Here is a 61,803-nt window from a genome sequence, read left to right as displayed (position 1 = left end):
TTATTTAAATATTAGGAGAAAAAACAACAACTATTTTTCATAATAATTCATAAAAATAAATCATAGTCATTGGACTAATAATATTTTCATTTTACAAAATTCAATTATTATATTTAGGTTTCAATTTATGTATCAGTTCATGATTGGTCTTTAATTTATCATATTCACTATTATACTCATGTAGTTTTATGAAATAATTAAAAAAATAATAATTTTATTTTCTATTTATAAGAAAATTATTATTATTATTATGTACATGTCTAATTAATCTTATAACAATGGGAGAAATGCATGTCCTATTATGATTTCAATATAATGAGTTATAAACATTTGATTTGTTATGTATTTCAATAATTTTACAATTTATGTTTCCTTCATTTTTTTCAATAATTCTTAATAATCATTTGTAAAATTGTTGTATAGATTTATGATTATATTTACATTTATCTTTTTTTTTTTTTTGAAATGCATTTATCATACTTTTTGTTCAAATTGATATGCATCTTAAAATGATATATTTTCCTAAACTAATATATATATATATATTATATTTCACCACCGAGACAGAAAATCTGGATTAGTTATAATTGGGAGATGAATAGGCAGTTAAAGACGCTCCTTTGATTTTGATACGGGATGTTATTGGCATATTCGTTTATGATGGTGCCATTAAAGAGCATAAGGACCGTAGGTTTTCACGGAACCACCCCCACTTGCATGCATTCGTTAGTCACGGTATTCATAATTCACCTCCTTTAATTTTAAGTGGAGGCTGTCACGCTAGCCACCAACTCAGTTGCGTAATAATATCGCATCGCAGGCATTCTTTGCTTTGATAAACAATAGTAATTTTTATATAATTATATTTTATAATAAAATTATTTATATAAAATAATATTAATTTTCTTCATTTAAAACATAATTATATAAAAAGTAGCGAGAATTCAAGTCGAGGCAGGGACGCTACTACCGGATTGGACTGCATATCTATAGTACTGTTAAGAGGACACGAAGTTATCAACAGAATATCCATAGCCTTTCGTTTCTGATCTGCCACGACGTCAGCGCACGTGGCGGGCTAAGATTACCCCATTCGCCAAATGCACGATGCAGAACCCTTTGGTTGGTCCCACTTACCCCTATGCAATTTACCACTGCACACGTAGCACCTGCTTCTCTCCTCATTGGCCTCATGCGCCATCACTCAATTCTCCGTCTATGGTTTCCTTCCTCCACGCTTCCCCTCGGCCAACTCAAAAAATAGTCTCTCTCTCTCTCTCTCTCTCTCTCAGTAGATTCTGGATCCGACTCTCGGTTTTCAAGGCACTCGACGAAATCCCTCCCAAAAAATGGTCTACACAATCTCGGGGATACGGTTGCCTGTCGTTCCCTCAGCGTGCAAGTGGTCGCGATCGACCTCCAATGGCAATCGCAATACAAACCTCTCTCTCTTGCTGAAGGACTCGTTTTCTCGTACTCTCTCTCTCTCTCTCTCTCTCTCTCTCTCTCTCTCTCTCTCTCTCTATCAATTTCTTATTTTCTTTTTCTTTTGAATTCGTTCTCTCTTGTTCCGTTTTCCTCAGAGCCTGGTCCTCCATGCTTTTTGTGATTGCGATCTGGCGTCTTCATTCATTTTCTCAAATGCACAGTGTTTATCCTCCTTTTAGTTACCAATGCAATGATCATAGTTTATTTAGTAATGACGTGTGCCATGTAAGTACTGGAACTCTAGCTTTTGATTGGATAATGGGCTTCCACCAGCCAATAGCAGCTGTATGTGTGTGTGTACATGTATTTGTATAAGTATCCTCGATTTGGTTGACGATCTCATCGTTTCATTGCCATGTAAAAGCCGTCAAATATTGACTATAAAATACTCATATTGTGCTTGCTTAATTGAATTGAACTGAAGCAAGACGATGGCAAGTCATCACAAATGACATATAACTACAAATTTGGATGTATTACCCCTTAAAGGTCCCGTTGTATGTTTATGAAAACTTTAGTTTTGGTGTATTTGTAGAAACTTCTTTCTTGGTAATTAGAATATGCCCTGGACCTCTTGTGGCGGAGTTTTAGAATTTGGTAGTTTTTCAAGTGATAAATTGACGCTGCAAAGGAATACGGACCAACGTTCTGGGCGTCAAATGAGTGGGAATAGGTTTTCCGTTCAACCTTGGTGCTTACACTAGTGTGAAGCTGTACTCCTGGACACGTTGACAGAATAGTAGTCTGAAGGATAATATTGCTAACTGTAGTTATTCCAAGCTCAGATATGTAAATTCCAGGATTCATTTTTAACATATTTTTGGTAATAACATCTTCTTCCGGTTTTGTCTAGTTGAATATACCTATTTAAGATACATGAGTGATATTCCAGAGGTACGTTTCTTATGACTGGCTGCGTGGAGCTTCTTCATTGGAGGTTGCCACTAGAGTTGAGTGTATTAACCTTTTGACCTGTAAGACTGACTGATTTGTTTTGACCACTTTAAATTCTGAATGATTCACTAATGATTTCTTTGGTTTTAAACAAGAATCTCATTTATTTTCAGACAATAACTATATATTTGCAATTATTTCCTCTTATCTTATATTTAAATCTAATATGATGACTTCTATAGGGAACGTCTTTGTTGGAATGTCTTCACCTGATTCTGACTCCTCATCAGTAATGCTTGCTGCAACTAATAAAATCCTTGTTCCTGGCAGTCAGGGAGATGGCTCTTTATCCTTGACAGACCAGTTGGAAAGCCCCGAAACAGCTCAGGAAGATCTCCAGGTATGGAGTGTGTGCACGGATGTAATGCACTGACACTTACCATTATGGTCTCAGACTTTCTTGTGCGTATGTATGGTTTCAAAATCTTATATATACTGTAGGAAGAAATCGCCAACTAATTTTTGACCTTTTGTTGAAAGGTAATGCCCACTATGAGTACAACTCAATACAATAGTATTTGATGATTGTAATGAAGGAAATTGCAAAACACAATGATAAGTGGAATATAGAGTAGTTGGATTCCGAATCGTGGACAGATTCTACCCCAGAGGGTAGTATAGTAGAAAATCAGTTGAACATCTATTGCTTTATTGCTCTGTTGCTCGAGATGTGGTATTTTGCCTTTTATGATTGGCGTTCAGTGGAGGATACCTTTGAAAGTTATTGATGTGTTTCTTTATTCAGAGGGTGTGTGAGGTACGTGAATGCTGCTCCTCTATCAGGTATTGTTGACTATTTGTAGGGGAGAGGAACAACAGTACCTTTAATTGAGATCATTAAATGAGTGGAGGCATGCTTCAGATCCATCTAGCTTTCTATTTTTTCAAATTTTATAGACCACTTGGGTTTTGCACGTATAAAAAAAGAGGAAACTACTTATTAAAAAAGAAAAAAGAAAAAAAGGGACCAGATGGCACAAGGTCTGGTCTCCAAGGGAGAACCAGATTCAAACCCCCCCCCCCCCCCCCCCCCCCCTCTTGTATTAAAAAAAAAATCATCTTTTAACTAAAAAAAAAAAAACCAAAGGAAGCTAGGGTTTTTCTGATGTAGAATAAACCAATTTTAAAAGTAGCTATGCATATTCTGATAGTCAATAAAATATTCAAAGGCTTTCTTTATAATTTAATGGGGGTGGGGAATAAAGACTGATTTAAGGGAGGATTGAGGTTGTGATTATTTTTTATAAATAATAAGTGAAAGAAAAGAAGAGGTGATAAATCAGGAGGATTTAAAATGCGAGATCTAAATATATATCTCTCAAGGCACCAGCAGTAAGTAACTTTATGGTTTGGGTCTGTTGATAGAGATCGTGCTATGCCATAAAGAAAGATGTGTCTTGGTCCCCTCAATACACTACCTTAGACATCTTGTATGAACAAAAAGGAGGTGTACTAATTTGGGTGAATACCTTGTAATCGATTTTTTTTCTTTGTGAATCTTATTAATTATATCGCTAATGCATCTTTGAAAATTCTCTTCCTGAACGGCCATGAGTTTTTTGGAATGGATGTATAGTTGTGATCTGAAACTGATTGCTGCACCATTGATGAATAAGAAAAAGGTTGTCAGGGCAAGATATATGGTAGTAATCAGTTATATCAATGCATTGAATGCAACAGCCAAGTTTTGCTGAAAAGGCCACCCCTACTAGTAAGGGAAAATGGAAATGTGCTCTTGCGCACCAGCTCCTTTCCCCTTTATGAAATAATAAGGTTTGGCCTATTAGTAAAAAGGAATGGTGAAACCCATCCAGACTCGGTGTAATAGTGATGCTTGGTTCAAGCAACTGCACATTAGATTCTTGGCACAAGCACCTAGAATTCTTGGTTTTTATTTTTTATTTTTTTTGTTGGGGGGGGTGGAGTGGGAGGGGCTGATGGAGTGAAAATAAGGCCTGCCATTTGACAGAATGCAAAGGTGTGAGGCAGCATTTGTGACTTCATTAGAATGAGAAAGACCATGGAGATAAGTTGGGACACTCTAAGGGAGCATAATCCTAGCTTATTTTTGTCAGATTTGGCTGAATAATCCCTTTGAGGTGCTTCCTTCTCATTATATAAAAATAATTACAAAGATAAGATTGAGAATTCAAATTTGAATCTCAACAAACTACATTTTTATCTCTATCTAATCTCAACAAACTACATCTTTATATCTATCTAAACTAATATGATTTTATCCTATCTAAATATGTACAAGTTTAATTTAAATACAAGATAACTATTAGAAAACATATCCTATTAGGAGACTGCCGCATCTTAAGTAAAGAAAACCCTAGTTTCCTTTGATACCCTCCCTCAAATTGATGCTAGTGAGTCAACTAGCAGCAATTTGCTAACTAGATATTGATGCCGTTGTCGAGTTAAAGCTTTGGTGAGGATATCAGCTACTTGGTGTTCAGTTGGCACATGAGGGAGAATGATAGCTTTAGACTCATAGGCATCTCGAATATAGTGACAATCAACCTCAATGTGCTTCGTAGGTTCATGAAAAACTGGATTGGCTACAATTTGAATGGCACTTGTATTATCACCATGAAGAGGTGTGGGATGTGTTTGTGCAAACCCGTGTTCTGAAAGAATAGCACGCAACCACATGATTTCTGTACATGCAGCAGACATTGCCTTATATTCAGCTTCTGTAGATGACTTAGATACACAATCTTGCTTCTTACACTTCCAAGAGATAAGCGAATCCCCAAGGAAGACACACCATCCAGTAGTAGAACGTCAAGAGTCTGGACAGCCAGCGCAATCTGCATCATTATAGACAGTCAAGTGAAGAGAAGAACCCTTAGGAAAAAATAGTCCACGATTAGAAGTCCCAAGTAGATAACGAATAATCCGACGAATAGCTACCAAATGGAGATGTCGAGGTGAATCCATGAACTTACTAACAGTGTGGACAGCATAAGAGATATCAGAGCGTGTAATGGTGAGATAAATCAAGCTGCCAACTAACTTACAATATAAGGTAGGATCTGGGAGTAGGTTGCCTTTATCTTTTCTATACTTAACATTCACCTCCAGAGGAGTATCAACTGGAGTAGTATCTTCCAATCTCCCTAACTGAATTAAGTCTTGAATATACTTGTGTTGATTGAGAAATAAACCATGTGGCTGAGACCGAACTTCCAACCCTAAAAGTAGGTAAGATCCCCAAGATCTTTCATGTGAAACACATTATGAAGATGTTGCTGAAGTTTTTGAATCAATGGTCCATCCGAGCCAGAGATGATAATATCATCTACATAAACCAACAAAAATACTACTCTAGCATCGCCCTTGTGCAAAAATAAGGAAGCATCGTACTTACTTTGCTTAAAAGAAAACCCTAGCAAAGTATTACGAAATTTCTCAAACCAAGCTCGAGGAGCTTGTTTAAGACCATACAACGACTTCTTCAATTTACATACAGCTGTGTGGAAGGAAATAGGCATACTAGATGGGAGCTTTATTCAAATATCTTCCTTTAGATCGCCATGCAAGAAACCATTATTGACATCCATTTGATGTAATTGCCAAGATTTAGAAGCAGCAAGGGCAAGTAACAAGTGAACAGTAGTCATATTGGCAACCAGAGCAAAGGTCTCATCATAATCTATGCCATACTCTTGGCGATTCCCCAAAGCAACCAATCTAGCTTTGTATCATTCTAGTGAGCCATCGGAACGAAGCTTGACCGAGCATACCAATGGGCTTGATTGAAGGAGGACATTGTACCACATCCCAAGTTTGATTATCCTCAAGTGCATCAAGTTTTGTTTGCATGGCTTGCTTCCAACACTCATGTTCCATAGCCTGTTTGTAAGAAGAAGGGATAGCAATGGAAGATAATGTAGCAGTCATAGAAGTAGGGGAAGAAAAACCATACCGATCTGGTGGGCGAGAGACACGGATAGATTTTCTAAGAACTGGAGCAACAGGAGCTATGGTGGGTGTCGGATCAGGTGTCGGAGGAGGAGAATCTTGAGAAGTCATAGAAGACTCAGCCAAAGGAGTGCGATGACGTCGAGTGTAGAAAAAATCAGGTTTAAAACGAGTCATTGGGGCAGACGAAGTATCTGGATTTGGCATAGGGAAGGGAACGGGCTCATCATGAAGAATTGAAAAACTAGGTGAGATAGTATCGACATGAGAGAGAAAAAATTGCTGAGGTTCAAAAAACACAACATTCCTGAAAATTCGAATTCTTCATGCATTAGGATCATAGCAAAGAAATCCTTTTGAGCTGAACTATATCCAAGAAAAGCACACCGAACTGATTGAGCAGTTAATTTATGTCTTTCATGTGGTGGGAGATGAACAAAGCACACACAACCAAAGATATGCAAATCATAATAGTTAGGTGTGTGACCAAACAATATGAAATAGGGAGAAACATTATGTAAAACTGGTGTGGGCAATCGATTAATTAAATGGACAGCAGTAGCTAATGCTTCACACCAAAAACGAGATGGAACAGATGAATCAATAAGAAGAGCCTGAACCATATCAAGTAAATGTCAATTCTTATGTTCAGCGACACCATTTTGTTGTGGTGTAAATGCGCAAGAACGTTGGGAAAGAATACATTTTTCTTGAATAAAATTCTGAAATTCATAAGACATATATTCACCCCCAGAATCAGATTGTAAGACCTTGATAGAGGAAGCAAATTGTGTCTGCATGAGTGCGAAAAAGGCCTTGAAAACAGAAAAAACTTCACTTTTGTTACGAAGAAAATAGATCCAAGTGAATCTACTGCAATTGTCAATAAAAGTCACAAAATACTTGTAGTGAGCATGTGATATAATCGGAGATATACCCCAAACATCGCTATGAATTATATCAAACACCCGAGAGGCATGAGAACCAGATTGTGGAAACAGTAACACTTTACTTTTGGCAAGTTTGCAAGAGGTACAATCAAAAGAACTCATTTCCATTGAAACTGAATTTTTATTGTCAATAGCACCAGATTTAAACAGAGTTTGGAGTACATTAGGATTGGGATGGCCTAAACGACGATGCTAATCTTTAGTACTTGTTTTGACAACATTACAAGAAAGAAAAGAACTATACTCAAGAAAAGCTGTACTAGGATTTATTGGAAATAGCCGACCCTCCTTGGGACCCCTCGCGATCATCCTCCCGGACACTCGATCCTTTACAACACAACCAGAAGATGAAAAAGAGACATTACAATTATTTTCAACAAGCTGTCCAACTGAAAGTAAACTGGAGGAAAGGTTAGGAGAAACCAAAACATTTCGAATGATAGTAGACACATCACCCACGGCAGAAATTGGTAGTGAACTACCACTTGCCGTGTGTATTTTGAAAGGACCATTATAGGACTGAAGATTATGTAAGGAAGTGGAATTATTAATCATATGATTTGAGGCACCAGAATCTATAAGCCATGAATTAGGGTATGACTTTGTTTTACCTGAGAGGCCTAAAGCGGAAAAGGCAGAAATAATCATTTGTTGTACCATATCAGGAGTAAGAGTAGTAGAACTGGAAGTAGCAGGCACTGAAACATGAGTGGTGGCAGCAGGAGCTGTAGAAGAGGATGCACATGACGAATCAACCAACGTGGAATAGGCACGCTCTTGCTTTCGAGGTGGTCGGATTGGGCAATCCTTGATAATATGTCTAGATTTTTTGCAATAATTTCAAAATTTCTTAGGACAATGGGTGGCAATGTGACCAAAACCCTTGCAACTATAGCATTTTGTAGTGCTATTGTCTCGAACCTTTGATTTCCCTTGTGTTGTAAATGCCACTTGAGCTGGAGGAGCCAGCTGCTGTTCCATTGTACTCTGAGTAAATAACTGTTGCTCCTCCCGAAGTAAATCACCCAAGCAATCATCGAGAGAAGGAACTGGATCTCTATTCATTAATTGAGAATGAACAAATTCAAAATCTGGACGTAGTTTCATAATAAACTGATCCCTCCTACTGGTTTCATGCACTCTTTGCACATAAGGGAGACAGGCGACTGTGACAGAGGAATACACAATGTCAGTGTATTCAGCCCACAGATTTGAAAAACCAGAATAGAATTCCTCTATAGATAAGGCACCTTGAGAAAAATTAGCCATCTCAAATTCTAGCTGAAACCTTCTAGCAGAATTATTTTGAGTATAGATTCTCTTCAAATACTCCCACATAGCCTTGGAGGTTCTATAGGGTCGAAGATTGAGAATTATGTGAGGCTCCATAGAGCCTAGGATCCAAGACATGATCTTGGCATCCTTACTTTCCCACTTAGACTTCTCCGTAGCACTTTTTGGGGTTGGAATATTGCCATCAACATGACCCCAAAGTTCTTTACCCTTGACAAGAAGTTGAAAATGAAATGCCCATGCAGAATAATTTTTACCATTGAAACGAATGCACAAGGAATCAGATTTTTCAGATGCCATGAGAACAAACCTGTCAAATTCCGAGAGTAAAAAATGGCCAGACCTAGTAAATCACCACCAAACAGAGTTTCGAGAGCCAGAAACTGAGACAGAGATTGTCAAAAAATTCCCTGGTGGTCTGGACCAAGAGCACTAAAGTCACTAAACAGCCGAGTGCCAAAACAAGGCAACCTAGTTGCTGAAAACAGTATAACTCAGCACAGAAAATGCCGACAGACTAAGAGAACCCTGGCTGTCTATGATAAGCACAAAGGCACAGAAGTGCCGAGAATACCCGGACCAAGAATACAATCCCAGGAAAAAAAAAAAAAAATCACAGAAGGTACGATAATTAGGAACCTGCTCTAGATACCATGTCAGATTTGGCTGAATAATCCCTTTGAGGTGCTTCCTTCTCATTATATAGAAATAATTACAAAGATAAGATTGAGAATTACTTATAAAAAAAAAAAAAGATAAGATTGAGAATTCAAATTTGAATCTCAACAAACTACATCTTTATCTCTATCTAAACTAATATGATTTTATCCTATCTAAATATGTACAAGTTTAATTTAAATACAAGATAACTATTAGAAAACATATCCTGTTAGGAGACTGCCGCATCTTAAGTAAAGAAAACCCTAGTTTCCTTTGATAATTTTAAAATGTTCAACATGAACACTATGTCTTATTGTTTATTGGAGAGAAGTTGAGCTCTGCTAACTCCTATTTTGAATTGGGTTTTGTGATGCTACAACTTTTCTTTGGGATTCAGTCATCGGGTAATTAAATAGGTATGTGTCCCCTTTATCAACATATTCACTATAGAAGCATTTACACAGATCAGTCAATTTGGTGGATTTTTTTTTTTTATTAATAAAAGTTTCATACTCTTTTCTGATTCTTGTATGGTCATTTTCTTGCTAATGGAGGGTGCTTTCAAATTCTCAAAACAGAGTCAGCTTTTGGTTGACAATCATTACCTATTTGATTTAATTTCCTTCTTCTATCTTGATGATCTTTTTTAGGTATTGCCTGATGTAGATGATCCAACCATTGAAGCTGACAAGAAGCACGGGAATGAAGTAAAGTTTGTTGAACCAACCAGTGGATATAATGAGTTTGACAATGAACAAGATTCAGCTTCTTCAACACTTGTAGGTGATGATGGTAGAGCTCATGGTGATAAGGCAGCTACTTCTGATGATGAGAAAAAAGGTGTCAAAAAGTATGAATCTAGATCAAGGACCGTTTCCCCACCTGGCACTGGGAAAAGAATATATGAAATCGATCCATTTCTGAATAATCATCGCGAGCATCTTGACTACCGGTGAGATGCATTTTGTTCTTTTACTTATAAGATACATTGGGAAAGAACTGAGTAATTGGCTTAGGGCTTAAAATAATCTGGGGTGCACAATTAGTTGCTTCAGATTGTGCATGTTGCAGCTGCAGTGATCAAATGTTGATGTCTACATTTTTTTTTTCCTGTAACCTGTTATACTTTGCTGGGTCTTCTTGATGTGGCATTAATGCGTTCCCTAAAAGATGTTATTGTTCCCATGGAGTTACCATTGTCCATTATTCTGATTGATTATGCGTCAATTGTGTTAGAGGCCTGATTTAAGTTGAAAACTAAATAGTAAATAGGATTATCGATGGAAATCATATGAAGATATTGGACTTAGTTTATACGAAGATTTGTTATATTTGTGGCCTTGTTCATATACAATTAAGCATGTAAACCATGAATGTCTAAAGCAATATCAGGAGAAGTCATTTCTTTTTCTTGTTTTAATCTAGATTATCTGGTTTTGTTTATAGTTTTTCTGAGCTGCAACTTAACTTCGTTTTTTCACTCTATTCATTCACCAATATGTAGGCTAAGTTCTTGTTCTCGCCTCCTCTCTGTCACCTAATTATATTGCTAGAGTAACAACCCAAAGAAAGCGCTAGCCACATCCGCGCTATAGGTGAAAGTAATTCCTCTTTTTTTTTTTTATTCATTCATTCATTCATGAAAGTGAAGTTTCAGCTGTGACCTGATACAAACAGGGAAAAACCCAGATTACAAGCCAACTACTTACTCTTGGGGCTCCACTAACTGGTCTTAACTTTTATAACTCTCTACAGACAAATCGTCTACTCCAATGTGGGACTGGAGTGTTAGAAATTCCCCTCTTAAATTCATGACGTCTTCATTAGGGCCGTGTCATATTTTGCAAAGATCTAAGGAAAGATTATAAAGCCACATTTTAGTATTACCTCAACAAGGCTAACCAATTTGAAACTTTCCCAAATTCATTTATATAAAACCCAATTTCACCTAGCAAGTAGCCAATGTGGGACTTAGCACTCATGACTCGCTCTATAATCTGCCCACTCACTCCATTTGAGTTATTCCTTTTCCAAATGTAGGATAGGGGTGTTACAATGTTATTTATTTTTTGTTTACAAAGTTATCTATTGTTGCTTTTAAATAGCTTACATGGTAAGATAGATCCAACTTTTTCATGAGAATCTTCCTATAATTAAACACAAATTTGTAACCACTATCCATGAGAACCCAATGCTGATATGCAACAATGATCCCATTCTTAATTTAAAAGTGTGAGTGATTGATTGTTTGGTTTATATCTGACAATACTAGGGGGTTATTATTACCAGGTTATTATTACCTAATGCTTTGTTTTGCTTATGACTATTAAACAGTTACTTGATTATGTTTCTTCCTTTTTTCCCCTAATTTCTCGACATTCTTGATTATGTATAATGTCGTTGTAAAACTTTAACCTATTTTATGCCGTATATCCTTGCCAACTACAGTTATGGACGATACAAAAGACTGCGTGATGCAATAGACAAGCATGAAGGTGGTTTGGAGGTGTTTTCTCGTGGTTATGAAAAGTTTGGTTTCAGTCGCAGGTATTATTAGATACCCATTTTGGGAAGTTTATTTTTTATTCTGTGTGTGGAAATCTAATGTAGGGATATAATTAATAAAATTGTAACATCTAGGGAGCAAAAGAATAAAATTGAAAACCCAACGATCAAAAAGATAGTCACGCAAATCCAAAGGAAAGTTTTTGTACGTAACCCAGTAGTAATAAGAATGGAACACAACTAAAAAAATTTCATTACTCTTTTAGGAAGTCACAGGTGTGACGAGTAGAGAAGAACAGAGGAAACCCCAGTGGTTTGGCTTAATATTTGTACTACCTCTTTTTCTAGTGTTATAAAATTAGTATCCTTTAGTTGAATGTTCACAATCTCAGCTAAATGGATTGATTATGATTACTAATTTCATCGTTGTTTACTCAATGAACTTTCTTGTGATTGATTAGCATAGGAGGGGCGGAATTCCTAACTAATGATAATTTTGGGTGTGAATAGATTATTATGACTCTTCTAGGTTTCTTAGGAAAAACAATTGTATGCATGTTCTAGGTTAAACAGAAGATTAGTAAGCAGAAAAGCTTATTCAGTATGCAAGCAAACCTTTGGCAGAATATTTATCTATCCATTGTATTCTGACACCCTCTTTCCTTGTCACGGCGTTGATCTCTCATATATAGTTATAAGCTCCGAAATACTTGAAGTCTATACATCTTCATTCTGATTTAAATAATGTTTATGTGCTTCTAGTTAGAACCTGCTACTTTTTCTCTCTTTTAATATAATTTTATCTCACTTGCTGGTTATAATATCAACTGCTTTTCCAGTGCCACAGGCATAACTTACCGAGAGTGGGCACCTGGAGCTAAGGTTTGTTTTACCTCAGTTGTTTTTCATGGAGAACTTATCATTACAGTTACCATTACTAGAATTGTTATTATGGCTATCATTTGGTTATTGTATTAGTTCAGGCTTAAGTTAGAATCATGTTCTGCTTGGGATAATTACTTGTATTACTACAAGATTAGTGCTGGCATTCCTATGTTGACATAAACTTAGAGTAGCAAAACATAGTAATTTAAACTCGTCATTGATATAAGAGAGCTATGCTATGTAGCAAGTCACTTGGATTGCAGGGATAAACTATGCTCGTGACTGAAGTCAAAGGTATAGATGAACTGACAGAAAATGTTATAAAATGTAATTTGGAGCTGTTTACGATCCTTTTATTAGAGAAAGGAGAGAATAATATTTTATGAGATGATTGAAGTCAAGACTTCTATAATATCCATTGATTTAGGCATCGTTTGGTTACACTGTTCAGATGAGATGAGATATTTTGTTGAAAATTGAATAAAATATTATTATAATATAATTTTTTAATATTAGTTTTGTTTTGGGATTTGAAAAAATTGAATTATTTATTATATTTTGTGTGGAAATTTGGAAAAGTTGTAATGATTGTATAAGATGAGATGAAATGAGATGAGATAGTTTGGTTTTGTGTAACCAAACCAGCCCTTACAACTGTTTTTTAGCTTGATGTAGGTGTATTTATCATGAAGATTAGCAATTTTATTCATTAAATACAAATTCATTAAATGTGCTAATGGGGTGTAACCCAAGTATGTTGAGTTTATAAAAATGTGCATCCTAGAATACGGGGAAAATGGGAGACAAAAAGAAATCAGTTTTTCAAATTGAAAGAATCAAGAAGCCTAAGAAGGAACCTAAAGAGGCGGAAGGAGAATTAACACCCAATAAAAAATAGGCCTCGAGGACCCGCTTTGATCTCTTCCATTCAGGCATTATTTTGCTAATTTGGATGGGCTTATCAAAAGTAGTCAATATGGTTATAGTTTTTCTAAACTCTGTTCACACTGTAATTTGGTGAGGCTTGTGTGTGCATCAACTTAATGCAGAGGGATTTATGCCACGTAATGGTCATAAATAATTTGGATGTCCTGATGTATTCAGTGCGCACCAAATGATCCAAAGCTTCTCTGATTCAATAAAATTCACTTATTTCTAATATTTGTATAATCAGTTTGAAAACGAGGTGTATTCTTGATCGTCATATTGAAGTATTAGCTTACATTTTTCCTCCACCTATGAATAATTCAATCATTAAATTTTGCAGTCAGCAGCATTGATAGGGGATTTTAACAATTGGAATCCTAATGCTGATATTATGAACCGGGTATGTTTTCTTTTTAATTTCCACATTTAGTTAATACCCTTAAAAGTAGCTAATTTTTTTAGTAAAATTAAAATTTTGAATCATCGTGGTGAACATTTTTAACCCTTGTATTCTTCAGATAATGATCTAGACAAGAAGTCCCAGGTGAAACTTAGAGTAGATGCACTGATGATGTCCTCTTAAGCTCCTCACTAAATGAATCATGAGATGGATTTTAAGGCAAAGAACGTGCAGTATTATTGAGTTAAAAGAACTCCGGCCTAATGTACACTTGGTTAAGGCTCAATGGACACCCAAATACTAAGGGGATGTTTGGCCCTTGGGGAATGAGATGAGATGAATTCTATGAATAGTAGTGAAATGGTTTGTGAATAGTAGTGAAATGGTTCGAGTTAAGATGTTTTATTGGGTTTTGAGAAATGAGAGAGAAAAAGTTGAATAAAAATATTATAAAATTAAAATATTGTTAGAATATAATTTTTTAATATAATTTTTGTTTTGAAATTTGAAAAAGTTGTGTTTTGTTTGGAAGTTTGGGAAAATTGTAATGATTAGGTAATAATTAGATGAAAAATTTGAAGATTTGAAATTGAAAAATATTTGCATTTGAGTGATGTTTGGGAAGGAAATTATGAGAAATTTTAATATGAGATGAGATAGTTTGTGTTCCAAAACAAGCCCTAAGCCTAACTGTTTCTGAATATTTTAATTAGTATTATATCATTTATGTTTTGAGGAAGCTTGAAATGGACTTTCTTCTTGGGAGAGGGATAATTGGAAAACCAACGCCCCCCCCACCACACAAAAAAATCAACGGCCCGAAAACCGGAAAAGTATCTCAAAATTTTTACATTGTCTAAGGAGTTGGACCAAGATATCTGCATAGTGAAGAATTTAATGTCTAAGAGATCATAGCTTTCATTGTCCTGCAGACTGGGTAGGTGTCATTCTGATCAATCAGGGTAATGAAGAAAAACAAAGAGAAGAAAGAAGATTAATAAAATGTTATTTGCAGCTGAATCGCTGGTCCTCTCTAACTTTTTGGAGGAAAGAAAACTCTGTTATTTCTATTATATGTTTTGCATTAACAAAAGACAAAACCACCTTCTATTGTGTTGGCTGTCATAATGTTATTTATTTGCATGTTTATGTTTATGTACCCTGGAAAACTCATTGCTTGTATGTGAACAGAATGAGTTTGGTATCTGGGAGATCTTTTTACCGAATAATGCTGACGGTTCTCCGCCAATCCCACATGGTTCTAGAGTGAAGGTAACGTTCTTCTGGAATGTCTTCTGTGCTGCCAAAATTTTGGTGATTCAATTTAGCTCCAGTTCCTATTGCTCTTAAAACATTTTCCCTAGGAAGTAAAAATCTCCACTTTTCTGAAAGTGAAAATAAGCAGTTAGCGAAATTGATTATGAACTCTTCTTAATGAACTTTTCTTAGCTATAAAGGGTACCCTCCATTACATCCAGCTTTCAATATCAAATGAGAAAGCTGGAAAATTATTTCATTAAAACAGATTTTCATGATGTTACCTTTCCATAATACGTACATGGCCTAATACATGTAGACAAGGACAGACTTATGTATTAAAGTAAATAATTGCGAATTGTTATATGCATGATGACTTCCTCCAAATAGTGTGGACATGGTCAGAAACAAGCAAGAAGAAAATAATCAAGACAGAGAGCTTGGTTCTTTACCGGGAGCTCCCATTGATTACTTCTCAGTTTTTAGATAGATGGCTATTGGTCATAGTAGCTTTGGCTAATTTACCATCATGCCACTGCTCAGATAGCCTTCACCGTTCGTTTTCTAAATTCCATGACTCCAATATGACTTAGGCATTACATATGGGGGTTTCTAGCTTTTCACAAAATTAGCTGGCAATGCTATCACCTCAGTAACTAGTAACCATCGTCTACTAGGATTTTACTGAATAATTTTCCATTTAAACCCAAGTGCTGTCCGATAACTCTATCTTAATCATGAACTGTAGATCCACATGGATACTCCGTCTGGCATTAAAGATTCCATTCCTGCTTGGATCAAGTACTCTGTACAGGCTCCAGGTGAAATCCCATACAATGGCATATACTATGATCCACCAGAAGAGGTATGGTTCTGAAATGTTTTCTGCCCCTTTGTTTGGCTTGAATAATAGGGAAATTTAGGATTTCTGATTGGAAAGTGCTAATGATATTGAGGCCATTTAATTGGGTAAATAATTTTACTTGACCTTTTAAACAAAAATGGTAATGTCAATGAATCCGGGGAAAAGAAACGCTGGAGTAATATCTGGATTTGGCAATAATCTGCAATAAGTTGGAAATAATGAGTTTCCAGAACATTGAAACACTAAGATTTTAAATAACTGCAATAGTGGCTCCTTTGCATTGATGCCAATCATTTTAAACGGGAGCGTGTCTATAATTCACAAGTCATGAAATTAGTTATCATGTAGGCTGAATACGACCATTCATGGATGAATGGCTGTATTACTATCACCAGGATTCACATATGTTAAACAGAGTTGAATTTGCTTGTGAACGTGGTCAAGTTTATTACTTCTACCAGTTATTCTCAATTATAATGCTCTTGTTCACTTTTTACAGGAAAGGCATGTATTCAAGCACCCTCAGCCCAAGAAACCAAAATCACTTAGAATATACGAGTCACATGTGGGAATGAGTAGTACGGTGTGCATCTCCCCCTATTCTCTTGCATTTAATAGTAATTTTTATAAGCTCTTGCTTGTAATAAATTGTTGTTTGATTGTTCAATCTGATATCTCTAAGAAGCCAATAACATAGTATCCTAGAGCAAACTTCTTTTCTTATGTCCAAAGCTTATATGCAGCTAATCCAAATCATAATATCGGCTATTTTGATAACTCAGAGCATTTTGCCATCCTCATAAAGAAAATATTGTTTATTGTCTATTTTTTAATATATTTGGTCTGTCGATTATTATATTTGGTATCCTATTGAAGGAAGATCCTTAACATACAGAGAGTTAGTATTGGGACCTATAAAGATATAGGATGCTGCTCCAAGACATTTAGCTTGCTATTCAAGAAATTGATTGTCATATACATTTCTGGCATTAAGGCCCCAACTTGAAAGTTTGAAGCTCAAAGCCCAAAATATTCTCTTATCACCTTTATGTTAAAAAGGTGCCAAATAAAATCGGTGCCACTCCTAAAGAGAAAAAATCAAGTTGGTATGTACTAACATCACTGCACCAAGCTTTTCTTATTTTCCTTCATTTATACAAAATCATCCAGAGAAAATTCAAATATTCTTTTGCTAGTGTTCTCTTGGAACTTAACGAATATATGAGATTCTTTAAAGTGCTGATCATTTCTTAATAACCATAGTCAATGTTGTCCAGGTATGGTTTGGCTTTAATTGTAACCATAATTACCTATCAAATAAAATTGTAACCTTAATTAGCCTGTTTTTAGCAAAAAAGGTTGACCTTAATTAGTCCTTTTGGAGAATAGGTCCAGATGTAGCTTGGGTTTTCCTTCAGCCATTACAATTTTCTTCATGCATCTTCCTTTTATCTTACATTTGAATTGGGTTATTCCTTGTAATTTTGTTTTCTGACCCTCACAATGTTGTCGACTGTGAAATGTAGGAGCCAAAAATAAACACGTACACCAAATTCAGAGATGATGTGCTGCCACGCATTAAAAGACTTGGTTATAATGCTGTTCAGATCATGGCTATTCAAGAGCATTCATATTATGCTAGCTTTGGGTAACATTCTTGTAGTTCAACCTTATTCCCTACTTTTTGTTTGTTTGTTCTGCAGCATGTACTTTCACTATAATACTGTGGGCAGGTGGACAAAATCAGTCTATAATTTGGTGTTTTTAGTCAATTCCTTGCTCTTCATTATGAGAAAATATCTTTACCGGTTGAAAATTTTATTTCACATGCTGCAGGTACCATGTCACAAATTATTTTGCCCCTAGCAGTCGTTGCGGAACTCCTGATGATCTCAAGTCCCTAATAGATAGAGCTCACGAACTAGGTCTGCTTGTTCTCATGGATATCGTTCATAGGTATTGCTGGATTGAAGGGTTCTAACACACTATGTCTCCTATGCCATTGCATTTTGATGAGTTATGTGTTTTTATGGTGGGTAGACACTCATGCAAACTGATTTGAAAAGGAAAATCTACATGTTTACATTGAGCTGAATGGTGAAAAACTCTTTTAGTTGAACTTCATTAGTTGGGATTGAAGGACTCATTCAACCAATGTCTGGTAGTTTGGATTGAAGGTCTTGGTGAGTCAGGTTGTAGCTTCATGTTTTTGAGAGAACTCAAGTATTTTAAAAAACGATTCGAGGGTGAACTGACCAACCGATTAGTTGCCACTATGTCACTTATGCTTGTTTTCATTTCAAATGTCCTTTTAGTTAATTGCATTCAGCTGTTACTGTTTTAGCAATATGAATAACTCTTGTTTTCCAATTTTCTATCATTTTTTGGATGTATGTTCTTTTTCTTCCTTCCTCTAGTTGAATATTTTACTTGACAATCTCATTTTATTTACCCCTCAATGAGAATCTTCTCTGACAAATCCACATAGTCTAAAGAGATGCACTTGGACCTATAAATCACATGATTAATTTTTAACCATCTATATGGGGGGAAAAGAGGAGTTTGGGAAAGTTAGAATGGGAGAGTTATGTAGTAAATATGTTTTTTTCTTTTCAAATTGTGGATGCGTGTTATGAACAAGAAAAAAGGGAGTTTTCTATTCCCAAACAATTTGTGGAAGGCAGTTAAGCTTCCTGAGGCTGAGCCAGTCTTGGCAATATGTCTCATTTCATTAAATCCATCCATATAATGTCTTCAGTAATAGGTCATGATATCTGCTGGATACTCAATCTCATCCCCCCTGCCCTTCTCCTCCCCAACTTTCTCCCAAGAGTGCAAATAAATTGGGTTTTGCAAAAATATCTGTCAAGTCCAGTGTATTGTTTTGTGAAAATAAGTTTTTCTGAATTGTTGGTCAGTTTGATATTCTACCACACCCTGATACCTTAGCTATCATATGCTATGCATTTAATCACGGTCAACTTTATTTTTTCCTTATGTTGTGTGCCATGTAGTTGGTTTTACTTATATCTTCTTATGTCTTGCTGCATATTGAATGAGTCCAGCCATGCATCAAATAATGTCTTAGATGGGCTGAACATGTTTGATGGAACTGATGGTCATTACTTCCACTCTGGGTCACGTGGATATCATTGGATGTGGGATTCTCGCCTCTTCAATTATGGAAGCTGGGAAGTATGTGCTTCTCTCGTAAACTTAATGACAGAACTATTGTGATGGATTTTGCCTGTATCTTTTCTTCTTTATCTTAGCTAACAGGGATTACTTCTTACCTATTCATATAGGTACTAAGGTTTCTTCTATCAAATGCAAGATGGTGGCTGGAAGAGTACAAGTTTGATGGGTTCAGATTCGATGGTGTGACATCAATGATGTATACTCACCATGGACTGGAGGTTCATTCTTATCCTTTGGGAATGCACTTTTGCGTTTCTTGGTCTGGCATGATGAGTTTCTTACATGCTTTAAGGATGATTTTGAGGCTCTGTAAATTATGTCTAACAGCAATGGGGACATAATAATATAAACAAAAATGATTTTTATAGGTGCCTTTTGTACCTTTTAAAATACGTATGATTATTACTAAAAGTCATATTTTTTCAGATGTTTTAACAAATCCAAAATACTGGGGTTCTACTGACATTATTGGCTCTGACAATATCTTTCTTCTGTTCTGTAGGTAGCTTTTACGGGAAATTATAATGAGTATTTTGGATTTGCAACTGATGTGGATGCTGTGGTTTACCTGATGCTGGTCAATGATGTCATTCATGGACTTTATCCCGAGGCTGTTAGCATTGGTGAAGATGTATGTCATCCAACTGGAATCAAATTAAGCATCTTTATGTTTTCTAAGTCATATTCTGATACTGTAGAATGTTGATAGCAAATTTAGTAGTTTTAGTTATATTTAACTAATAATATCTGTTACAGGGTTCGTATTGTTTTTTTCTAAATATTATTGCATAAGGGTGTAAATTTCTACAGGTCAGTGGAATGCCAGCATTCTGTATTCCTGTCCAAGATGGTGGCGTGGGCTTTGATTACCGGCTTCACATGGCAATTGCTGATAAATGGATTGAGCTTCTCAAGTAAGTTACTGAAAGGATACCACTGGACTTCCTTGAAACTAGAAATCTTCTGCATATACTTGTCACTTTTTGAAGATTATAATTGTAGATATTACATTATGAGGAGAATTTCTTTTTTGCGTAGTTATTAAATCATGGAAAAAGAAATGTTGAAGGGAAGAAAAAGTAAGAACAACAAAACATAGTAGACACGCTACCACTATGAAGCATGGAGTCAGAAGTGGAACTTGTCTATAAATGTAAAAAGTCCCGAAGAAAAAGACAATGTAGTGGTCTTATTGTTCATATGTAGTTTTACTAGCAAATATATCATTGTCTGAGACAGCCACGAATTTATATGGTATCCTCTACCTCGTGGAGTATATTTCACTATCTCTATATATGACTTATGCTTCTTAAGATTGGCCTTAGTTCTAACTTTTATATATATGCCAGAATTGACTTATGTTCTATCTAAAAGTAGTCTTTTATTATTAAATTGAAAGAATGACATGATTCAATCATTTTTGCATGTATCTACCGTGCGTTAAGGATATATTAGAGAGGTGTTGTAGAAGTATCCAGTCATAAACAAACTTTTCTAACAGTGACAGGGCCAAAGTAAAACACCTATTGAGGATTGTCGTAGAATTTTTAGTACATCTGTACAAGTGTCATTTCTATATAAGCTACCTAATATAATATAGCCCATCTTGAAAGGACCTTTATTTTATTTGGCCTACTTATGTTTTTGTTGTAGGAAGAGGGATGAGGATTGGAGAATGGGTGATATTATTCACACACTCACCAACAGAAGGTGGTTGGAAAAGTGCGTTGCCTATGCAGAAAGTCATGACCAAGCTCTTGTTGGTGACAAGACACTTGCGTTTTGGCTGATGGACAAGGTAACTTCTTATATATCCTGTGCATTAATTTACTGCTAAGGACAAAGCCTTTCAGTATGAGACTCTGGTTGAACCCAAATGTTGATTGTTGAATCTTATGCCAGCAAATTTAATGATTATGTTGACCTATGTCTAAGATGAGTGGCATATGTTTCACCAAGTACAATACAACATTACAAGTCCAATATTTCCAAGCAAAAAAGAGCCTATGATTCCCGTTTATCTTGACTTATTAATATAGGAATTCGATTTCAAATTAATATTTGATCCTATGATTCCTGGTTCTACATGGCGATACCTTCTCAATATGCTATGTTTGAGTTTTCTGGTTTTCACAACCAACAGAATAGAATTAAATATAATATCCTCAAATTTAGACAGTACTGTGATATTAAACTTAGATTGTTAGATGTTATCCTATATTCTGATCCCTCTTTCAGGATATGTATGAGTTCATGGCTTTAGACAAACCATCAACTGCCCGTATTGATCGTGGAATAGCACTGCACAAGATGATCAGGCTAATTACCATGGGATTGGGTGGAGAGGGATATTTGAATTTCATGGGAAATGAATTTGGACATCCTGGTAAATAAAGCTCATTGTATACGTACTTCTCTCAATGTATGATTCCTCTTTATGTTTATGATTGGTAAATTGAATCAAGGGCGCTCTTGCATGGTTCTCAACTGGATGTAGATGTGATGGTATATTTCTTTATTATTATTCTCTAATTTTTTGGCAGAGTGGATTGATTTTCCAAGGGGCGAGCAACATCTTCCTAGTGGCAAAGTAATTCCTGGGAACAATTCCAGTTTCGATAAATGCAGGCGTAGATTTGATCTTGTAAGTTTCTTCTAGAAATTGCCTTATGTGGGATTCACTTTCCTTTAAGCACCAATATTTAGGTCTAGGGCCATTTTAGGGTTGCGTTAAGAGATTTAAAAAGTGCTTGAATAACTCTAAAAGCTCTTTAATGGAAAAAATAAGTTGTTTGGGTGTTTACATATTCAAGTACTTTTTAATTTCAAATAAGCTAAAAAGTACGTTTAATGTTTTTCCTCAAATGTACTTTTTTGAATAATGCGGAATGTAGTTCCAATTTTAAAAAGACTGTCAATGGGCAAAAATACCTATATAACTTCAAGATAATTACAACTTTCAAACTTTTAAAAATATGTTCATAATCTTTAAAAATTAAACGATCGTCATTTCTACATCGGAAAGTGTTTTTTTATTTTTTTTTCCAAACAAATGTAACATGTAGTGCTTTAAACATATTTTTACCAAACAGTAAATAACTTTTAAATAGTAGAACTTATTATTTAAGCTATAAGCTATATTTCCCACTGCAATCCCAAACATGCACTTAATGGCATTCATCCAAGCCATAAGAATACTCCACAGCAAACTATGCACATGTTTATACTTTTTGCAAAAAACAAAATGCGCATCTCATTTAATATTCCTGAGATATTTTTATTCTATTCAACATTTACAATTTGATATATATAGTCTCTGCGCTTGTTGATTATTACACTCAGGGAGATGCGCATTATCTAAGGTATCATGGAATGCAAGAATTTGATCAGGCAATGCAGCATGTAGAAGAAACTTATGGTGTAAGTTTTATCTTTGCTCAAGTACAGAGCTGTATTCAGTTGCAGGGGTCCTGATTTGTACTTAATGGCTATCTATTTATTCGTGTTTATTTTTATATTAGGTAAGCTTGTGAAATACTATTAATATCGTGTGAGAATAAGAAGCTCGAGATGATGTCTCATGTAACGTCATCTGTTTATGCAAAGTCCCAAAACATAACCCAACATATGCTATTATCTGAAACTGCACCTCCTCCCCACTACAAGAATAGGGTTGAAGGGCGAGGTTGTGATTTAGTAGCCACTGTGTGCGTGCGCGTGTGGTGAAAGGGAAAGGGGGGCTTTTTGCAATATTTTTGGTTCATTGAATTTGTGGTGCACTAGATCTATCTCTATCATCTTACTTTTCCCTCATGACGTCACATTTTGCATATCCAAGAAAGATTTGCTTTCACCCAACTCATTAGTTAATTGTTGATGCAGTTCATGAGTTCTGAGCACCAATATGTTTCACGGAAGGATGAAGGAGATAGGATTGTTGTCTTTGAAAGGGGGAACCTTGTTTTTGTCTTTAATTTTCATTGGATCAACAGCTATTCAGACTACCGTGTGGGCTGCTTGAAGCCTGGAAAATATAAGGTACTCTCTCTGTAATTTTATTCTCGGTTGGCAGGGGATTTCTATTTTTGCTTTGAAAGGGGGGTTTAGAAAATGGACTGTGTTGTCAAACTATACTTTGTCGTCCTGCATTTTCACATGTAATTTTGTATCGATGATCTGTTAATTATAATCTTTTATGCATTTGGTTACTGATAATAAAGTTCTTCACAAATTTTGAGGGACAGACTGCCAGTGCTATAACCCACTAGTGTAGATGCAAGAAAGATATCATGTTGTGAACTGCTCGTGTTTTTCATCAAATTATAAATGCCTTTTTATACATATGGACACGATATAGAACTCTGGAATACTCATTATTTTTAACATTGATGTACTCCAATAAAGCGGCTAATATAAGACCATTAAGTAATCAGCCAGAGGATTCTATCCTTAAGTTAAACTTTGTTTTTCTAGTACAGATTTTAGACTTCATATAATGGTCAGCTTACAGAATGTCCGACGTATATAAGAAATTAGATACCTTTCTGGTGGGCATTGGCATTGAACTTCTTGAAAGACCATCTCGAGGGATCGAAGATTTTGGCTACATTCAATTATGAAATATCGGCCACATTGACAATATAGTGATTAATGGATAATGACAGACACAATGCAATGTTATGTCCACCAATCATCTGGGTACTGTACAGACTGATCCTTTTAATCTGGATCTTCGTAAACTAAAGGCGATGAATGCTTTCCATGCATACTTGATGGGATGGCTTTTTTGGGATCCTCTGGAGTTTTGTTCGTTTAATGTGTGTATTGCCTTATGCTATACCAATTCTGCACAATTAAAAATGTTGTGAGCCATGTTGGGTGGACAGTTGAACTTTGTTTTAGACATGAGCACGTGGAACATATCTCCTTCTTGTCCAATATCTCCGTCAGTTGATCCTGCCTATGCTAGTTTCTTATGTTTAAAGCAAGCCCCAAGTTTTCTGTTTCCTTTTCAAAGAATGATTTGTTTTGTTCTCTCTTTTTTTTTTAAACCGAAAAAAAATCTATGCTGTCTCTTGCAGATTGTTCTGGATTCAGATGATCCATTATTCGGAGGCTTCAGTAGGATTGATCACCGTGCTGAGTACTTCAGTTCGGTAAGAATTTAAGAAATTTCTATTGAGAGATGAATAAAACAACAGTTGTAACTGTTTTCACTTTCTTTGCACGTCTACTGAACAAGTGTCTGTTTAAACTCTCGCGGGGGGGCTGTGCAGGGTGGGTGGTACGATGGTCGGCCCCATTCTTTCCAAATATATGCACCCAGTAGAACGGCAGTGGTCTATGCCCTTGCAGACGGAGTGGAACCCGTCAAAAGGATGATTTAATTTCAACAAAAGCTTCTCCTGGTGTGATGATTTCGTCTTTTGCTGCACTCCTGGATTTACCCCAGCTATCTAATGGCCTAGTAGATGCTGTTCGGTCCCTGTAAATTTCCGCCGTTTTACAGAGAAGATGGGGTAATTGAGTTAGAAGAAAAGGAGCAAGGGCAGAACGTACGGCACGAAATTTCATATTAAAGAGGAGCACAGGACCCTCCTATGAGCATATCGGTGCCATTCTGTATATATATCTTAGGTGTATTTTCTTGCATGCTTAGAGCGGCCAAAGATGTTTTTTTATTTTTGTGTGAAGCACGAATCACTAAATATGTTAATGTCCTGATATTTATGAGTTGCGTTACGTAATAAAATGCAAGATAATAGGCCGCACAGGGACTCATGCTCGCCTGCTTTTTCCTCGTAGATTGTACGGGCATCATCCCGTAGGCCATGTCCCAACTCGTTCCTTTTCTCAAACAACAACGTCCACGCAATTTATACAAGAGAGAATTATCACAAGTATGTTAAAGGCTGCTAAAAAAAAAATACACGAGATAAATAGCATTATTAACTCAAAAAACAACTACTAATTTCACGTGCCAACAAAGCTAGCCTCAGAGGCTGAAGCACGGTGCAATTGATGAAGAACACTCGTCGGCGATAAATTGGAAGTGGAAGATCTCAAGGCCTCTGCAAGAGGACCCCCCATTGAAGCCACTTGATTAGTAGACCACCCTGCAGCCCAATTCATTTGTGGTTGCTCCGGCTCTGCATTGCCATCCCGGGAGCCTGGCACGTCTCCATTGCCAGTCGACAGTTTCAGCGACACATCCGATGACGAATTTTCGGGCATCGAAATTGAGAGGCACGAGGCTGAGTTCATGGGGCTGGCATTGCTTCCAGCGTTATCGGATTCTTGGAGTGATCGCGGCCAGTCATCGAAAAAATGCCGTAGGATATGTCCATCTGATTTACCATTGACTGCATCATTTTGGGCTTCGAAGAGGCCCTTGTTCTCAGTTTTGGACCCTGAGCAACTACAAGGGACAAAAAAACACATGATAGCGCAAAATATCAAGCCGAGAACAACATAAAGATAAAAGCTTGGAGAACACGAGCAAAAGGGCACCATCTATTGGGTTGAAAAGCAATGGTTGGGGTCGGTTTATACAGAATCTCTTTCCCAGATTTGAGATATATTTGCCAGGTCCATGTTATGGTCCTACCATAGAGAGATCACATGGCTAAAAATTCCTATTGAGATCCCACCAAATCCAATTTTATGATATAGAAAGATTTTCAAAGAAAAAGCCTCAGAAAAGGCACCATGGAGCAAGAAGCATACTAGTATTCTAATGGCTATAAGATTCACTTTAGGTCTTCATAATAACGCTCCTAATGAACTTGCTGAATATGTGCTACAGTAATCAAACCCAAAAGAACCAAGAATATTATTTTTTACCTGTGACTAAGATGGAGGAGATCGTTGGAATGAGATGTTCCTGAAAGAGCGAAGTGGTTCGCACCATCTACAGTTGCCAAGGGCATGGCGGCAACGGGGATCGTGGTTTTGAGATCCCCACCACCACTAGCTATAGTACTAGTAGAGGAAGTGATGGATGTGGGGATTTCCACAGGCTTTCTTGAACGGTTTCTGCCGCGGTGCACGTGGCGCTCGCAGTACTTCTGGCCGGCCACCACGTCCCTCGAGCACCGCCACTTCTTGCCGTCAGTCCTCCGGCAGCGCCCGGGCTCTGGATCCATGGCGGCTCTCCCCCAGTAGCCTGATTGCAATACTGATACAACATGTTCAAACTCAATTCAGGCAACATGCAACAGCGTTTTGTCAACTCTTAAGTTATATATATAGTATATGGTATATATGCGGCCTTTAAGAAGAAAGCAAATATATAATTATGGAACTCTGGCATACACATAAAAGAAAAATGAAACCACGGTCCACATAAAGACATAACAAAGTAGTCGTTCTTACTTCAGTACGATTATGTTTCACTCCACATTGCCATAGAACTAACTGCCGTAATAGAATCAGGAAATGTTACTTCATATAAACGAGAGTAACTGAAACTCAGAACTTACAAGCAGGCTGAAAATGCGAGTAATGTTGAAGAGGGTGATGAAGGAAATATGGAGGACTGTGAACAAGGCTTTTCTTTATTGGCTGAAGTAGTTCAGGAGGAACAGCAGCACCTGCCAACATATACCTGAATATCAAAGCCTGCAGCTCAAGCTCCTGCCACTGGGCCAAGCTGAAATAGCTACCCATTCCTAGCATACATAAAAACAGACCCAGAAAAGATTAGGGTTAAAACGCATCAAACCGGAAGGAGAAAAGTAATTTGGAAGGAAGCCTGGAAAGAAATGGAAAAGAAATCTTACTAGGAAATATGGTTGCAGCAGCTGATGTTGAATCAGGAAATGCTGACAGGGAGCTGATTTTGCTGCTGGGTTCAGGTACAAACAAGGGGAGAGCAGGGCCGGATAGTTGTGGCTGTTGTGGATGGGGCTCAAGGAGAAGTTTTGGTATCTTTGCAGAATGTTGTTGCTCTGACTCATGCTGGTTTCTCCATTGCTTAAGATGGAAGTCCATGGAGAGAGATAGAGAAAGACAGAGGATGGGGTTTAGTTGGCTTGTTTAGGTTTGGTTGGTTTAATAGCTTTGTTTGGTGCGTTGGGCCTGTTAAGATAAAGTTTTTTCAGAGAGTTCTGAGGGTTCTTTTATATATTTGGCAGATGCCTCGGAGAGAGAGAGGGGCTTCTGACAAGAAAGCCTGCAAAGTTTGTTTAACACCAGTGGAGAAGCCTAGGGCACTTGAGCAAAAGACAGACAGACAAGACAGTTGATAGAAAAAGGAGAGCTACAAAATAATTAAAAAACGGGAACAACTAGATAGGTAGAGAGAGAGAGAACCAGAGGAAAGAACCTGCAGTCTTTGTGTCTCCTGTGCTTTGGAAATAGCATGGGGGAGAGAAGAATTGAGCGGCATAGGATATGAAAAGGAAACAGAGCCTAAGTACCGATTTTTATTACCCTAAGCCTTCCCATTTATGCAAGTAAACTGAGAGGGGCAGAGACATGACTCAGAGGGAGAGTTTAGCCGACAATACAGTTCCATTGCAGCCGAGCCCAGGCTTTACCATTTTGTTTACAGTTTCTACGAAAACTCTCAGACCGACGCTGGTGGGGGGGCTCCTCGATCGTTCTACTTCCATGGTGTGAAAGATGGTACGGGTGGGATCATTTGTTACAAGGATGCTTTACCATTTTCTCAACTCATGTTTGGTTGAGCCGCTCCATTCCCGATAAGATAAAATATTTATTTATCACGTGATTCTTGCACCGTAGGGAATTAATGACCTTCAAGATGCTCAAATATCCGAATTCATTCCCTTTATAAAAATAAAATAATAAAAAAACTCCTCGAAGAATTATACCAGATATTGATTTGGTTTATCTTCATAATTGATAAGCAACTATCTATGCATACTGAAATATGTTAATTAAGAAAATGTATTTGTTATTTTTATTTTTATTTGAGAGAAAAAACAAATAACATTAATTTAAATTAAATTTAAAGAAGAAAATATATATATACAAATAATTACTCTTTGGAACAGTTAGTTTTGGGGCATTTAAAAGCCCTCAATCAAAGGACAACAAGTAAGCAAGTTTACCTAAAGAACATAAAATCAAAACACCTAATAATTTTATATTTCACTGTTTTTGTTCATCTTTTATCACCTATTCATCAAATCAACTTAAAAGAAGTTAGATTTTCACACAAAGCAACTTAAATCACATACTCAAACATGCATCGAATAATCACAAAACTAATTTAAAGTACCATTTGTTTTGAACAAAAAACTAGAGCATCAAAACAAATATGCAATCTCACTAGAGCCATTCAAGAATAACTAGAGCATTATCACTTCTCTCTTTCTCTCAATCATTTTTATTTGGGCTTATTTAAACACAATGCTACTTCTTAATGCTAGACACCATCGATGGCAACTTGCGAGTCACTAATTCACACAGAATCTTCTAATTCTGACACACAGTCAGATGACCTCATTACTACGATTACAACAATAACATTTATGGGATTCACTCTTATTTACCACCACCTGATGAGATGAGTGAAGAAGGGTTCAAGCTACGCGAGTAAGTATCATTGATGGGCTTAACTCCACATACATCACTTACCTTGATTTTTAGTTGACGACGATGCTGCAAAATGAGGGGAGAGTTTAAGGAGCAAATTTTGCTTGGAATGGAAGGTTAGTGTGATGGGTTCACCTCAAGGGGGATTTTCGAGAGAGGGCGGGGTAAGGGCTCAATGTCGATACAAGGTGATGGAAGGAGGGCTCAGCGCCGATGCGAGCTGGTTGTGAGGGGTGGAGGCGAAGAAGCATTTCACTTGGAGATGAAAATAAGATTTTTGATAAGAACAATTTTATTAGTCGGTTACAAAATTGATAAAACAGGATTCATATTTGGTAATTTTTTTAATTGAAAAACTGTTATTTGAAGAATCATAGATGTACCGCTTCAAAGTTTTTCTCACATACAAATTCAATGAAATGAAGAAATGGGGACCAATGTGACAGACAAGTGGATGATGGGCTGCCCTCTGACATATTGTTCTCGAAACAATAAATAATAATTCAACGTAGACTACTTAGAAGGCTTAGGGCCTCAAGTCTTCTCTCTCTTTCTCTCAGCTTTTACTAATTACTAGAACCCTGCACTTTCAACTTTCATGAATGTAACCAGCAGCCTATAAATACACCCTATCACTTCCGCTATATTCTTAAATCATTTAACTTACTCAAATAATTAAAAAAACAACTCACTTATATATTATCCTCTCTTTTTCTTTTTCTTTAGATTTCGTATTGCATTGATACGATACTATTCATCAATTATTAGATTAGCTTGAATTTAACAAGTTTAAGATGTAATGGATAATTAGTTGTATACAAATATATAAGGCTTGTGGTATAAGGTGATAGCCGAGTTAATACAAACTGATATTTCATAATAACAAATTTCAGAATTCAAATTAAGACATAAATTAAAACTATTTAAAATAATTAAACCTGAGTTTTAAACTATAGATAGGTTTTAAACTAATTAGATATTTGAAGAAACTGTAACAGCGAACTCACCTTTAAAACATTAATTATGGCTCAAAACATACATTCGTCAACAAAGAAAGAAAGAGACTCTTATATCATGCTCTCGGAAAGGAAAAAATAAATAAATAAAAAAACATTGAGGCCTGTGGTGGGCTACAGCTGTCACCGTCCCCAAAACGACAAGCTTATGAATGCGATCAAATGAGAGGGAGGGACTCGGTGGAGGGAGGCGTGGCTAATTAAGGAGCGAGAGCACGCCACTTAAGCCAAGCCGATTTGTCTGTCTGCTAAAGTGGTCCACACCACCACCTCTCCGACTCTGCCCAATCCAATTATTACCAAGTCCTTTTTTACCGACACATCCTCCTTTATTTTTATTTTTTATAAAAAATTATATTTACAGTTATATAAATAATATATAATTATTTAAAAATAAATAAATTTATATAAAATTTATATAAAAAAATTAATTTTTTAATCATAAATCTTACTTTTTTTTAAAACGATTACACGACGTTTATAATTACACGACTATATATAATATTACTCTTTCTTTATTTACCCTCTTCCCACCTATTTCCACTTATTACTATTAGTTTTTATTTACCGACATATTCTCCTGCTTTTTTTGAAAATACACAAAACAAAGTGGATAAAACTATTTAACACCTTGATTTATTATTTTTCTTTTATAATGCCTCATACAAGTTGAAAGTTGTCATTCTAAGGTTCATAAAACGAAATAAATTTTGTTAAGCATAAATAAAATTGCATATTAATCTATATATTAATATTAATTATTTTATACTTAAAATTTAAATTAATATTATTTTTAATAAAATTTATTTTTTAAACAATCATAATATATTAGTATCTATATTACTGTATAGTTATACTTATAACTAGATTTTTTCAACCAATTGAATATGATGATTTATATCTATTTTGAATTTATTATTTTAATGTTGATAAAAAAAATATTAAAAATTTTATATTTTGTATAAAAAGTTATAAAATATAAATTCATTTACTAGTCTCAATAAAAATATGATACGAATATAAATAATTTTAATAAATTTATAATTTATGTATTTAATCTTAATTATTGACTTTTTTTTTTTAACTCGAACATAAAGACTATTAAGTCATAAGCACGTGATAAATATAATATTTTTTCACAATTAAAATTTAATATAAAATACTAATTCATATCCTAAATTCTTTTGTTCAAATAAAGAGGATAAATAAGTATATTTTTTTATTCATTAATATTTGCTTTCTTAATTATTAATACTAATTAATATTCACTTTCATTAATATTTTTTATTTTTTTGAAATAAAAAAATTAAAAAAACAAAAAACCTATCTGTGCAGTAAGTTTCGTTATAATTTCGATTTAATAGCATAGTTTTTCCCGACAATAACTTGGCAGATACCGTAGTTATATTATTAAAGAGGTGTGTTACATTGCCAATCATATATAATACAAGTGATCGACAAGGGTGCTGTATTTATGGCATGTGATCGTCTCGGTTTTGAGATATGTGAGTCCAAAGCCGTCAAATCGTGACTTTGTTCCTTCGTTTCGTTAATTACACGCTTCTCTTCATTTTAACTACACTTGTTGCTGTGACAATTGAAACTCAAAAACTAACAAGCTCACGAATTTAAAGCAATGGGAAAAATAATTACATATGATATTTTTTTTATACTTAGTGGGAAAATAGGAAAAATAATAAATTTAATTGTGGGCAATAATCTCTTAATACTTCATTATTATTTATTATTATTATTTTTTATCTATTGTTTATTATTTTATATTACTATTTATTACTTCTTTTTTTTAATTACTATTCAAAAAATATGTGACTTAACCTCACTACACAAATATAACCTTAACCTCCAAGAAATAGTGGAAGAGAGGGGACCAGTCCTCCCTCCACTTTCATTCATGCTTATTTTGGCCGGGTTGGATATGCTTTATACATACATATATATATATATATATATGTTTTTTTTAAATATATATATTTGTTTTTTGATCAGTGATGATTGTATATTTATATTACTTCTAAGTATGTATTAACTATTTAATTTGAATTTGAATATAAATTCATCTTAAAATATTGATATTAAACACCTCATAATTTATTAAATATTATTGTACGTTGGATCGGTATCCAAATTATGACTTAAATCTAATTTGAGAAAATGCTTGATTAACACTTAATTCCTTACTAGGTAGGAGTAACGTGCAAAGCACGTTTATCTAATTTTATGAAATGATTATTTGTAAAAAATAATATATATTTTATAAAAATTATTGATGTCACTTAATAATTTAAGGCATATTGGAGAAAATAAAAAAATTAGTTCAAAATATCATATAATCCAATACATGTTTATAACATCTATAATTTTAGTAAAGATATATGCGAAAAATTTAATAAAAGTCGAACACAAACGGTAGTTCAAAATATGTGTCGTTTGATATTTGTATTATAATTCATCAATTTATGTCATCCTGTAGACAATCAATAGAGACAACATTAAAATTCTTATTTTGTTGTTAGTTGAGTCGATCAGGGACAACATAAAGTTAAAACATAATCTTTTTATAAAATTTGTGGTATAATATTTTCTATATATAGCATATATATAAATCATAAAATATATTTTGAAATTGTTGGTCGAATTTACTTTTTCTTGATTAGCTCAAGGATCACAGTCTTTGTCACGTGCCTATCATAGCAAGCCCACGTATGGAATATGACTTAGCGGAAGCTACGTCCTACTACCATGGGGAAAAAAAAACATTTTGATTAAACACACTTGTATTATATATTATATGACATTTTTAAATTTGAAATACTCAATAATCTGAGTTAATGAAATGTATAATATACGTATATTATACTTAGGGATTCACGTCTTATGCACCTAATACACGTGTATATGTTAAGGAGAAAGAGAAAAATATAATAACTAATATTTAATTACTTATTATTATATAAACTATTAAGTATTATAATTATTGAGATTAATAAATCATATAACAACATTGAATGCTATCTCTCTCAACATTTATGTCTTCATTTTATGTGCCAAACCGTTAAAACAAACGGTGTTAACTTTAACGGAAAAATAAGAAAAATCGTTAAAACAAGATTTTCCATTTCATACACACTTTTTATATATAGAAGATATCTAATAATTCTCAAGGAATATGTTGTTACTATGAGTATGGAGACATATAGAAAGCTCCCGTTGGCCCTACCCTTTTTAGCTCTTTAAAATAATAAATAAAAAACATAAACGTTCGCTTTGTTACAACTGTCCAGCTTCATAAATTGTGAGAGCATCCTATGCGTGATGGGGATTTAAGATGATCAGGTTTTGCCTACATTTTTTAAAAGTAAATGAAATTTTTTATTAAAAAATATATATTTTTTATTTTATTTAAATTTTCTGTTTTTTAAGTATACGAAATTTGAACACATGCATGTATCCTTTTCTAAAAGTGTAGAAAAAAATTAATTAAAAAAAAAAAGGGCACATAGAGGGATAGAAAGGTAAATAAGAGGGGAGCAATGCAAAAACTTGGTGGAGAAAAGAGGGGCATCTGAAAGTGTCAGAAGTTAAGAGGAGAAAGTGAGAAACAGAAGGTGGGTGGGGGAGATGGGTCTTTGTTTTTTTTAATTTTTTAATTTTGACGGAGTGATGTGACCAACTACTCTTTTGTGAAATGACGTTACTTTTCAGCTTTCCCTCTCCACTCACCGGAACTTGCAACTTAAGTAGTCATAATTTTATGCATTCTATTAAAATACGATTGGTTGTATTATTATTTTTTAATATAAATAATTAATTTGGTCAATAAATATCGCTTAAGAGCATTCACATTAACTTGACCAAATAAGATATTTGGTTAAATTTTACATAATTTGACTCAAAAATCCTTCACATTGAATTGGACAAATCTAAAATAATTTAGACTTTTGCTACAGTAGTTGGCTAAAGATGGAAGACCACTACTTATTCATCAAATATTAAAATATTAATTTATCATTCCAAACAAATAAATTAAATTAATTAGAATATAATTAACATTTAACATTTAGAATATAATTATTATTAACATTTAATAATATTTTTTAATATTAATTGAATATAATATAATTATTATTAACATTTAACAATACTTTTTTTAATATTAATTTAATTAGAATATAATTACTATTAACATTTAATAATACTTTTTTGTAATATTAATATAATATAATATAATTATTATTATTATTAACATTTAATAATACTTTTTTTAATATTAATTTAATTAGAATATAATTATTATTAACATTTAATAATACTTTTTTAAATATTAATTTAATTAGAATATAATTACTATTAACATTTAATAATACTTTTTTAATATTAATTTAATTATAATATAATTACTATTAACATTTAATAATACTTTTTTAATATTAATTTAATTATAATATAATAATATTAATGTAATATAATATAATTATTATTATTAACATTTAATAATACTTTTTTTAATATTAATCTAATTAGAATATAATTATTATTAACATTTAATTGGTAGAATTACAAAATGTGAGAAAATAAATTAAATAAAAAATTTATTAATTTAATAATATTTTATTATTATATAGAGAATAAATGGCTAATCCAATGTGGAAATTGAATTTTGATGGAGTAGGCAAATGTAAAAAGGTGTTGATATTAGCCAAATTTAAAGATAAATTTGGCCAAACCAATATCAATGCTCTAACAGAACTCATTTTGATAAGGGCAGTCATTACTTTTCATTCTAATTTTATTATCTCCAATCAGTTTATTTAGTATATTTTAAATTATTAAATATGATAAAACTTCGGATGAAATATATATTTTTCTTACGCGTAAACTTGTAAAATACAGTTTTGGCCAATCTCAAAGCACATAATAAACAGCTCCCTCCAAAAAAATAAAAAAATAAAAAAAATACACAACAAACTATTATTTAATTTTTTTTTAATATTGTAGTTGAGATAAGGTTTCGAAATAAATTAATACACGACGTCTTTCTTATAAATGGTTTTTTTTTTTTTATTGGCATGTTAATGTTATATTAATCTACATTAAGATCAATCAGCACGTTAAATGTTTTTATTTTTTTATTTAACATTCAAACTTAGAATTTCCTATTTATTTATGCACATTTTTAACTAGTCTTTTCATTTTTGTTATATTTAAACTTTTATATATCATACCTCCTCTACATGAATCTGTTACGTTTGAGCATTAAAAATATTTTAGATTTTTTAAGAATATTTCACTATTATTTATTATTGATTTTTATCTACTTTTTACTACTATTTATTATTTATCACTACTATTTAATATTTTACTATTATTTATAACTATTATCAACATTTTTCACTATCCAAACGATTTGAGTAGTGAAAAGTGTAGTAATGACTCTTATATAGGATATATAACGATGAGACTTATGAGATATTTGAATAATTAGTTTAAATTAGATGAAATGAAATGAAAATTAAATAAAATATTATTAGAATATTATTTTTATTTTAAAATTTGATAAAGTAAATTATTTATTATATTTTTTTTACAAATTTAAAACATAATAATAATTATATAAATAGTTGAAAGATTCTATCAATCCAGACTCCTTAATGGGAGCGCATGAATCACATACTAGAGCTAGGAATGTAAATTTGCACGCACCATCCATCCATGCAAAGAACCAATGGGATACGGTTTGGATGACTATATTGATTACCACACGTTTGTCTAATGATATATTTCACAATAAATATTGTAAATTAAGAGTATTTAGGTAAGATATTATACAGTAAAAAAAAAAAAACCTCTTCTTTTAAGTTGTATTTGATAAATAAAATAATCTCATAATACTTTATTATTATTCATAATTATTATTTATAAATAGTTTTTTATTATTCATAAATTATTAATTGTTTTTTCACGATATTCACGTTGTAGCCTTAAAATATCAAGGTGGTGGCGGCAATATAGTACAAATGTATTTTATTATTGTATTTTTCCATATTTTTTAATATATTTATATATTTTTAAAAAATAAAAAAAGATATCAATACATTAAAAATTATTTTTTAATCAATAAATTAAAAAAATTAATTTGAATGGAACGGTACGTTTGGATAGATTTATCCTAAAATATAAGTATCATTTATCATTTTTCTTGTGACAAAGGACGAGAATGAACAGTTACTTCTGTTACAATCCTATCATTGCAGCAGAGGCCAAAGACCAGGCCAGACACTTCTTGGTGAATCTTGTAATGTATCACAACGTTGCTTGATCAGGAAAGTAAGGATAATGTCCTAAATTGCTCTACAATCGATAGAAGAAACTTATTCAAGCTCTACCATACATAGTACGCTCTTCTTACAGGATGAAATGAAACGGATTAAGTGCTTTGTTGCGTGGACCAATCTTTTGCAAAGATATACTCCTTCATATTAAAAAATAATAACAATTGAGAGGTCCGATCCCGACAAAATAAGTAGAATATTAACATGTTAATCCACGTTAGATTTATATTATTCATTATTTCCGAATGGAGCCATTTAATTCGTTTAATCGTTGAAATATATTTTTATTTCATGAATCTGACCATTTCAAGCTTATTTATACAAAATATCTCATATGGTGTATCGAAAGTAGACTCCATCTGAGCAAATTCCAAACCCTGGCTTATGAAGTAGAGAGTCTTCCATAAATTGATAAGAAAGGAGCACCCGCAGAGTAGGCTCTACATTTATGAAACGCACGTTCTTTTCGGATGAATTTATTTGCAACAGCTCACGGTACGTACATTTCTCACTGTTTCTCAGAATCCGGCCAGTGCCGGGGCATATACGTCAACGCCCGGCAGTCGGGACACAACCCACAAAAGAAAAAGAAAAAAAAATCTTGGATCAACTCCTGGTCGTACGGGTACAGACAAGGGCCCACACGAACAGTCCACGTCATCTAAGTTGTCTTTACTCGAACTCATTTGTTTGAAATTAAACAGAAATATTAAAAAGAGAGATGGGGGCTGGGCTTCACATGTCTGAAAGAACTCATACGTAACTGACTCAGTGTCAGTAAAGTTGTCAGAAAATTGGAGGGTAGCTTTGCTCACGTCGGGTCCCTTAACTTTTTTTTTTTTTTTTAAAATTAATGTTTTTAAAAAGCTGGACATGCGAGAGCTTACGATGACCTCACGTGCCTTCACGTGAGTCCTCACTTTTTTACCCCCTCGAGCCTCGAGGTATGCCTTCCACCCTTTTATTGGAGAGACGAGCTTTGCATGTATTCGCTCGTACCAAGGCCATTCTTGTCTGCGTGTGAGTAATATGTCCCTGTCGAAAGGGGTGTAAAAAAAAAAAGAAAAAAAAAAAAAAGCTTTGTTACGTACAGTCGGTAAATACCGTCGGCGTGCAGTCGGCTGTACGGAATAAATAAAAAAAAAAATTTTTATATTCAGGAGAACCTACATAAATAAAAAAAAGTTAAAAAAATAATATATATATATTTTTTATATAGGTCCCGTATTAATTTATTTTTTTATAACTGACTACATGCCGACTGCATCTGCCGACTGTAAAAAGTATTTCTAAAAAAAAAACCGATAAGCTGGTAACCCAGATCAGACGGACTGAATTGGTAATTTTGGTACAGCATCGAGTTTAGTTTTGTCTAATACCGATTTTTTTTTAAATAGTTTAAAATTGATCCGATATTATTTTTTATTTTTATAAAATCGAACTGAACAATTATATTTTTTAGTTTATATATATATTTTTTATTTTTTCATATTATATATAATTTTTATATATAATATATAATCTTATATCGTTATAATTTATTGTATTAATAGTTATACTAATATTATATAGTACATATTAATAATTATACTATAATATATCACTATATTATATATTATAATATATTATTATAGTTTATAATATAATTGTAATATATATTATAATATACTATAATATATTGTCACTATAATATTATATACTATAATATATTATATTATATTATATAATATATTAAAACTGAAAAATTAGACTGAACTGGGACCCAGAAAGCAGTAAAACCGGAGTATCAATTTAGGATGATAATTGATGCGTAATCGGTTATAAAAAATATAAAACTAGTGCATACTGATTTGGTCCTCGTTACAAGATAAATGAGTTTTTGCGATTAAAATTTTACAACTAAAATTATTATTTTCAACGAAAATGAGTACAAAAATTTATTTTTCTTGTAATGGATCAAGCTAAATTTTGTGCAAAATCAGATCAGACTGGACCGATTACATTTTATCTATCAATATATGTCTTTCCCCGACACCCTCAGCCCCTCCTTCCATAAATCTCTGTCCTTTACTGTTTTTTCATTTTATTTCCACTAGGTTGGATTATCTTCGTTCATCGCACGTTGGTTACATCAGTGATTACCGTACTCACAATCTACCGATCTTTAAAATTTATGGCTGTCAAAAGAACGGCACATGAGACTCAAACAGTCCATACCTCGTATGATATGGATGATGTCACATAAATAAGATAACACATTCGATAATATCGCATATAGCATTTTCTTTCCCACTAATGCATGTCGTCTTGGATGCGTGTCTATACATGCGGGGGGACCTAGATTTACCACTTTACCATTTACGCCCACAAGTGGACAACGTATATGTTTATTTCACAGAAAAGACATTCTTTATCTCTATAGTTTTTCGAACCCACACATTAAAAAATATTTTAAAAAACAAAACAAAATATTCAAAAACAATAATTTGATGAGGTTGCCATGCACGAGCACGCTCATAAATGGGAACGCGAGCAACCACGTCATGACCATTGTCTCGGTGCCCAAAGGGCCCAGTTGTATCACAAGATTCAACTAGCTAGGATGGAGGCTTTTCCAAAATGGCTATTGTTCAGACCATTTCTGTTTATCAGGCCCGGTTTGGCAACTTCCAGCCCTTTTCAGGAAAAATGCCAACTTAGGCTGGCCCAGCATCAAATTTTGTAGCGAGCCTGCACTGAACCCGGGCCCGGCAGTTATGGTCCTGATCTAAGGCCGGCCATTCATTATCATCTTTTACTGCCACAAGCTATATAATCCTGTACAAGAAGATTTAAGGCTGGGTTGAAGAAGGATTACAATCAAACCAGCTGTAAATTTGCAAATACATAAGAAATTGACAAGATACAAAGACACTTGGTCCCCGGAGTATTTTTCTAATTGCAACAAAACGACAGAGGTTATGGCTAAGCAAAAATCCAAAATAAAAGTGACAAAGGCCTAACAGCCTAGCTATAGCTACCGGGTGTTTGATATCAAATTATATTTCTCGTGAGGGACAGATGCTTGATTGCGAGAGCAGCAAACAACATCTTATATCTTTTTTATTGAGTTTTGAAGCCATGGAGTCGACAACAAACAACAACGATAATAATAAGACTAGCATTCTGTTGAATGCTAACATTGTAAGATTATTACTAAATTAAAAGCTAGCCAATAAAAGCCGACGCATATCAGCATAATTATTAATGATTTTTTTTTCCTTTTCTAATTAACAAAGATGATAGATTGCATGTAATTTAATCCATTTTTGAGCTCTCGGAAATGAAACCCAATGCACACGTCAGCATATCGTATGTTTGTCCTTTTGGGATGTCATTTAAGGAAAATATTAAGCCGATTGATACACAATAGTTCGGATAAAATAAAATGAGATATTTAGAATAATAATAAAATTTTTAAGTTAAGATGAAATAGTTTATAAAAAAATATATATGTTTGAATAATAAAATAAAATAAGATCATTTTTAATTTTTAAGATTTAAAAAATATATGAATCCGACTGTTTAATAAACTAACCGAATTATTTACTGTTTATATACTGTTCACGTTAGATTATATTGTTAATGCACTGTTTATATCAGATAAAAATATCTTATCTGTGTTGGCCATCCAAATCGGGCCACGTGTTTATCAACATACGACTTCGCGACATGGGTGGTCAACTTTGGTAACCTGAAACTGACATAGGATTGTCATTTCAGGGTGAAAATACAGTTTCTGGCCAGGAATATATGTATATAATATTATATATATATAGGCCCGACATGGATTCCGATCAATCGGATACCCCAATATTGATTCTACACAAGTAACACAACCCACCAATTCTGCGTGTAACCACCGATAACTAGTTCTCGTTACACCGACAGGAGAACATCGATGGAAGAAGTATCGCTGAAAAAACGATTGAAGGAATCCATGAAGGAATTGTCCAGACCAAAAGTTAATGTGAAATCTCGAACAAAAGCATTTTCCGATTCGTTAAAAAATCCTCTCCGAATTTAAAATAAAAAAAAAAAAAAAGGGTATGCATGCATGCTCGGCGTTTACTCTGGGTTATGAAAACATTGCTAAAAGAAAATCTTAATCTTTGGGAATACGTACAGATTTTATATTTTGCCTATGGAACCAATCATAAGGAGCTAGGCTAAGAACCTAAAGGATAAGGTTGCCCAAAACATAAACTGACAACCAACAGAAGTCTCAGGAGAAGAATACAGTGATGTCGTACGTACGTAGGGGTTTTGCCAGACCAAGCCGCTGCACTTTTTTTTACCAAAAAAAAAAAATCATCGGCAAGATCACAATTTTGTACCACCGAAATCTGCAAAATTTGAATTGAAACCCTGTGGTGGTGGGCCTGAGGCGACAGATCATTTGAGTTCACAAACACGCCTCAAATCGATGCTTATGCTGGTATTATGCAAAAGTGAAGGTCTTCGTAGATTTTAAAAAAGGTTGTTACCGCATATTTTATATATTTTTAATTTTATTAAATTATTTTATTTATTATCTATATACTATATATTTATTATAAAAAAAATTAAAATAAGTATAATTTGTAATATATAAAGATAATAAACTACTTTTTCAAAATCAAAACAAAGCAAATAGCACGCCGATGACCCTAATGCGTGTATTCAGCATCCAATATTGGATGGCCCACTGAAGATTCCTAGGGCCATTTCATTAGATCTTAGAATCGCGACCGTTGAATCAATAACGTAATTTTCTGTTAATTTTTTAAATACTTAATTGAAATTTTGTGCTTGAAAATTTCAAATGGTGAAATGGTCCCCACCTTATAGACTTGAAGGAGGGAGAAAAAGTAGAAACCCATTAGCAAGTGATTAGGTCATTGAAGAATATTTAAAGTACACCTTGACTCAATCATACCGAGTAAATTAAGAATTAATCAAAGAATACAAAATAAGAAAAAAGAAGAAGAGAAAAAGAGATTCTTCCTTTGAAACCCCTAGATTGGAAAGTCATGCGTCGTAGTTGTCAAAAGGTTAGGCTAAGTTGCCGTTTAACAGCTTAGGGTGACCTGACCGATCCTTTAGGTCCACTCCAGTCTCCCACACCAAACGACGTTTAGCTTAAGATAGCGTCCGCCTTCAAGCAGGGAATCAAATGGGAAAAAAAATGTTATTTAAGTTTTGAATCATTTAAAGAAATTCTCTTGTAATGTGCAAGCATCCATCTTTCTATCTCCTACGAAAATTCAATCCAATATTTCAGTACTGTAGCCAAATGGATGCGGTTACGTGACTTTGTAGTGCATCCAATACAACACAATACCGGGCAAGGGTTATAAGTACGTACAAGGGTCTCAATAAGCATCAAATACACTTGATTTACGAATAATGAATAAACATGGGACTGAAAAGTGAAAAAAACAAAGAGACCAACAAGCATACATAGGTCAGATAAATTGAACTACTACTACACTTCCTTTAAAAAACAGAGGAAGAATTCAATACATGAATGAGATAGCAAGAAGGCGGAACCGACGTCGATCTCTCTCTCTAAAACCTCTCCTTTCTCTCTAAACAACAACAAACGTTATCGGCTAGAGGGGGTGGGAGCTTCGGCTCCCTCCCTCCTCCCTCCATCTCCCTGCCTCCCTCCCCCTCCACCTTCTGGTTTTGTTTTTTCTTTTTTGTTTTCCGGCTGTATAAGGGAGAATCACAGATCTGGAAGAATCCGGCGACCACCGACCAAGACGCGCACCTCCATGGCGTAGCCCAGCCACCGATCTTCAAGACCACCGAATCCGGTGCCAATCGGAGTGGAGAGTGGCCCGCACGTGCGGATTAAAGTTTTCCGTCGTTCCGGCGCGTGGTGCTCACGCGCCATCGGGAATCCCTCTGCCGATGCCACGAGCGGCGTTTCTGAGACCTGTGAGTCGGGGACTTCCAAGACTGGCCGTTGGTTTTCTCATAGAGTGGCGCGTGTGTTGCACGCGCTACAGTACCTACAGATTACACTGGTTTTTCGTGTACAGTGTTTTCTATGTAGTTTCTTTTTATTGTCTTTTGTTTTCAATAAAAAAAATCTAAAAAATTAGTTCCCCCTCCACTTAGCGGTGTTTGGTGGGGTTGGTACCCTATATCCCGCTTAATCGGGTATAGGGATTTGGTAACTCTATCTTAGATAGAGTTGTGCTGTCTCTTAAACTTAGGTCTTTAAAGATTAGCAGTCTGGACTAGACTATGTTAACCATTTTAGTGTGTTGGGAAGCTATCAACTGTTATAACTGACTTGATGTTTAAGTTAAATTTATAAATCTTCTTAAATGAAAGATGTGATCTGTTATTAAAAAAAAAAAAAAAAAATGAGATAGCAAGCTGAGATTAATTTATTGAAAAGAATCCCATGAGTTGTTGTCCAAACACTAACAAAAAAAAATAGAATGATGTGATCGTGTGTCACTCCATGCAGTTGAATTAACCATTGAGAGTTGCTTGAAGTTGCCCGTCTACCTACTTCACAAAAATAGCAACCTCGTCAAATCAAACGACCAGCTGGTTACAAGTATATAAGAAAGGCCTACTGGTAATTGGAAACATTAAATTTGCTATGCCAAAAAGATAAGCAAGACTGATCAAAATTACTTTAATATTCACTACAAAAGGGGCCCATTCACATAGATGTGTACGTAGTAGCTAGTGTAGGTGCAGGTCTCGGCCTAAGATTGACCTCTCTTTTCAACAAAGCCTTCATTTCCAAGATAGGCTTGCAGTTAATAAATGTTAGCGGAAGCAATGCTACCTGGAAAACTGTCCTCATTGGAAAATATTTGAGAGATAATTCCCTTTTTACCGCATACCCTAAGCCTACTAATTCTTGGATATGGAAAGGTATTTTAAAACAAATGGATTTTCTCAAAAGCAGGGCGTGATTCCATATTAATAATAGTTTAAGAACAGGAGTATGCCTTGGATACCTAACTTTCCTTCATTCCAATCCATAACAAAACATGCCTCTAAACAAAAAGATCTTTCTTTAATTGTTTCTGAATTAACAATGGAAGAGCTTAGAAGATATAATATAATTCTTTTACAAGCCCTCTTCCACTAGGATTCGGTGAATGATATAATGAAAATCCCCCTTGCCCAAACTAACTTTCATAACTTAGAAGATAAGCTCATTTGGGTCCATCACAAATCTGAAATATTTTTAATCAAGTCAGCTTATGTAGTCATTACAATGAATCAAAATCACAACATGCCTCCTAATTAGTCTAACAACTAGAGAAAACTCTATAAGCTCAAGATATAGGATAGACTGAAATTTCTCTGTTGGAAAATCCTCAACATCATTCCTACAAAAATTCTATTAAATGGATTGTTTCTTAAGAATGATGAGGAAATTAAATGTCATATTTGTAACAATGAGGAAGAAACTCACACAAGAATCCTTTAGAGACTCTCCCCTTGGCCTCTAACTATCTCTTGCTTTGCAAATAATGACATTAGCCAATGGATGGATTGCTTTTACAACCCCTCTAAGAACCTCAACATCCTAAGCAGTAATGAACATCACTTTCAAATATTTGCCATTATTGCTATGGATGGTATATGGTTTCTTAGAAATAAGATAATTCATGAAGCCATCACACCCAAAATTGAGAACTTTGTCCCTGACGCTTTAAAAATTTATAAAAATCATTGTGATGCTTAAGGTAATAAACAGGTCAATGGACGTCATAACTGAAGAGCCACACTCAGAGACTACTACACTTTAACATTTGATGTGGTGATAAAAAGCTTAGACAGCACAATAGCAGCCATGTATAGATCAGAGAAGGGCTCTTCAATATTTGTCCAGACCAAACAAATCCAAAGTTTAAATCTAAATTAGGGAGAAGCTATGACAATGTGCATAGGAATAAAGGAAGCAAAGGAACGACAAATAAAAAAGCTTCTAATTGCTGGTGATTAATTGGTAACACTCCAAGCAGTGAATGGACCAGATATTACTTCAGACTGGACCGTACAACCAGTAATTCAAGATATCAAGAACTCATTGCAATTATTTTAAAGTTGATGAATCACAAAAATTCATCAGACTTTAATCAATGCACCACATTTTATTACGTAATAGAAAACTTCTAATAGTTTATATAAAAGCATACCCCTCATCATAATTCTTCCTGGACTCAAACTTCTATAATGGTAAAGATCCCCCTCTATTTAAGCTGTACTGGCACTAATGTTTGTAAGATGAATGAAGTTTTTTTTTTAAAGTAGTCTCTAGTGTAGGTAGAAATGAATTTGATTTTGAAAATGTAAAATGTGTTTATTTCTGGGACAGTGGATTCAGGTTTTAAAATTTATGGGACCCACTTCGTTCAGTAAAGTTGAATCGGGTCTCAATCTTTATCAGTCAGTGGTTGGCAGTTGAGTCATTTCAGGCTTCAGCCAATGCTTTTTGAAATTCCATGCTTTTTTTTTTTATCTTTTATATCTTTTGCAATTTTCTTTGTTTTTGGCTCATAAAGAAAAGCTAACGCTGGACACTTTTAAATACACCTATTTTTTAGGGCAAAAAAAATTAAGGCTAGCCTCGTTTATCAGCACTCGCAAGTCGCAACAGGGGAAACAGAGCAAACCATCTGTGAAGGCAAAAAAAGCAAGAGAGAGAGAGAGAGAGAGAGAGAGGAAAGAAAGATTATAAAGGGGGGAATTCAAGGAAGAAGAAGGGTTTCTGTGTAGTTGGGACTGGAGACCATGCAGACAGCGGAGCCTCTTCAAAACTCGCAACAGTTAATGGTGCAGAGTTCGGGAAGCCTCAGTTTCAACAGCAATTTATCCAAAGAAGACGAGGAGATGTCAAGGTCTGCTCTCTCTACGTTCCGTGCTAAGGAAGAGGAGATTGAAAGGAAGAAGATGGAGGTCAGAGAGAAGGTTCAAGCGCAGTTGGGCCGTGTTGAAGAAGAAACTAAGCGTTTGGCCACGATTCGTGAGGTATGTCTGATAAAATTTACATGTATCTTATACTATGTCATTGGAGGAATAAAGAAACCGAGATTTCTTCTGTATTTTCATTTATCTTTTGGTGAAATAAGAAGTAAGTCGCAAAATTTCCAAGATTCATGATCTGAATGAAACGTTGACGGTAATATCAATGAATTATAGGAAATTCATCCTTCCTTATCTAAAAAAATCATCTTTTGAGAACCCGAAGCACTTCTTCTTTTGATGTCTTCCCTGTTAATTTCTGATGTGAGTTTCTTATGCCTAGAAAACTTAGATACTACCAACGAGGTTTATTTTCTCGATGTTAATTCCGATTAACTTTTACACGACTTATATAAGCTCAAACGGTCACCAGAAGTCGGGATCTGGAACAAAAAACATTAAAGATTGAGCTTGCGACAGGGTTTTTTCATCTGAGACCCGAAAAATTTAGAATTATTTGTTTTTCGTGAACCTTTTCATGGCAAAGCAAGGTATTTTGGTAATTTCCATGAAATTAGGACGCTTTTTCCCCCCTCAATTACTTGATAACTCAAAGGTGGCTCTCTGAAAATCTAAATTTAGAATTATTTGTTTTTCGTGAACCTTTTCATGGCAAAGGAAGGTATTTTGGTAATTTTCATGAAATTAGGACGCTTTTTTTCCCCCCTCAATTACTCGATAACTCAAAGGTGGCTCCCTGAAAATCTTTGAAGCAGGCCAGTTGAATAATTCAAGCCAACCAAATATCCAGTACTATTGTTTTAATAGAATATTCAGTACTAGCAGGTTTTTTGTGGTAATATTGGCGTCTGTAATTGTGAGACTTCGAGGGTGTTGTTTGTAGATACGTAAAGTCGGTTGTGTGCAATAATTGCTGTGAAAAATGTAAGACTGCATTTTTTCTATTTTGTTCTGATCGATGGAGCTACCAGGAGCTTGAAGCGCTAGCCGATCCCATGAGGAAAGAAGTCGCATCAGTCCGCAAGAAGATTGATGCAGTGAACAAAGAATTAAAGCCATTGGGGCATACTTGCCAGAAGAAGGTAAAGCACTTATGTAATACCAAATTTGGTCTCTATTAAGTTTCATTGGGCATATTACGCCGAATCATCCAACATCTTACTTTTGATTTGTATGAGAAAAACCGAATCAGAACCAGTGAATTTGGATTTATAATTTGATACAGGAGAGAGAATACAAAGAAGCTCTTGAGGCTTTCAATGAGAAGAACAAGGAAAAAGTACAACTTATAACCAGGTTAATGGAGGTTAGTATCATAACTTTCTGCGTAAAATAAAAGTATATGAATCAATGTATAATCTAATTTTACTGTCTAATAATCGTCCTTTGGCAACGTTTGATGATATGAGCAGCTGGTGAGTGAAAGTGAGAGGTTGAGGATGAAGAAGCTGGAGGAGCTGAGTAAGAACATTGATTCATTACAATGAAATAGCCTGCTGCTAATAACTGATTAGGTTTGCGTAGCGTTGTGTGACATATTTATATCTTTCATATGGGTGCTTTCGGTTTGGTGTATTTTATGATATCTTTGTTTGTTTCATTAGCATTTTATGGAACACTCATCTGATTTTAGGAAGGGAAATGCCCTACAAACAGGTTTGTAACTAAATGTATTTGGATCTAGCATTTTCTTCTCAAATTTTTTTTTCCCTTGTGTTCATATTTGTATTCTCTCTTTTAAGCCCTCTGTAATTTGATTTTTCTTCCATTCTCTCCCAAGAATGGCTTCTAAGAGCCATTGGTTTTTATTTAGTATGTAAACTGTTTGGAATTTATGAGGCAGAAGGGAACGTGTTCACGTTGATAAAGAATTTATATGACACGAAGAGTCTAATAATTAAGAGATGAGAATCACCAATAATTCTAGGGTAAAGTAGAGCTGAATCTTATCATTGACACAGTTAGAATATTCATCTTTCCCTGAGCTTACTTTGAAGGCACTCTCAATAAGGGTACAGTGTCTAGCACTGACATGCGTTTGGTTTCTCCCCATGGCTATAAAAAGTGAAGTAATGGAGCTTTCATGTTTTTCAGTGACCCATGCCGAACTGGATTCTCCCCCCCAGTGTGAGAGAGGTCCTGCCATTTGAGCAGCTACCAATAACAACGGTTGAGGATAACAACAATTGAGAGGTCTCTCGATTCTCAAATCAGCATTATGTATATCTCTTAAAGAGTCTTATGCCGAGTAGTTAGTGTTTATATTGTGTTAGGCTACAGTATATGGTATCAAAATCGATTTCATTTCACCAGTCTTAAAATACATAGATGAATGTTTTCATAGACGAGATAGAGCATTTATCAATTTAATTACTCATATTACCTTTTTTTTTTCTAGTATAATTTATGATAATGATCTGAGAGTTTTAACAAGACCAACCTAAAACTTCGCTGTCTGTTTTGTAATGGCTCCATGGACAATAGTAATCTAAGATTAACTGGAACATAAACAACTGTGAGGAAAACAACACAATCAGATTTATGTGGTCTGTGCACTCCTCCTAGTTGCCATCATCTCCTTTCAAAATAGACAATTTACCCAACCGATTGAGACGTAAAAGACAATTGAGTAGGGTAAAGGTGTAGGTCACTCACCCTGCCATATGTTTTTTCGTGTTAGGACCCCTTTCTTTAATAATTTTAAAAAAGACAGATTAGGTCAACTGTATTAACGACTCCGGCTGCTAACAAGGTGAAAAGCATTCCTCTTTCTTTTATCTTTTTTTTTTTTTTTGAATTGTCTGTAATGATAAGTCTTGTCGACCGTTGGATAAGAATGAGATAAAGCCAAAGTTTCTAATCATGCCGTTTCTCCCCAAAACCCCAAAACAAAAGCAAAATGGACATATGGGAAACACAACCTGAACTGTAGAATTATCGAATTATTACATCTTTCAGAGAAATGATTATAATTTTGGAAAATAATTCTGTCTTTATTCCAGTTGGTTCCTGTATTTTCCTGCTCTTAAATACAGAGGATACTGGACCACCCCCACCCTCACAACCAAACAAAATAAAAATAAGGAGCTGTTCCCTTGGAATAGTCAAGGATTGGTGACTCAGAACGCCTTGACTAGGTTCAAGTAATCAAATCAAAGCATGGAGTTCTCAACACGCCTGGAAGCTGGAGGCTTCTGGTTTTACCACGGATATGTGTTTTTATTTCTTTTTTATTATAATATTTTTATCAATGCTCTTGTCAAATAGAGTTAAATTACAGTATATAATACTTTGAATATATTTGAATATCAACATAGCCCATTAAGGGGAGCTCGTTTGTTCAACAGTCCAGCGTGCTTAAGTGCCGTACAAGTTCTCCTCCTCTTTTGTTTACAAGATTTCAGAAGCGAAGAACAGGAGCAAAAACTTCGGTGTTTTTTTATTTTTCGTTTAGAACTGTAAATAAAAAGGACAAATGGAGAACCATTCCATAATCCATTTGCAGTTTTCCAAAGTGAGCCCCCCATTGTGTAGTCGCTGTTGCTTAACGCTCGATACCTTTCCTTTCATGGACGCTACCGACCAGTCTTGGGCTCCCGAACCTGACCGTTGTCCAATGAATTTCATGTTATGAGTATGTTATTCATCATCTTCACACAATACATTTATTTTTAAATTTGTATATTTTTTTAATTTTTATTAATTTAATTTTTTTAAATTAATTAAAATTTTTTACTCATTATCTATATACTATACGTTTAATACGAAGAAAAATAATATGTAGTGTGTAAAGATAATTAATATAATTTTTTATATAAAAAAGCCCAAAAGCCCATGTTAAAAATTTTCAATATCTTGTAGCTGTTATATAACTACATGAGAATCTACCAGCCCACAATGACAATCCCCCATTGTTCAATTTTCTGTGCCTTCGCCTTTGTGTCGGCTGTAGTTTAAGCCCATTGAGAAACTGGGCTTCTCTTGTTTCTTCATTTTTTTTTTATCAATATTAATATATATTCATATTAGAATAAGAGTAATGACATTGGTTTGACTAAATTCATTTTTAAATTTAGTTAATATTAATACTTTTTAACATTTACCTATTTTATTAAAATTCAATCCCCATATTGGATTAGCCATTCATTCTCTATATAATAATAAAATATTATTAAATTAATAAATTTTTTATTTAATTTATTTTCTCACATTTTATAATTCTACCAACTAAATGTTAATAATTATATTCTAATTAGATTAATATTAAAAAAAGTATTATTAAATTTTAATAATAATTATATTATATTAAATTAATATTACAAAAAAGTATTATTAAATGTTAATAGTAATTATATTCTAATTAAATTAATATTAAAAAGTATTATTAAATGTTAATAGTAATTATATTCTAATTAAATTAATATTAAAAAGTATTATTAAATGTTAATAGTAATTATATTCTAATTAAATTAATATTTAAAAAAGTATTATTAAATTTTCATAATAATTATATTCTAATTAAATTAATATTAAAAAATATTATTAAATGTTAATAATAATAATAATTATATTATATTCAATTAATATTAAAAAATATTATTAAATGTTAATAATAATTATATTCTAAATGTTAAATGTTAATTATATTCTAATTAATTTAATTTATTTGTTTTGAATGACAAATTAATATTTTAATATTTGATGAATGAATAGTAGTTTTCCATATTTAGCCAATCACTGTAGCAAAAATCTAAATTATTTTAGATTTGTTCAATCCAATGTGAAGGATTTTTGAGTTAAATTATATCAAATTTGATAAAGCATCCCATTTGGCCAAGCCAATGTGGATGCCATAAGCGAGAGGATAAGGTATTGCTTCTTGTCTGGTTCGCATACAGCTAGTGGTTTTATTAATTATTTGTAAGAAGCTTCCAAGATACTTTCAGCAAATTAAATTAGACGAGTTTAATGTCGCACTAATTAAGCATGTTTTTATCAACAAAAGCATGTTAGAGTGAGAAGCTAAAACATATTGTTTTGGCCGGGAAGATGCCCGTACGACGGTGTGCAGCCGACTGATCTTTTATTGTCGTCGTTTGATGCAGTATGGAGGAACATACATTCACAGATTTGATCTCTTTAAACATGAAACGACAAGACTTTGTCCCATTACTCGAATAGTCAAATGAAAGTATCTGGACAAAATGCATTTAGAATAGAATAAACATAATTGATGAGATGTTCCAGCCAGAATCTATGTACCCATCTCCATATGATCTTAGGCTTGATTTGTGTTAGGTTTCCGGCCGGCGTTATCCATTCCTTTGATGTGCCTCATGGCTAGATGAAGAGAATCCTCTCTCTCTCTCTCTCTCATACACACACATGCACAAGATTTGCATGTTTCCTGTTAGAGTGACCCATCTCAATTGAATAATAAGGCTGCCAATGGGAGGTTTTGTACTTTTGTGGGCCTCTAAATAGGAGACTACACGTTGAGAAAAGAGTATGATAGTCGGAAATTAAGAAACGCTAAAACTCTTGTTTATAATCATAGCGGTGGAGTTGAGAACTTGAGGTGGGCTTTCACACTTTGACTTGTTGACGTCATTAAAAAAATGAATTCTATATCATATGCTGCATAGTGCATGGTATGAATAATTAAGAATATTATCAAAACTTTTATTCATAAACTGATCACTTCTTGTAATATATATTAAAAGGAAATACTCTAATTCTAAATAAATTACATAAAAAATAATCTCATACACTAATATGATATAATATGATTTGTTAAATTATAAAGTCAAAAAAACTGAAGCACAGAAACCAAACGGACAAGGAGGATGGCAATTCCACAACACGGTAATGATCTTGTGTTAATGATTCTGGTATAGCCACGTCAAAAGCATTACATTTGATAAAAATGCGAATTCGAGAATAATGCAATCATGTTATATATGGTATCCGATGCAGAGGGGTACTGCCGCGTCGCATACGGGGCCACATGTGCGGTTTGCTACGGTGGAAGAGCTCGGCCCACAACCGTACGCGGACAAATATCCGACCGTCTCTGACACGTGGATTCGGTTCTTTCAACCATACACACGTGGAAGTTAGACTCGCCCAGGATTGGCTGATTTTTTTTAATTATTTTTTTCCATCTTGATGCATCGAATGACGGTGCATTTGCAGGAAACCGTCTCGTCTTTCTTTTGTCGTCTGAGAAAAGTTTAGGGCTTTCGGCCTATTGTGTGGAGGGGCCCGTAGATTTACTAAATGTTGCTGGTAGAAAGGTTGCGTGGTCGTTTTGTCCTGCCATTTATTACACGGGCCAAAGTTAGCAGTGGAATGATGGAATCAGCATCATGGATGGGGAGTCTCAGAAACGGAAAATACTTTTAAAATTAGCAAATAATTATAGAAAAATAATTTTATAACTTAATGTAATTTAATATAATATATCAAATTATAAAATTATTTTTATTATAAAATATTTTTAACAAATTCTATAAAATTATATTAATATATAAATTTATTTTATATAATCTATTTATGTTTATAATAATTCTGTCCATAACATAATATATATGGGAGGGTGAAATGATCGAAACAGGAGAAATATTCTTTACAAAAACAGATTTCAGCAACAGTAGAGAATCCAAATATTGGAGAAGCAAGTGCAGCTTTGATGGCCATCGAAGAAGAAAAAAAAAGGAATAGAAAAATTATTTATTAAAGGGGATTCAAGTATCACCATCCATGCAATTAGTAATTCCGATCATATTCTGAATTGGACCTTATACCCATTCATCAATTATATCAACCATCATCTTCATTTTTTTAAAGACTGGAAGGTGAAAAAAATTCATCGATCTTTAAATCGATGCGCGCATAATCTCGCGCAATGGGCAGCAGAGACACGAGCCTTTAGTAACATCCCTTTAATCCAAATCCCTCATTCTTTATTGAATTTCCATAGTGGGAAAGACCCACCCCCTCTATATGTATAATTATTCCCTTATAACTTTGTAAACTTTAGTTGTCTTTTAATATATTATGCAAATCTTGCTAAAAAAAAAAAAAAAAAAAAAAAAGAAGCTCGAAACTCATATGGTCAATAAAAAATTTGCATTTAATACCATATAACAGCCTAACGAAAAAACGTGCTTTATAAAAAAGCATTGCTAGTGTAAATTAATGATGACAAGGTTTTGTCGACAATGATCAAACTAAAATCAAATTTAAATCCATGGAGATAAAAAAAAAAAAGGATTACAAATTAAAGTATCGGCTCAAATATATAATGCACGCTTCCTCGCACATGGTGCTACAATATTGGGCCCTTTTTTTAATGAATTGATCCCAAATATTATATGAGCAACGACTAATGCAGCATAACTTGAGAGTTGAAACAGCTTGGGTACACAACGTACCATATATCAAACACATCAAACTGATCTAGCTAGTATAACATCTTATATATATATATAAATATATATTTAGGATTAGGAGGATCACCGCGCGCCATTGCCAACAACAGGCTACAAAACCAATTAAGAAACGTAAAATAAACAATATTATCTGAGTTCTTTCCCTTATTTTCAATTCAGTTAATTTGTCAATCAATTGAATACAAAAGTATTTTATTTTTTACTTCTCGGTCTGTTCAGAAGCCTACATATATAGCAAATTATTAAATCAAAAATTATATTCTTAAGCAGTTGGCCGGATACAGTGGTACTGGTGAATTGACCAACGTCTCTGCTTAATTAATACAGGGTGCATCTGTAAATTTTTGTCTCATCTCCTACCAGCATTACAAGGTTAACTTATTCGAGGCTCATTTGAAAATTAAGGAAGATTTTGATAGCATCTAATCAACAGCGTTTTAAGGTACTTGGGATTTGATAGGTTGGCACTTGTAATCGCAGCTCTCGAGCCATGCAAATTATGGGCGGGGCCCGCGCGTCATTGGAAAAAAGTTTTAGCTTTTAAGTGCCAACTCTAAAATAATCAATCCATGGCGTTCAAATATTTAATCTATTATATATATATATATATATATTCTTTAGTCATGATCTTTTGGCTTTCTAATTAGAAAATTAATCCCTTTAACTTTCGCATTCAATTTCCAATGGTCAGAATCATAACAACATCCCAAGTATCTAGCTAGCTAAATTATTGAACTTCTTTGAATTAGACATGCATTATCGATTATCTTTTTCTTTTTCTTTTTTGGGTTTTTAAATCCCAATACTATTTTTGATTAAACGCAAGATTACAGGATCACTCAAGTTGAGATCTAGGAGTGAATGTTGCAGTAGAAGGAAAAATAAATAGCTTCACTAGCTAGCAAGAAGGGAGATCGATCAGGACAAGTACAGCGAATCATTAGCTGCAGCACTTACGGAGATTCTTTCAACTTAAGCCAGCTTCTCTTCTAACTACAGGAATTGGACAAGATTTTAGCGATAAAGCTGCCAGCTGGAAGGCCGAAGTGCTGTATAGGGTGGTAACTGGTAAGAGCTTTCCGAATTGGAATTAGGGCTTCAACTACAAATTTTCATAGGAGTAATGATTCATAATAACTTTCCGACGTTGAATAAGCTGGTTGGGACGGCTTGATTGGCCACAAAGTAAAGGTCTTTTTAAATAATTCGATTGAAAGTCTTATCCCACTTAAGCGTGCTTGGAGTGGTGGATCAAGGATTGATTAGTAAGGATTAAATGATATTGAGACAACAAAGCAAGTCCACTTGGCCGAAGATTCTCGTCCATGTAACTTTAAACTTTCAAACTTATTTTATTTATTTAATTTTCTTTAAGAAAAACCACAGATAAAAAAGAGAGGTGAAGGCAAAGAACATGCAAACGCTAGCCAATATTTTGGAGAATGGGATATTATAATAAGTTATCGTTGTTGTAATTATGCAGCATGCCTGCATTATTAAATTAACTTGAGCATGTACGCACGGCTCTACCCGACATATGGAACTGTAAGACTTAAGTATATAGCTACGGAAAGACAAAAAAACGTGAAGATTAGTAGAACTGTAACGCAAAGGACGAACTATATACACACACACATGTATTCGTTGATATGTGGGTTTTTTGTTGCCTTCTCCCGGCCGTAAAAATCAGTTTGAATGATGTTATAAGAAGTACTTGGCAACTGGTTGTGTGTTTTTTGTATTTCTCGTTGTCACCCATGTTATATTTTTACGTAGGCCATCCTAGCTAATAGCTATTTCAAGTCGAGTTAGCCGTATGCAGACGTTCTTTCACGAAAACCAAACCTCCACGTTCAATCAAAAGTTCCCTGGTTATAATAGAATTAAGAAAGCATGTAGTTTCACTTTACCACTTGGTATTTATAATTTATATAATTGTTTTTTTTTTTTTTTTGCTTCTTTTTTTAGCTGAAAAGAGGTGAGAAGATCTTGCTGCCATGCTCCACCTGCATTCCACAAGATATTTAATATTTGGAAAGCTGAACATTGAGAGATATTCCGAGTTGGTTGATTTCTGTTAGCTGCTAATAATGCCGATTTAAACACGTTTTTTTCTTTCAACATCTGCTAACAATGATAAGTGAGCAAAGAACAGAAGTAGAGCTAGACTTTCACATGCATCTTTTGTGTTCCGATTTATGCTAGATTTTTATTTATTTATTTATATTTAAAATTTAATTATAAACTCTAATACGCCATACCAATCCGATTGACTATACCAAGCAGATGCCATAGTTGTATGTATTACATATATAAAACGAGACGTGGAAAAGCACATCGGTTGTCATTCATTTCAAAAAGTAGAGTAAAATTTGATACAGCACAGAAAAAAGTAGCCCCGAAACTGTTAAATCAAGTGGGTCACGCTTGGCCTTTCTCGAGGCCTGTAGAGTCTAGACGACAAATTACAAAATGGGTAAAATTAAAAAATGTAATTTTTTTTTTGAAATTTAAATTAAAGGTGATATAGTGGAAATAGACGAGTCAGGTAAAAGGTAGGGGTACGACTGGCAGGGCAGGACGCTCTCACACGCATGGCGTACGCACGTTTGCTAGGGCCTGAATTGCCAGGCAGAGGTAATCAAGATGAGCGAACAGAGTGCGAGGGGGAGTGCCCTTTCGAGAATTGTCAAAGATAGGGTCAAGATCCGGTTCGTCGGACTGTCGGAGTGTGTAGGTGACTCAGACGGCACGCGCGGTAATTGTGTCTTTTGTCGTTAGCTTTCCCCTGTTTTGGCTCTAGTGCCGCCGAGGCTGCTCCCCCAATCCCACTTCTTCCCATCTTTCTTAGGCTATCCTCCTTGGCTCGGTAAAATAAGATATTTGATCAAATTTTACATAATTTAACTAAAAAATCATTCCTATTGAATTGAATAAATTTAAAATAATTTAAATTTTTATTATAATGATTGGCTAAAAATAAAAAATTATTATTCATTCATCAAATATTAAAATATTAATTTCTCATTCTAAACAAATAAATTAAATTAATTAAAATATAATTAACATTTAACATTTAGAATATAATTATTATTAACATTTAATAATATTTTTTAATATTAATTAAATATAATATAATTATTATTAACATTTAACAATACTTTTTTTAATATTAATTTAATTAGAATATAATTAATATTAACATTTAATAATACTTTGTTTAATATTAATTTAATTAGAATATAATTATTATTAACATTTAATAATAATTTTTTAATATTAATTTAATTAGAATATAATTATTATTAACATTTAATTATACTTTTTTAATATTAATTTAATTAGAATATAATTATTATTAACATTTAATTATACTTTTTTAGTATTAATTTAATTAGAATATAATTACTATTAACATCTAATAATACTTTTTTAATATTAATTTAATTAGAATATAATTACTATTAACATTTAATAATACTTTTTTGTAATATTAATTTAATATAATAATAATATTATTATTAACATTTAATAATACTTTTTTCTAATATTAATTTAATTAGAATATAATTATTATTAACATTTAATTGGTAGAATTACAAAATGTTATAAAATAAATTAAATAAAAAAATTATTAATTTAATAATATTTTATTATTATATAAAAAATGAATGACTAATCTAATGTAGGGTTTGAATTTAAATAGAATAGGTAAATGTAAAAAAGTATTGATATTGATCAAATTTAAAGATGAATTTATCCAAACCAATACTAATGGTCTTACAGCTAGCTTTTCATTCACCATATTTTTTTTTAAAGGTTAATTAAACAATGTTTTTCACAATTTCTTAAGAATCTCATAATTTACTTCATTTGTCCTGCTCCTCCGTTTTAAAAAAAAAAAATTATGCCATGTTTACCGTATAAGCCATTTTATAAAAAAAAAATATTTTAATTACAAAATAATTATATAAAAATAATATAAAAAATTGATGTGATTCGATATAATTTATTACATTATAAAATTATTTTTATTAAAAACTAAATTTGATGGATCACAAAAATGCACCTCAGTCCGTTGATTCACTTTTATGTAATCGTGGCTATAACACATCTTTAACAAATAATATAATCTATTTAAAAAAAAAAAAAAACGAAACTTAATTTACAAGAACTAAAAATAAATTGTTAAGGGTGTCAGTTAAACTCCTGAGTTTCAATCCAAAAGAAACACTATTCTCTGGTATTTATAAATTAGTTAACTGTTACTAGGAATGATATTATGCGGAGTAACGATACATACAATATATATTTTTAATATATTTTATAATAATATTATAAGATGATAATATTTTTATAAAATAATAACATTTTTTATAAGATATTTTATAAAAATACATTGTATTTAACACATTGCTATAAAATATAATATTAAAAATATTATGCGTAAATCATTTTCTATTTTGGAGGGAGAAAAAGAGGACCGATTTCACTGTAAGGAATATTCACCATTAGCACCTATTTGATAATGATAGTTATGGTATAAAGGCTAGCAATTGACCCAAACCAGCGAAAGTTTGTCTACAATCAAAAGATATAAGACTTGATGATATACGGTACTGTTTTGTCAATTTACATGATGAGGGCAACAGGCCAAAACTGTAATACTATATTGTAGATTTCTAGTATAGTATATACTATATTTCTTCTGTATCTATTTACATACACTTACGGCTCACCTACAATTTGCTGCCAAGTTTTTGTCCATGTTTGTAGCTATTATTTTATAATAATTTGTTTATCACACTGCCTTGCCTCGAAGTTGTATACCTATCACATTTGAATCGGGAAGTCTCCGTATTCTTTCCTCTCTCTCTCTCTCTCTCTCTCTCTCTCCCCGGTATATTTTGTTACCAAGTCGCCCCACCTTGGTCCTCCCCTTCGGAACTTCCACTTCAGTTGAAATCTCTTCAACTGTTTCATGTTGCCGAAATTCTTATATACACGGCCTAAAGTTGCAAGCTTTCTTCTGTAATCAGTTTTCAAATACATTTTCTTCTTTTGCCAATACCCGCGTTCTTTCAGACTCTGAATGATGGCTCAAAAGCACTTACACGAGCTACTGGAAGAAGACCAAGAGCCATTCCTTCTCAAGAACTACATTGCTGACAGACGCTGCCGACTCAAAGGGCCCTCACCCAAGACCCAGTTACAAGCTATCAAGAAACGAAAATCCATCTCCAAAACGCCGAGCTTTCCTGGAAGCTTTTGCAAAAACGCTTGCTTTCTCTCCTTCCACGACTCCCCGGACCTCAGGAAATCTCCACTCTTCGATTTTTCATCTCCGGCCAAGAGCCCTTGCAGAAGCCCAAATGCCATTTTCCTCCACATTCCTGCCAAAACCTCAGCTATTCTTCTTGAAGCTTCTCTGAGAATTCAGAAACAGTCATCAGCTTCAAAATCCAAAGCCCAAAACAAAAACCATGGATTTGGTTTATTTGGGTCAATAGTAAAGAGACTGACCCACTGGGGCCGAAATCGCGAGATTGAAGGCGATAGAATTAACGTCTCAGTGAAAGACATTCTGAAATGGGATTCATCAGTTTGCCGAACCTCCAACGAAAGCCTGAAAAGAATGCACAAAAAAACTGTGGCCATGGAGGACAAAAGTGCTTCCGATAAAAGTGCTTGTGAGACGACGTATTCTTGTTCTTGTAATGGTAGGCCTAGTAGTGCGATTTGGTCAGAAAGTAATGAGGAAAGGTCTTTGGACCTCGATTTCTCAAGTAGTAGCCAATCCGTAGACTCTGAAGTAATTGAATTGTTGACCAAACGGAGAGAAGATGCAGATTTCTCTTGCTGCGACAAACAATTTTGCGAAAGCCCTTTCCGTTTCGTGCTCCAAAGAAGTCCATCGCTGGGCCGTCGGACCCCCGAGTTCACGTCACCCGCGGTATCCCCTAGTCGCCACAAAAGAGAGGTTTGTCTTTTCTTTTTTAACGCGAATTCTTTTACCTCTTACTTTATTTTACGGTGAAAATTACCGATTTTATCTTACAAAAATATTGTGCTTGTTGGACTGTACCAATTGACTCGGTTTGTGAATTGTCGGCAACATTGTCCATGTCCTTCGAAGTGGCCGGAATCTTGCCATCAATGACAATAGTACAGCAAAAATGTAAAAATGTTACCCGTAAATCATAACTGTCGATGACTAGGCCATTTTAAGGGCTATATATGTCATTTAAGCTTCTAACTCCACCCTTCGACGTGCGAATCTTTCTATATTAGCTAACTATTTTCCCGAAAATGACAAATGCCTTTTTGTTTTTTCTTTTTGTTACCAGTAATAAACTCCGACACCCCTTTTTCTTGAATATTGTTTTTGTGCTTATTTGCTAAAGATTGGGATTGAAGTCAACAACCAACAATTATGATCCGAGTCTTGATCTAAATTTACCAACGAAATTCAGATGACAACTTCTGCAAATAAATTGTGGCTCAATTGTGAAAATTGTTCATGTTTTAATTAACGTAGTTATGAATTCTAATAGGAAAAAGACATTTCTGAGGCGGGGGCTCTCGAAAAATTCCAAGAAGAGGAAGAGAAAGAGCAGTGCAGTCCAGTGTCTGTATTGGACCCTCCATTCGAGGACGATGACGATAGACATGAAGATGAGGACATGGACGAGGACGAGCACGAGGAGGGCAGTTTTGATCACGAATGCAGCTATGCCCTTGTACAAAGTATGTAACAAGTTATAAATTCGTACTAAATTATTGAACTTTTGTTCCATTCTTTGTTGGTTGTGTGGACATTATCAATGAACTAAATTACAATTGTACCAGTTGCTTTTGCTTGATGACAACCTTATTGTCTGGTACAGTAATATATTGATGGTTATGGTTACATGATTGTGTTGATTATGAGTCATAGTATCCAGGTGGGATCCATTGAAAGATTGTAGGTTGAACAGGTGTGTTTTGGTCATTGGGTATGTGACAACTCTCGTAGTCTCGTTAATGTGACTTAATTTGATCGACAAAATGGACACCGCCAAAGTTTTAACATCATATGTGACCCATCTTTGATGGTTGGAGATTTGTATTAACTGTAGGAGTCTCTTCAATTAATTGGATTGGACCGTGCAATTGTCAACCAAATTCATTTGAATTTTAGTACATACAATTTGGTACCTCTTATATGCTCATGGTTCAAGTATTTAACGTTTGCCTACTTATCAAAAAAAAAAAAAAAAGGTATTTAACGTTTGCCTAAACTTTCTTGAAAGCATTTATTAAATGAGGTAATTGCCATACTGATGTGTGGCAGCAATGGGGCACAAAAAATACAGTAATACTCGAAAGGGATCTCAGATGTTTCTCATATACCTTTAGGAACTGACTTTCCCTTATTCTTGATATCTCCTTAGTGCTATTTCTTTTTCTTCAACAGTCTTATAGACGTGCTTGTTTAAGCCTTTGTACATCGATGAGTCTGTGGTGTGAAAGCTTGTGCTCGTCAAGTTCCTTCTGATAGGAAAATTGAGGCTCAAAACCCAAGAATTAGTTGTTCTTTTTCATACTTTTAACTTCTTTTGTGACTCTATATTTACCGTTAGATTGTCTTCATAGGTCCATTCAATATTATTTTCGCTGTCAATGTTACTTATCGGTGGCATAACTTTAGTTATGAGAGTGGCAAATGTCTTGATTCTCTTGTACTTTGTGGGAACTGAACCTCTCTTGTACTTGATTTGTCCTGATTGTCAGTTACAACTTATAAGTGAAAAATGATAGTACAGATGGAGTCAGTCAATTGTAGTGTTAAAAGTGAAAAATGATAGTAAGTTGAATTTAAATTTTGGACTATGCTGTAAACTAGTACTGAATTGAGATGCGCTAAATTTACAATGTTCTTGTTGAATTTACTACATCCTTTTTAACAAAGCATATAAACTTAGTCTATTGCTTACAAAGTGCAAATGCTTTGAATTTCGAGAACAGAAGTGCGAATACTACGTCTTTTCCTCCTGTTTCTCCTTTTTCAAATTGATATACTTATCAGAAAAGAAAAGTCCTGGTTTCTGTATTTTTTTTAGTTTCATGTTTATGAGTTGTCCATTGTTTAGTAGTCTTGTCCAAAGTGATTTAGTGGGTATATATAACTATGCCAAGCTATCTATTCTCTTACTCTCTGAATCAATTCATGTATAATTTGTGAAAGATATCTAAATAAACCTTTCTTCCCTGTTTGTGATGGAATGGAGAATGGTATAGGCTTGATATGGGTACGGTATAGTAGCTTGGCCGTTACCTGTATTGAACTAAATCAACTTGTAGATTTAAAGCAGCAGTCTAATGCAAATTTATCACAGAACTAGTGCCAAAGTTTATGAATCATAAAGCAAGTGATTTATTATGATTTGCCTTTTGTTTGCCTGTTGGATATTTGCAGGAGCAAAGCAGCAGCTATTGCACAAGCTTCGTAGATTTGAGAAATTGGCTGGATTAGATCCAATTGAGCTTGAGAAAAGAATGTTAGAACAAGAAGAGGATGATGACTATGAGCATAATGATGATGACCTAGAGGAAGAAGATGAAATTGAAGATGAGCTGGAAGCATCATGCAGAGAAGAGAATGTTGATAGGTTTCTTATGGAAGTCCTGTGCAAATCCCACTTCCAGAGTTTGCGGCAAATCCCAGAGGACATGAAGAGATTGGTTTCAGATCTCATCATCGAGGATAGAAGAGAACAGGATGACTTTGATAATAGAGAAGAGGCGGTGAATAGGGTTTGTAAGAGGTTGGAATCATGGAAAGAGGTGGAATCCAACACCATTGACATGATGGTAGAGCAAGATCTCATAAAAGAGCTAGAAGGGTGGAAGAGAAATCAGCAGCAGGCAGGAGAGACAGCACTAGAGATTGAGCTGGCTATCTTTGGATTATTGGTCCAGGAATTGTCTGAGGAACTAGTTTCTCTCGATGGAAATTGATGGGAGCTGAGGTTACATTCAAATTGAATTTTGTTACAACTTCTTCTTTAATTTTTTATTTAGTTTTCCAATGAAGCATAGTCTGACTTGCACTAGGATGGAATAGGCTAAATAGGAAA

The 61,803-nt window shown here is 34.1% G+C and overlaps 4 protein-coding genes across 8 annotated transcripts in view; 3 read left to right on the top strand and 1 right to left on the bottom strand.

Moving 5' to 3' along the window:
• The first annotated feature begins 1,183 nt into the window (after positions 1-1,183).
• LOC122275126 (1,4-alpha-glucan-branching enzyme 1, chloroplastic/amyloplastic-like) lies at positions 1,184-25,085 on the top strand. Of its 4 annotated transcripts, none has more exons than XM_043084083.1 (22): positions 1,184-1,473; positions 2,625-2,782; positions 9,926-10,227; positions 11,724-11,822; positions 12,620-12,662; positions 13,933-13,992; positions 15,184-15,264; positions 15,998-16,114; positions 16,614-16,697; positions 17,641-17,762; positions 17,951-18,070; positions 19,180-19,309; positions 19,420-19,530; positions 19,815-19,943; positions 20,123-20,226; positions 20,966-21,110; positions 21,551-21,698; positions 21,856-21,956; positions 22,655-22,732; positions 23,195-23,350; positions 24,394-24,468; positions 24,589-25,085. In XM_043084083.1, the coding sequence occupies exons 1-22, from the start codon at positions 1,350-1,352 to the stop codon at positions 24,697-24,699; spliced, it is 2,598 nt and encodes an 865-aa protein (XP_042940017.1). In that variant the 5' UTR covers positions 1,184-1,349; the 3' UTR covers positions 24,700-25,085. The 4 variants fall into 4 exon arrangements, with proteins under 4 accessions (XP_042940017.1, XP_042940021.1, XP_042940019.1 ...); XM_043084087.1 differs by lacking the exon at positions 1,184-1,473 and adding an exon at positions 1,685-1,713 and having other exon boundaries at positions 2,713-2,782; XM_043084085.1 differs by lacking the exon at positions 1,184-1,473 and adding an exon at positions 2,379-2,437 and having other exon boundaries at positions 2,713-2,782.
• Positions 25,086-25,114: 29 nt separating this feature from the next.
• LOC122275128 (growth-regulating factor 3) lies at positions 25,115-27,982 on the bottom strand. 2 transcript variants are annotated; one of them, XM_043084089.1, is made up of 5 exons: positions 27,639-27,982; positions 27,094-27,485; positions 26,794-26,982; positions 26,156-26,489; positions 25,115-25,730 (listed from the first exon to the last, which is right to left on the bottom strand). In XM_043084089.1, the coding sequence occupies exons 2-5, from the start codon at positions 27,302-27,304 to the stop codon at positions 25,286-25,288; spliced, it is 1,179 nt and encodes a 392-aa protein (XP_042940023.1). In that variant the 5' UTR covers positions 27,305-27,485; positions 27,639-27,982; the 3' UTR covers positions 25,115-25,285. The 2 variants fall into 2 exon arrangements, with proteins under 2 accessions (XP_042940023.1, XP_042940022.1); XM_043084088.1 differs by having other exon boundaries at positions 27,094-27,982.
• Positions 27,983-44,844: 16,862 nt separating this feature from the next.
• LOC122277419 (ankyrin repeat domain-containing protein 30A-like) lies at positions 44,845-47,618 on the top strand. The gene is made up of 5 exons (XM_043087388.1): positions 44,845-45,275; positions 46,202-46,312; positions 46,456-46,536; positions 46,643-46,691; positions 47,325-47,618. Exons 1-5 carry the CDS (start codon positions 45,039-45,041, stop codon positions 47,378-47,380), a joined length of 534 nt encoding a protein of 177 aa, XP_042943322.1. The 5' UTR covers positions 44,845-45,038; the 3' UTR covers positions 47,381-47,618.
• A 9,876-nt stretch (positions 47,619-57,494) lies between these two features.
• Positions 57,495-61,803, top strand: part of LOC122277756 — a 4,466-nt gene continuing 157 nt past the window's right edge. The window contains exons 1-3 of the mRNA XM_043087886.1: positions 57,495-58,664; positions 59,239-59,431; positions 61,143-61,803. The exon at positions 61,143-61,803 is cut by the window's right edge and continues 157 nt beyond it. Of these exons, the coding sequence (XP_042943820.1) occupies positions 57,777-58,664; positions 59,239-59,431; positions 61,143-61,684 (1,623 nt within the window). The 5' untranslated portion in view covers positions 57,495-57,776 and the 3' untranslated portion in view covers positions 61,685-61,803. The remainder of the gene's footprint in view (positions 58,665-59,238; positions 59,432-61,142) is intronic.

The sequence above is a fragment of the Carya illinoinensis genome, chromosome 9 (genome assembly GCF_018687715.1).
Source record: "Carya illinoinensis cultivar Pawnee chromosome 9, C.illinoinensisPawnee_v1, whole genome shotgun sequence".
NCBI lineage: Eukaryota > Viridiplantae > Streptophyta > Magnoliopsida > Fagales > Juglandaceae > Carya > Carya illinoinensis.
The sequence above is the reverse complement of the archived record's forward strand: the minus strand, read 5'-3'. Positions and strand labels throughout refer to the sequence as shown.

Coding starts and splice junctions, on each gene's coding strand:
- LOC122277419 (XM_043087388.1), top strand. CDS start 45,039: ATGCAGACAGCGGAGCCTCTTCAAAACTCGCAACAGTTAATGGTGCAG. Junction 46,537..46,642: donor TTATAACCAGGTTAATGGAG/GTTAGTATCATA, acceptor TGATATGAGCAG/CTGGTGAGTGAAAGTGAGAG. Junction 46,692..47,324: donor GAAGAAGCTGGAGGAGCTGA/GTAAGAACATTG, acceptor CATGTTTTTCAG/TGACCCATGCCGAACTGGAT.
- LOC122275126 (XM_043084083.1), top strand. CDS start 1,350: ATGGTCTACACAATCTCGGGGATACGGTTGCCTGTCGTTCCCTCAGCG. Junction 1,474..2,624: donor GCTGAAGGACTCGTTTTCTC/GTACTCTCTCTC, acceptor TGACTTCTATAG/GGAACGTCTTTGTTGGAATG. Junction 2,783..9,925: donor CAGCTCAGGAAGATCTCCAG/GTATGGAGTGTG, acceptor GATCTTTTTTAG/GTATTGCCTGATGTAGATGA.
- LOC122275128 (XM_043084088.1), bottom strand. CDS start 27,304: ATGGACTTCCATCTTAAGCAATGGAGAAACCAGCATGAGTCAGAGCAA. Junction 26,983..27,093: donor TGCTGCAACCATATTTCCTA/GTAAGATTTCTT, acceptor TATGTATGCTAG/GAATGGGTAGCTATTTCAGC. Junction 25,731..26,155: donor CTCCTCCATCTTAGTCACAG/GTAAAAAATAAT, acceptor TGTCCCTTGTAG/TTGCTCAGGGTCCAAAACTG.